The following is a 69,098-nucleotide window of genomic DNA, read 5'->3' on the forward strand; positions in this document are numbered from 1 at the left end:
CCGGGATGCTCTTGTTGCCTATACGTTTCTCTGTGCCAGATGGAATATTCCACGGATAATGGGCTATTGACCAACACAAGCTTGAAGATTGGTTAAGGTTCTTGCCAGTGTAATAAGTGGTATGGTGAGTGGATAGAGCACAAACTCGAGTCAAATTAGGATTGAATCCAATCCTCCCATTTTTTTGGCTATGAGCCATTAGACAAGTTATTTAGAAGCTCTGTTCCTCAATCTGTAAAATAGTGATAAATATGCCTGCTTTTTACTATCATAAAGATTAATGGAATAATGTATGTGGAGGCCCTGGACATTTAGGGAGTTGAGTTAGCAGAATTTTCCTCTTCCTACCCTCTTGAATATTCATGGGGAAAATGAGTACACTCCAGGGGAAGAGAAAGAGGTCTTGACCCAGAGTCAGGATTCCCAAGTTTGGTTCAGACCCTGCCTTACACCACCACCAGCACTGCCTCCTTCATAGGGCTGTTGTAAAGATCAAACAAGGCAGTGAATGTGAAGGCCTTTGAAAACGGCTTTGTAAATACAAGGCATTGTCACCTGTGTATCTTTTGTTGTTGGTCTGCCAAAGTCTGCTCTTTATAGCTGATGAAGCAGCTTGGTGTACCAAGTATAATAACTGCAAACCTCAGGTTAGTCACCTTGCCTCTCAGGTCCTGTAACTGTTCCCTGCGGCTGCTATAACAAATTACCACAAACTTGATGGCCTAACTGTAGGATTTTGTGGATATTCTTTATCAAATTGAGAAGTTCCCCACTATTTCTAGCTGGTCAAGAGTTTTTATCATGAAAAACTGTTCAGTTGGTAGATGATCTACCTGGGTTCTCTGGAACTTTAATCTTCTGTGATCTCTAAGAGTAAAGGAGAAAAAAAGAGCTTTTAGATTTATGTAGGAGGACCTTCAAGAAGGCAGAGGAGTAAGACGAGGAGATCACCTTCCTCCCCACAAATACATCAAAAATACATCTACATGTGGAACAACTCCTACAGAACACCTACTGAATGCTGGCAGAAGACCTCAGACTTCCCAAAAGGCAAGAAACGGCCCACGTACCTGGCCATGTGGCTGACAGGGTCTTGGTGCACCAGCCGGGTGTGAGGCCTGAGCCTCAGAGGTGGGAGAGCTGAGTTAAGGACATTGGTTCACCAGAGACTTCCCGGACCCATGTAATATCAATCAGTGAGAGGTCTCCCAGAGATCTCCATCACAATGCTAAGACCCAACTCCACTCAATGACCAGCAAGCTACAGTGCTGGACATCCCATGCCAAACAACTAGCAAGACAGGAACACAACCCCACCCATTAGCAGAGAGGCTGCTTAAAATCATAACAAGGTCACAGGCACCCCAAAACACACCACCGGATGCAGTTTGGCCCACCAGAAAGACAAGATCCAGCCTTATCCACCAGAACACAAGCACCAGTCTCCTCCACCAGGAAGCCTATACAATCCACTGAACCAACCTTAGCCACTGGGGGCAGACACAAAAAACAACAGGAACTATGAACCTGCAGCCTGTGAAAAGGAGACCCCAAACACAGTAAGTTAAGCAAAATGAGAAGACACAGAAAAACACAACAGGTGAAGGAGCAAAGTAAAAATCCACCAGACCAAACAAATGAAGAGGAAGTAGGAAGTCTACCTGAAAAAGAATTCAGAGTAATGATAGTAAAGATGATCCAAAATCTTGGAAATAGAATGGAGAAAATACAAGAAATGTTTAACAAGGACCTGGAAGAACTAAAGAGCAAACAAACAATGATGAACAACACAGTAAATGGAATTAAAAATTCTCTAGAACGAAAAAATAGCAGAAAAACTGAGGCAGAAGAATGGAGAAGTGACCTGGAAGATAAAACAGTGGATATAACTACCACAGAGCAGAAAAAAGAATGAAAAGAATTGAGAACAGTCTCAGAGACTTCTGGGACAACATTAAATGCACCAACATACGAATTATAGGGGTCCCAGAAGAAGAAGAGAAAAAGAAAGGGATTGAGAAAATATTTGAAGAGATTATAGTTGAAAACTTCCCAATTATGGGAAAGGAAATAGTTAATCAATTTCAGGAAGCACAGAGAGTCCCATACAGGATAAATTCAAGGAGAAACATGCCAAGACACATATTAATCAAACTATCAAAAATTAAATACAAAGAAAAAATATTAAAAGCAGCAAGGGAAAAGCAACAAATAACATACAAGGGAATCTCCATAGGGTTAACAGCTGATCTTTCAGCAGAAACTCTGCAAGCCAGAAGGGACTGGCAGGACATATTTAAACTGATGAAAGGGAAAAACCTACAACCAAGATTACTCTACCCAGCAAGGATCTCACTCAGATTTGACAGATATATTAAAATCTTTACAGAGAAGCAAAAACTAAGAGAATTCAGCACCACCAAACCAGCTTTACAACAAATGCTAAAGGAACTTCTCTAGGCAGGAAACACAAGAGAAGGAAAAGACCTACAATAACAAACCCAAAACAAGGAACTGATAATAGGAACATACATATCAATAATTACCTTAAATGTAAATGAATTAAATGCTCCAACCAAAAGACATAGAATGGCTGAATGGTACAAAAAGAAGACCCATATATATGCTGTCTACAAGAGACCCACTTCAGACCTAGGGACACATACAGACTGAAAATGAGGGGATGGAAAAAGATATTCCATGCAAATGGAAATCAAAAGAAAGCTGGAGTAGCAATTCTCATATCAGACAAAATAGACTTTAAAATAAAAACTATTACAAGAGACAAAGAAGGGCACTACATAATGATCAAGGGATCAATCTAAGAAGCAGATATAACAATTGTAAATTTTTATGCACCCAACATAGGGGCACCTCAATACATAAGGCAACTGCTAACAGCCATAAGAGGGGAAATCGACAGTAACACAATCATAGTAGGGGACTTTAACACCCCACTTTCACCAATGGACAGATCAACCAAAATGAAAATAAATAAGGAACCACAAGCTTTAAATGATACATTAAACAAGATGGACTTCATTGATATTTATAGGACATGCCATCCAAAAACAACAGAATACACTTTCTTCTCAAGTGCTCGTGAAACATTCTCCAGGATAGATCATATCTTGGGTCACAAATCAAGCCTTGGTAAATTTAAGAAAATTGAAAGTATATCAAGTATCTTTTCTGACCACAATGCTATGAGACTAGGTATCAATTACAGGAAAAGAAAACTGTAAAAAGTACAAACGCATGGAGGCTAAACAATAACTAATAAATAACCAAGACATCACTGAAGAAATCAAAGAGGAAATCAAAGAATACCTAGAAACAAATGACAATGAAAACACGATGGCCCAAAACCTATGGGATGCAGCAAAAGCAGTTCTAAGAGGGAAGTTTATAGCTATAAAAGCCTACCTCAAGAAACAAGAAAAATCTCAAATAAACAATCTAACCTTATACCTAAAGGACCTAGAGAAAGAAGAACAAACAAAACCCAAAGTTAGCAGAAGGAAAGAAACCATAAAGATCAGATCAGAAATAAATGAAAAAGAAATGAAGGAAAAAGTAGCAAATATCAATAAAACTAAAAGCTGGTTCTTTGAAAGATAAACAATATTGATAAACCATTAGCCAGACTCATCAGGAAAAAAAGGGAGAAGACTCAAATCAACAGAATTAGAAATGAAAAAGAAGTAACAACTGACACTGCAGAAATACAAAGGATCATGAGAGATTACTACAAGCAACTATATGCCAATAATATGGACAACCTCGTAGAAATGGACAAATTCTTAGAAAAACACAACTTCAGACACTGAACCAGGAAGAAATAGAAAATATAAACAGACCAATCACAATCACTGAAATTGAAACTGTGATTAAAAATCTTCCAACAAACAAAAGCCCAGGACCAGATGGCTTCACAGGCGAATTCTATCAAACATTTAGAGAAGAGGTAACACCTATCTTCTCAAACTCTTCCAAAATATAGCAGAGGGAGGAACACTCCTAAACTCAGTCTACGAGGTCAGCGTCACCCTGATACCAAAACCAGACAAAGATGTCTCAAAGAAAGAAAACTACAGGCCAATATCACTGATGAACATAGATGAAAAAGTCCTCAACAAAATACTAGCAAACAGAATCCAACAGCTCATTAAAAGGATCATACACCATGATCAAGTGGGGTTTATCCCAGCAAAGCAAGGATTCCTCAGTATACGCAAATCAATCAATGTGATACACCATATTAAAAAATTGAATGATAAATACCATATGATAATCTCAATAGATGCAGAAAAAGCTTTTGACAAAATTCAACACGCATTTATGATAAAAACTCTCCAGAAAATAGGCATAGAGGGAACCTACCTCAACATAATAAAGGCCACATATGACAAACCCACAACCAACATCATTTTCAATGGTGAAAAACTGAAATCATTCCACTAAGATCAGGAACAAGACAAGGTTTCCCACTCTCACCACTATTATTCAACATAGTTTTGGAAGTTTTAGCCACAGCAATCAGAGATAAAAAAGAAATAAAAGGAGTCCAAATCAGAAAAGAAGAAGTAAAGCTGTCACTGTTTGCAGATGACATGATACTATACATAGAGAATCATAAAGATGCTACCAGAAAACTACTAGAGCTAATCAATGAATTTGGTAAAGTAGCAGGATACAAAATTAATGCCCAGAAATCTCTTGCATTCCTATACACTAATGATGAAAAATCTGAAAGAGAAATTAAGAAAACACTCCCATTTACCATTGCAACGCAATGAATACCTAGGCATAAACCTACCTAAGGAGACAAAAACCTGTATGCAGAAAATTATGAGACACTGATGAAAGAAGTTAAAGATGATACAAACAGATGGAGAGATATACCATGTTCTTGGATTGGAAGAATCAACATTGTGAAAATGACTCTACTACCCAAAGCAAACTACAAATTCAATGCAATCCCTATCAAACTACCACTGGCATTTTTCACAGACCTAGAACAGAAAATTTCACAATTTGTATGGCAACACAAAAGACCCCAAATAGCCAAAGAAATCTTGAGAAAAGAAAAATGGAGCTAGAATCAGGCTCCCTGATTCAGACGATACTACAAAGCTACAGTAATCAAGACAGTGTGGTACTGGCACAAAAACAGAAATATAGATCAATGGAACAGGATAGAAAGCCCAGAGATAAACCCACACACATATGGTCACCTTATCTTTGATAAAGGAGGCAAGAATATAGAATGGAGCAAAGACAGGCTCTTCAATAAGTGATGCTGGGAAAACTGGACAACTACATGTAAAATAATGAAATTAGAACACTTCCTAACACCATACACAAAAATAAACTCAAAATGGATTAAAGACCTAAATGTAAGGCCAGACACTATCAAACTCTTAGGGGAAAACATAGGCAGAACACTCCATGACATAAATCATGGCAAGATCCTTTTTGACCCACCTCCTAGAGAAATGGAAATAAAAACAAAAATAAACAAATGGGACCTAATGAAACTTAAAAGCTTTTGCACTGCAAAGGAAACCATAAACAAGATGAAAAGACAACCCTCAGAATGGGGGAAAATATTTGCAAATGAAGCAACTGACAAAGAATTAATCTCCAAAATTTACAAGCAGCTCATGCAGCTCAATATCAAAAAAACCAAACAACCCAATCCAAAAATGGCCAAAAGACTTAAATAGGCATTTCTCCAAAGAAGATATACAGATTGCCAACAAATACATGAAAGGATGCTCAACATCACTAATCATTAGAGAAATGCAAATCAAATCTACAATGAGGTATCACCTCACAGCGGTCAGAATGGCCATCATCAAAAATTACAAACAATAAATGCTGGAGAGGGTGTGGAGAAAAGGGAACCCTCTTGCACTGTTGGTGGGAATGTAAATTGATACAGCCACTAGGGGAAACAGTATGGAGGTTCCTTAAAAAAGTAAAGTTAGAACTCCCATATGACCCAGCAATCCCACTACTGGGCATATACCCTGAGAAAACCATAATTCTAAAAGAGTCATGTACCACAATGTTCATTGCAGCACTATTTACAATAGCCAGGACATGGAAGCAACCTAAGTGTCCATCGACAGATGAACGGATAAAGAAGATGTGGCACATATATACAATGGAATATTACTCAGCCATAAAAAGAAATGAAATTGAGTTATTTGTAGTGAGGTGGATGGACCTAGAGACTGTCATACAGGGTGAAGTAAGTCAGAAAGAGAAAAGCAAATACTGTATGCTAACACATATATATGGAATTTGAAAAAATGGTTCTGAGGAACCTAGGGGCAGGACAGGAATAAAGATGCAAACGTAGAGAATGGACTTGAGGACACTGGGTGGGGGAAGGGTATGCTGGGACGAAGTGAGAGAGTGGAATAGACATATATACACTACCAAATATAAAATAGCTAGTGGGAAGCAGCTGCATAGCACAGGGAGATCAGCTCGGTGCTTTGTGTCCACCTAGAGAGGTGGGATAGGGAGAGTGGGAGGGAGACGGAAGATGGAGAGAATATGGGGATATATGTATTCGTATAGTTGATTCACTTTGTTATACCGCAGAAACTAACACAACAATGTAAAGCAATTATACTCCAATAAAGATGTTAAAAAAAATAAAAGATTTGTGCAGAGGGAAGAAAAAAACTGTTCAGTTTTGTCAAATTATTTTTCTGTGTCTATTAATGTGATCGTGTGATTCTTCTTCTTTAGCCTGTTGGTATGACGGATTAATTGTTTTTCAAATGTTAAACCAGTCTTGCATACCTGGGATAAATCCCACTTTGTTGCAGTTTATAATTCTTTTTGTACATTGTTGGATTGGAGTTGCTAATATTTTGTTGAGGATTTTTCTGCCTATGCACATGAGAGTTATTCGTCCGTGGGGTTTCTTTCCTTGTATAGTCGTTGTCTGGTTTTGTTATTAGAGTGAGTTAGAATATGGAAAATAATGAGTTCGGAAGAATTCCCTTTACTTCTATCTTCTGAAAGAGATTCTAGAGAACTGGTATGACTTCTTCCATTAAATGTTTGGCAGAATTCACCAGTAAGCCCATCTGGAACTGATGCTTTCTGCTTTGGAAGGTAATTAATTATTGATTCAATTTATTTAATAGATGTAGGCCTATTCAGATTGTCTATTTCATCCTGTGTGAGTTTTGGCAGGTTGTGTCTTTCAAGGAGTTGGTCCATTTCATTTAGATTTTCAAATTTGTGGGCATAGAGATGTTCATAGCATTTCTTTATTATCCTTTTAATGTTTATGAGGTTGGTAGTGATGTTCCCAGTTTCATTTCTAATATTAGTAATTTGCATCCTCTTTTTTCCCTTATTTAGCCTGGCTACAGGTTTATCGATTTTGCTGACCTTTTCAGAGAACCACATTTTGGTTTCATTGATTTTCTCTATTGATTTCCTGTTTTCAACTTCATTTCTTACTGTTCTAATTTTATTATTTCTTTTCTTCTGCTAACTTTGGATATAATATGCTCTTCTTTTTCTAGTTTGATGAAGTGGAAGCTTCAATTACTGATTTTAGTCCTTTATTCTTTTCTAATACATGCATTCAATGCTATAAATTTCTTTCTAAGCACTACTATTGCTATATCCCACACGTTTTGATAAGTAGTGTTTTCATTTTCATTTTGTTCAAAATATTCAAAAATTTCTCTTGAGATTTCTTCTTTAACCTATCTTATTTAGAAGTGTGTTGTCTAATCTCCACATATATTGAAGTTTTCCATTTTTTCTGTTGATTTCCAGTTTTATTCCATTATAGTCTAAGAGCAGACATTGTATGACTTGTATTCTTTTAAATTTGTTAAGGTGTGTTTTATGGCCCAAAAGGTGGTTTATGTTGGTGAATGTTCCATGTGAGCTTGAGAAGAATGTGTGTTCTGCTGTCATTGGATGAAGTAGTCTATAGATGTACATTTATACAGTTGATTGGTGGCGGAATTGAGTTCAATGATGTCCTTACTGATTTTCTGCCTGTTGTATTCATCTGTTTCTGATAGAGGGATGTTGAAGTCTTCAATTATGACAGAGGATTTATCTCTTCCTCCTTGTAGTTCAAACAGTTTTGCTGCACATATTTGAAGCTCTGTTGTTAGGCACATACATGTTAAGGGTTGTTATGTCTTCTTGGAGAATTGACCCCTTTGTCATTATGTAACATCCTTCTTTATCCTGATAACTTTCCTTGCTTTGATGTCGGTATATCCGAGTTTCTGACCTTTATTATTTTCCTTCTCTATAAAGAACTTCTTTTAACATTTCTTACAAGTCAGAACTACTGGCAACAAATTCCCTCCATTTTTGTTTGTCTGAAAAAGTCCTTATGTCTCCTTCACTTTTGAAGGGTAATTTCACAGGGTACAGAAAATTATAGGTTGGTGGTTTTTTCCTCAACACTTTAAATATATTACTCCACTCTCAATTCTTGCTTGCAGTTCATTTTTTTAAATTAAATAAATGTGGAGACATTTTGAAGACATATATTGTGACCTCACTTGCTCTTCAGCGACACTACTGACTTTATGCTGAATAAGATGATAGTTTTTAAGTACTAGAAAATATTTCCTCAATTTTTTATGCATTTCACAGTGATCTGATATTTTATTTCCACAACAGAGATACAATAGATGTAAATGTTCTCAAGAGCATAGAGAATAGTAAAATGTAAAATAATTAAGAAGTAATGAGTTTTTATTCCCTTAGTTTTTGATATAATTTATTTAATCATAAGTTTATATAATTCAATTTTTAATAATGTAATATTTATCAATAACCAGCTCACAAGATTTCTGAAAATTTAACAATTGGCTCTCATGAGTTGGTACATGCTGGCTCCAGCACACCACTGGGTAGTGTTGTGGGGAGGATAGTTGGGTGTCAGGTGTTTGTGTGCGTGGGGGTGATGAGAATAAAGAGCACTTTCACATATATCACCAGTTCTTATTACCCTTGTCCTCTTAGGGAGGCCCATTGGAAAGTGCCTTTGACCTGTTAACATGGCCTTTCAGTTTCCTTGTGAGCCAATAATAGCATCTTTCCCATGTTTCATATTTATAGCTTAACTTATGGAAAAGCACAAGATCTTTCTTCTGTCAACTCTAGTCCCTTCTCCTCAACAAAAAATTAGTTACAAATTCTAAAATAAGGCGGCCCCTCCAAACACAGCACAGGGCTCACTAAATTCTACCACAGTGTACCCAGCAGGGAAATTGGGTTTCTGCCAGCTGACCCACCCTTGCCCACCCCCATCTCTCTGTGACTTTGGCACCAGGACCTGACTGCATGGAGAGGTGTTCTCTGAAATTATGAAACAAATCAGAAGTAAAAGGTCCATCAGCTCATTAAAGCTCAGTCATCCAAGTTCAACTTTGAACTAACACATCCAAATTTGGGGTGGCCTGACATGACTACATCTTTTTCTTTATATAATAAGAGTTACCAGACAGAACCGCCCAGAGAATCTTGACATCCTTTTCCGGAAGACAGCTAAGAAAGGGAGGGGGGAGCACATTTCTGCCCAAGGCTGGGGTTTGACCGAGGTGACTACACAGCTCCCTTCTCAGCTCTTGCAGTCTAAGCACCTGACTTTGACTTCTTGGGAACAGCAGAGTGACTTAAAGCCTGAAAGGAGATGAGCAATCCTCGAGGCACAGGCAGAAAAAGTCCCAGTGAGACAGGAAACCTGCTGGTTCCTGATGCATAAACTAGACAGTAGAGGCAGCACTTGCCTGAAAAAGAGCTCACTCTGCCGTGGCGTCTGCGAGCAGCTGCCGGGCTCCTCACCAGGCTCCCTTCCCTCTCCTCACTGGCTGATGGATCCCAAGGGGCTCCTCTCCTTGAACGTCCTGCTGTTTTTCTCCCTAGCTTTTGAGCTGAGCTGCAGAACAGGTGAGTGCTCATCTGTCTGAGGGCTTGGGTCCCATGATTACCTGCCAGGAATCAGATGTAGCCCATGGATGGAGAGAAGATGCAGGGGTGACGGGTTGTTTTTCGGCTGCCTCTTCCTCAGAGACTGACTCTGAGTTCTTCCTGCCTCTTTTAAAGAGGAAGGAACATTGTAAGTTACTGGGCTCCTGGCTTCTGAGGCTAAGCCCCACCAGTCCTAGTTTCCAAGGAAACCAGGAGCTCTAAGCCAAAGGCACTGGTCACATTCTAGACCAGCCTCTCTGGGTGAGAGGCTCCAGTCAAAGTCCTGGCTGAGTGGTTGGTTTTGCATGAGTATCCTTCTGGCAAAGACCCAGGCTAAGGGAATGAGCTGTAGGGACGGAGCTCTGGGAGAATATTACTCCTACAACCCTGTCCTGGATGGGAATCATCACACACCCAAGCAGACAAATGAAAAGCATGGTCCACCTACATGAAAGGGCTGTAGTGGGAAGAGAGGGTAGAAGTGAAAACCCCAGGCACTGGCTGAGAACAGATAGTGGCCACAGTGTGGTCATACTGGTGGCTACTTTCCTGGAAGAGAAGGCTCCAAGGCAGCAAGAGGGGGAGAGGCCAGGATTTTTGGAGCCCAGGGCTGGTTACAGTAAGTGAGAAATGCAAATTGGAAATGCTCAGGGTCAGGGCAGCTCCAGTGTAGGGCTAGACACAAGACAAAGTGTTTGGAGCTGGGCTCTGCTCCTGTCTTTCTGGTTTGCTGGTATTCTCTGTTTAGTAATAGCTGAGCTATGAGAAAAGGTGCTTGAGAAAGAAAAAGCCAAGCAAGGGGCAGACTTTGGGCTCACTATGGAGTGGGTGAGAATCTCCTTTCTGCTTAAATGCCTTGGGACTGTGGGAAGCAGTCTGGAGTGGAAGCGGCATTAAGGAAGGGGAGACGTCCTGAGGCTCTGGATGTTCTGTTCTTGGGGTTTTCAAACCCGCAAATCCATTATGGACTTTTCCAGGAGAAGCCCAGAGATATGCTAGGATTGTCAGAGGGGCTGCACTTGGGATCTGTCTTTTGCCAGATTCCCAGATGAATAGTCCTTCCTTGGCCCCACTTTTCCTCAGAATCAGACAGACCCATGGTTCTTGCTACCCAAGGTCTCAGAGAGCAATAATTGAACTGAGGGCTCAGAAAGCCAAACGGAACCACTTTAAGCCATCACAGGGAGAGTCAAATTTTCCTGGGTGCACCCCATTTGTGACTCCACCATTTTTGGAATTCTTCTTAGCGACTATCAGGCGTGGTGGGTTTGAACAGTGAGCTGGACTTTTCTATCTCTGTGCTGGCTTGCCTCCTGGCCAGTCTGGCCCTGGCATTTCAGGTTCTGCTGACAGCTGCTGCACGGAAAGCTTTGGAGGTCACTGGTCAGTGAGAAACAGCCCAGACCCATAGGCATGTCTACCCAATCGGTAGTGTCTCCCTTCCTTGCCTTTGTCTTCTCTGAAATATGTACAAAAATTTTAGTGTTTTTATTTTAAAATATGCACCCTTTTGTGAAACCCCAATAAAACCCAGATGGAAATGCTTTGCAAATGGGACAGGTCATTCATGACAGATTCACCCAACCAAGAAACCCCATTCTTGTAAAATCAGTACCCACTCCCTTTCCCATCTCTACTCAGCTTGACTTCCAATTCCCAGTCAAAACTGTAAAAATCAAAAAGTCCACATGTCCCTCCCCCCAATAAAGTGAATTTTCCATTTCCCCCAATGATACATTTTTAAATAGACTTCATTTTTTTAGAGCTGTTTTGGGTTCACAGCAAAACTGAGCAGAAGGTACAGAGATTTCCAACTACCTCCACACATGCACAGCCTCCCTCATTACCAACGTCCCCCACCAGAGTGGTGCATCTCTTACAACTGATGGATCTACCCCAGTGGGATTTTTTATTCCTTCATTCAGGTCCTCCTTGCCTCCTTCACACACATGAGGGGAGAGGTGAGGGACAAGTGGGGGCATCTTAGACTTGGCCCAACCTTGTTGTTCACTGGCCCATTGTACCCCAAGATGCAGATCTAGGCACTTTCATCTCTCAAAAGCTTTAATACTGTGATATAATGCCACTACCTTCACTGTCTCCAGTGTTGGACTGGAAATGAGAGCCTCAAGGCTATTTGGTTTTATCCATATATTGCCTTTGAACAATCCCATTCAGCAATGGTTTACTAAGGACACACGATGTGGCTAGCACTATGTGAGGTGTGGGGGAAGTAAAATGAACAACCACAGCCTCTGCCTAGTACTTGATACAGTATCTGGTACATGAGAGCCCTTCCATGAATGTTTGTTGAATGAATAATAATAGTATGTACAGCATCCTGGCTGTATACCAAACACTGTTGTAAGTGCTTTATGTGTATTATTCATTTAATTATCATACCAACCCTGTGAGATATGTGTAATTATTGTAACTACATGTAACTAATATATGTAGTTATTATGATTTTATAAAAGAGGAAAAAGAGGCACAGAGTAGTTAGCAATTTCTCTTTAATCACCCAGCCTGACTTCAGAGGCCTGAATGAATGAAACTCGATAAGCTTATGTTTAGGGAGGAGGAGAATCCTAAAATTTGTATCCAGGTCCCATGGTAAAAATTAGAATATGCTATCTATAATTGAAACATTGATTTTAATTGAATTGAAATGAAATATAGGAATTTTCAAAAGGTGAGAGAAGTTGACAAAATCAAAGAAGGAAGTACAAGGTGTATGGAAGTATTTGATCTGGAATTTGAAAAGTGGATAGAAACATCTTTCATCATGTAGCTTTCATTTAATTTTTTGTTAACTAGTTTGTTTATTGGAAGAGTATCACATGTATGTCTATAAAACTTCAACAGTATAAAAGGGTATAGAATGGAGACAAATCTCCCTTCTATACCCCTCCCTACTGTTACCAGTTTCTTACATGTCCTTTTAAATATATACATCAGGTAGGTTGGATTTTTATATAACTTGAAAAGAGTACTCTAGATGAAGGCACAGATGCAGAGGTAAAGTGCTGTGAGTTTTCAGGGGGAACTGTAAGTGGCCTGTTGCACCTGAAACAGAGGTTTCATAGCTTAGGCACTTCTAGCTCCTCACGTGGCAAATAGGGATAAGGGTCCCCTTCACCTCCCTACATAAACAACTCTTATGGATGTTATAAAGATAAAGGAGAGTACATTCAGATTTTGGAGAGAGAGAAATTAGACTCTGTTTTGTCATTTGTTCATTCATTCATTCATCTCATTCAGTTTTTTCATTCTCTTGGGCAAAAAAGATTTATTGAGTTCCTACCATGTCCCAGGTGGGTATTAAGATTACAGCAGTGAACAAAACAGACACAGTCCCTACTCCTGGAAACTTATAACTGAATAAGGATGACAAACATTGAACCAGAGTTAAAAGTGTGTTGAGTGATATGAAAGGAGAGATGCAAAGTGCACTGGAAGCACATGGCAGAGAAACCGAATCTAAGCCAAGGGTCAAAGGCAGAGGCCTGAAGGACAGAAGGAGTTAACCTGGCAAATAAAATGCAGTAATAGGCTTTCAGGCTGGGGAACAGTGAGTGCAAATATTCTAAGATAGAAAGACCCAGCAGCGTCAAGGAATGGGACCCAGAGGACAGCTGGTAAGACTTCAGTTTAAAAAGGAGACTTATTAAAGACACATTATCTTTTCTTTGTAAGCCTAGATTTCCCGTAAGAACTGTGAGGGCTCTGAGTCCTACCTGAAAGACATGCTGTAGCAAGATGCCCAGTATCAGGGCTGGGCAAAAAAAAAAGTTATCATTAGGTAGAATCCCATTCTGTGAAAGGTTTGGCTAAATGCTACTGATTTCAGGAAAATATCCACGGGCCCAGGTGAATCACTCTACTTTCTAAGTAGAATTGCCCTGGAAGGAAAGTGAGTTGGTGTTAACAGCTACAAATGTTTCCTCCAGACTCTCTTAGTAACCAGGGGCTGACTGAATCACAGACCCACTGGAAAACACTCATCAGGCAGTAGGATGTTTCAGGAGCTGGGACTCTACTTGAAGGGTTTTATGAACCACTTTAAAGTCCCCACTTATTTTTCCACTCTTGCTTAGGTGGCAATGAGTTCACATACCCCCTGCAGACCTGGCCACTCACACACTCAGTTGTTACATCATCATTCTTTATGTGGGTTGTAGCGTGTGAGGGTCTCTTCCTGATGAAGTTTTGATTCCACTCCCCATGACTGAGTCTGCCTAAACCACTCAGCCTTTTCTTCTCATCTGCCCTCTCTTTCTTTCCCTCTTTACCCTCTTCTTTTCTTTTTTCAAAAATTTTTTTCTTTTCTTTTTTTTTTGGCTACTCCCTGCCCCATCCTCTATTTCCTTTTCCCCCTGACTCCCTTCCAATTCCAAGTTCTGAAAACAACCATGGTGTAAAGAGTCTGTTGGGTTACATGGGTGGAAGGGGCACACGGGAGACACAGCAGGGTGGAGACTTATGGTCTATGAATGGGTATAATTTCCATTTCTTTTTTCTCCATATTAAAATTGATCCAAAATAATCAACAGTATGATGGCAATTCTCAACCCTGATTTGAAGCCCAGACTCCTTTGAGAGATGACATTTATGGCTATGCTCCCAGAAAAATGTACATATGCTTATTTATACCACTTTTGTACACAATTTCAGGGGGCCCATGTACCACATGACGTTTCTCCTTGCATGGATGGTTCTAGTTTTCTGTCATCCCTTTATTGGTAGAAGTTTAAGTTCAGGATTCAAGAGGTTACTCTCTTGGGTACTTTACCTACCACATTATCTGGACAGTCAGGCATCCATAAGTGTGGCTGGAAGGAATTCCAACATGCCCTCCAGTTTATCTTTATAAAAACAGCAACACTAGCACCATGAACTGCAGTCCTTATCGAATCAATTAAGCAACAAGGGAGAGCATTCTGTTTCAAGAGTTGATGTATTAGCAATATGTAAAAGAGCAAATGCCTAATTGTCTTTCTCACTATTCCTTAATAATGATAAGTGTCAGGAATTCCCTGGCAGTCCAGTGGTTAGAACTCAGGGCTTCCATTACCGGGGCCCAGGGTTCAATCTCTGGTTGGGGAACTAAGATCCTGCAAGCCATGTGGCATGGCAAAAGAAAAAAAAAATACTATGTGTCAACCACTCAAATCCTGATTTTTCTTTTTCCCAACCTCTGAATCTCTAGTCTGATATCAGCTGGGCCCTTTACAGGATCTCAGAGCATGTTGGTATCAAGAACATCTGAATCAGTTTGCCCAAAGTTCCAACATCCATCTTAACCACGAGTTATTGTGTCTTTTCTAAGTGGCTGCATTACTTAGGCAGACAGTTTTATTGTACTCTTCTGACTTTCTTATCAACTAGAACAATTTGTGCTCTCTCTGACTCATGGGGTCCTTCTTTTATGAACATTAGCTTATGGTTAAGTTCAATTATTAAGTTCAGTCACATACTGGGCAGACCTAAATAAGAGAGGTTTTAGTCAGGTAACATGGCTTTCAGCATTCATAAATTGAACAGATATTTATTTAAAGCCTACTATGTGCCAACCACAGTTGTGAGTCCTAGGGACAAAGCGGTGAACAAAATCAAATTCTTCCTCTTGAGAAGTTGGCATTCTAGTGTTAAAAAATAAAATGAATAATATATACAGTATAACATCAGACAGTGATAAGCACAACAGGAAGGGATAGGATAGATAGGACAGTCAGAGCAGGTATCTCAGAGAAGATGATTTTTTGAGCAGAAATCTAAAATAAAATGAGGGAATGAGCTCTTTAGATATGTAAGGGAAGAGATTGCAAGAGAGAGAGAGAGAACAGCAAATGCAAAAGCTCTGAGATGAGAATATTCTGGATGAGTTACAGACCAGCCGGAGCCAGTGTGGCCATAGTGCAGTGAGGACAGGAGATGGAGTTGGAGAGGTACCAGGGATTGGGTTATTCAGTCTTTGAAGCAATAACAGGGACTATGGATTTTATTCTATGGGTGCTTAGAAAGCCCTGGAAGATTAAAAGCAGGAGAGAGACAAAATCTGATATAGTTTTAAAAGTTTACGCTGTCCATTGCATGGACGCAGGGAGATTAGTTGGAAGACAATGGCAGGGCCAGGTTGGTGATGATGGTGGCTGAAAGTCCTCAGATGACAGATATATTTTTAAGGCAGAGCCAACGGGATTGCTGATAGATTGAATGTGGAGTATTAGAGGAAGAAAGGAGTCAAAGATGATTCCAGTGTTTTGGCCTAGGAATTGTAATGTTGTTTGCAGAAGGGGCTATAGAATCAAGAGTTCATTTGCTAAGTTTGAGATGCCCTTTAGACCTCCAAATACCAATACCAATTGGTGTAAGCAATTTGGAGTACTGTGAAGTGTTTGGGTAAGAGATATATCTCTGTAAGCATTCCAGAAACATGTCAAACTATGCAACTAGATAAGTGTGGCTGAGAAAGAGAAGAGGTCTGAGTACTGAGTCCTGGAATGCTCCAGTCTTAGAGGTCTTTAAGAGCAGAAGGTTCCAGGCAAGGAGACTGAGAAAGGGCAGCCAATGAAATAGGAAGAAAACCAGGAGAGTGTGTTGTTCCCCAGGCCAAATGAAGGCAGTGTTTCAAAGAGGGAATGTGAAATATGCCAAGTGAAAGCAAGATGAGAAAGCAAGGATGAAGATGGAGAAGTGACTTAGTATCATGGAATATATGGTGACCTTGACAAGAGTGGTTCCAATGAGTAGTAAGGAGAAGGCCTGTCTGGAGTGGGTACTAGGAAAAATAAGTCAGGAAATGGGAACAGAAGGTATAAACACACATTAAGGGACTTTGTGATAAAAGAAAACAGAGAAATGGGGAAGTGGCTGGGGATCGACCTGGGACCAGGGGAGGGGTTTTTAAGATGAGGGAAATTACATGTTGGTATGTTGTATGTTAATAGAAATAACCCACAACATACCATAACAATAACAAAGTTGATGATGCAAGGGGTGGGGGAAGTTGCAGGAGCAAAGCCTTGAAGGGGGTGAGTGCTCCATGAAGGAAGAGGCTAACCTTATCTGGGAGCAGAGACCATCCATCCAAGTAGGTAGGTTGACTTGGTGGTGGAAACAAATGGAAGTTCTCTTTTGTTTCTTCTCCTTTTTCAGTGCAATGAGAAGCAGGGTCATCAACTGAGGTTGTGGGTTTGTGGAGAGGGGAGGTGTTAAATCATCAGCAGTAGGATCCCTTACAGTGGTGGTTTGAAAGGTTTGGGTTTTTTTTGTTTTTTGTTTTTGGTTGTTGTTGGCTCAGCTTATTTGAAAAAGAGAAATAAAAAAATTTCTCGCCCTTGACATTGTTAAATATCTTAGCTTTTTGGGGAGTTAGGATTCCACAGTTTGAATATGAGGCTCATCTCCTCCTGGACTCCACATCCCTCAGACTTTTCTCTTTCCTCCTCATCTGAAATGATGCTTCTGTAACCTTGGTCTCTTGGGCTCACAAGCTCAGAATTAGTTTCAGTTACTCTCCATTCTTCATGCTATATATCCAATGGTGGTGGGAAGTCTGGCTGAGGAATTAATCCAGTTACTAGTTATATGACTTTAGGCAAGTCATTTAACTTCTCTATGCCCTAGGTGCCTTAACTATAAATCTGAGTTGATAGAATTCCCTCCTAGATCAAAGAAACCCAGTGTCCTATTTAGTCTATACAGCTCTATCATAAGTGATTTTAAGATTTCCACTGGAATTTTTGAACACTGAGAATATAGTGGGAAATACTGAGAATATAGTGGGATCCTCATGACAGTCCTTATAAACTACTAAGGACCTGGCAACCCCAGGGATTGGCCAAGAGGAAGAGGGAGATCGTCCAGTCTATTATTCCTGATCCACAGACAGGATGTGAGTCTCAAAGGCTTCCATAATAAGGGACTTCGTTCTCCTTCCTCCCACAGGTGAGGGCTCAACGAATTGCCCAGTGATGATCCTTGGGCGGCTGGGAAGCAGTGTGCTGCTGCCCCTGACATCTGAGGGGATAAGCAAGAGCATGAATAAGAGTATCCACATCCTTGTCACAATGGCAGAATCACCCATAGACACCATCAAGAAGAAAATAGTGTCCCTGGATCTGCGGAAAGGTGACTCTCCACGCCATCTGGAGAATGGCTATGAGTTTCATCCAGAAAACCTGAGCCTGAGGATCCTGAAAAGCAGGAAGGAGGATGAGGGCTGGTACTTTATGAGCCTGGAGGAAAACGTTTCAGTCCAGCAATTTTGCTTGCAGCTGAAGCTCTATGGTAATGACGGTGGCTTCCCCAGTCCCCAGTGGAGGGACGAGATAGTTCCTTGCCTAAGAATTTAGGCCTCTCTCAGAAGCAAAGGGTATTCAGAGTTGGAAGCAACTTGAAAGACATCTCAGTCCAGGGGTAAACCGTCCTTCAGGAAGAAGTTTTAGAAGTTCACAAATCTTTTTTTCGTCCAAATTGCACGTTAGTGATAGCTGATTAGCACAAGTTACCTTTAACCCCATTTTCTTGGGGCTCCAGGACCTCTTGCCTACAGCCCCGCTGCCTGTAGGCAAGAGGACCTGGAGCCCCAAGCGTCTCAATTTACAAATAAGATTTTATTTGAAAAAAGGTGTTTTTTTTTAATTAAAAAAAATTTTGAATACCACTGATCAAGCTCAACATCGCTTTCATAGATGAGGACACTGAAATCTAGAGATAAGTGGTTTGCACGTTCCTACTCACATCTGCGTAGGTGGGTTCACTGCACTAGGAGTCCTCGGAGAAGGAGGGTTGAAATTCAGCCCACACACCACTCACCAAGCCCCGCCTCCTGACAGAGGATTGCGTCTACCTGGTGGAAGAGGCATATTTTTCTCACTTAAACAAATGCTCTGATTATAAAATTGCTTAGTTGCAGAACTTAAACTAGAATGTAGGTCCATCTAAATCTAAGGCCAGTGCATTTTTGAGCCTCTTTACCTGCCAGCCCCTCTTGAACACACCCAGAGTTTGTCTCTTAAGTCCCAAGGCTCCCTTGAATTCCCAGGGATCCTGGCAGCCATGTGGGCTACCCTGCTTCTTCACAGTGAGTTTCTTATCTCTGAGGATGGGACAGGGAGCCCCAAACACCCAACATTTCTTTAAAATCCGCAGGTACCTACAGGAGAGACAGAAACACCCTCCCTGCCCTTCCCCTGGCCTTAGCATTCCCTTCCCTCCAAACAGTGTATGCAGAATTCCCACAGCCTTCCACCAGGTATCAGGGTGTCCTGATCATTCCAATAGTGTTCCCGGGGCAAGGCTGCCATGAGCATGAAGATTACACATGCATTTTCTAGAACAGTTCACTGCCTTTGTCACATCTTGTCTTTTATGATAAAATTCTTACCTTAGAAAATATGGTTTCTGCAACCATGGTGTTCTTCTCAAGTCAAAGAAAGAGTCTGAATCTTGGAGTCAGAAAGACGTAGTTTCAGATCTCAGTTTGGCTGTTAGAAGCTGAATGACATTATGTAAGACACTCCACCTCTCTGGGTCTCAGTTTCCTCATCTATAAAATGGGAATAATTATAACTAGGTTCATAATTGTTGAGAAAGTTGTTGAAAAGATTAAAGAATATTATGAATGTGAAATTCTAGCATTATGCCTGTCCTATAGTATGTACTAAATAAATAAGACTTTCCCTTTTACCTTGTCTATTTCACAGCATTAGAGTGAGATAAGTTGGTGAGGCCTGTGGCTATCCCAATTTCAGACACCCTAAAGCACTTGCTATAACACACACACACACATACACACACACACATACACACAGAGTATAGATGAAATCTCACCAGTAAAAAGTCATTCTTTTAGATCTGTGAGGTAATACTTTAGCCAAGGACAGTTAAAGCCCATGGGGGAGTTAGCTGACAGCAAACACCACAGGTAGAATACAGGAGAGCAACCTAGATGAGGAACAACAGAAAGGCAAGGGGAGGCCTAACAGTACTGGTAGGGGGGAACTAAAAGGCAATTTTTTCTTCTCTATTTTATCCCAAGGTGATCCTGGAAAGGAGTATGGGAGAGGGGTATATGAGAGAGGAATGGTATGAAGCAGTAGGTCCCCACAGAAATAAATCACACTGCAGATCCACAGGGAGGGAAAGATGTCATTAGGTTGCATTTTCTTCTAACAAGAAGGTTAAGTCAGCATTCCAGAGGATTCATTTCAGTGATGGCTCCCTTCCTCCTCCTCCTGACAGAACAGGTCTCCACTCCGGAAATTAAGGTGTTGAACTCCAGCCAGGAGAACGGGACCTGTAGCCTGATGCTGGCCTGCATGGTGGAGAAAGGGGACCATGTAGCTTACAACTGGAGTGAGGAGGCGGGTGCCCCCCTGCTGAGCCCCACCAAGAACTCCCACCTCCTGTATCTCACCCTTGGCCCTCAGGATGCCAACAACATCTACATCTGCACCGTGAGCAATCCCATCAGCAATGGCTCTCAGACCTTCATCCCGTGGTCCAGATGCAGCCTCGGTTCCTCAGGTGAGTGCCCTTGTGGCGGCTAGTACGCCACATTAATGATATGGGCTCAGTCCCCACCTGGACCAATTGCTCTTCTTCCATAGCCATGGTCTTCACCTTGGGAACAACACTTGATATTTTCTCTATAGTTTGTAAAAGCCTCCCATGTGCATTCAGTGAGTGGTTACAGTTCATAATGACCGGGGTGGCATTATGCTCAGTTCACAGTGGAGGAAACCAATGAGAAACGATGGAGCCAGACCTGGAGCCCAGGTCTCAAGTTGTGATCCTTCCTCTCCCCTCCTGCCGTGGCACCAACCTGAAAGGCTGGCCGGGTGAGGGAGTGCAGGTGGCAGGTCCTGACTCCCAAGTCCATGCTCTACTAATGGTGGGATGGTTCTATACCATCAATAAGAATTTATCAATCACCTATGCTGTAGGAAATTGGGAATAGATATGATAAATGACCTCTCCTCTCCATCAACATGTTATAAAGATAAGACATGACACATGTGCTCAACAATGAAAAGCAGGAAGTAATAAAGGGCCACATTTCATGAAATGTACTGTGAATCCCATAGCAGGTCAGAGGGCCAGGGTAGTCAGTTCTCTGACTAAGACCTAGACTGTGAAGTTTGGGAAAATGATAAATCATAGAGCACTTTATTATTGGCAAAGCACTTTCAACTGTATGATCTCTTTTGATCCTCACAATGGTCTTATCAGATAAGTGTTGTCATCATCTTCATTTCACAAATTAGGAAGTTTAAGCTCATAGCATGTAAGTACCCTCCTCAAGTTTCTTCAGCTAATAAATGGTAGAGTCAGCACCTAAACCTAGATCCTCTGACTGATCTTTCTCTGGAAAGATACAGCATCATTATTCTGTTATCAAAAGGAACGAAGGGCTGATTAAGTAAGCTCATCTAACCACTTGAGATTGGAAACAGGATAGACCACTGAGCCTTTTCATTAATCGATCTTGTGTCCATGCCTCAGGTAGGTTCAGGGACAGAAGAACAAAGGTGCTGGCCTTGCAAGGTATTACCTGTGCCCTGACATTTTTCCCTCTGCATCCACTGGGGGGAAACAAGAGTCATTCCAAGGAGACTCCTGCCCACAGTAGACTTGGTGTATATTTGGAGGGTTTTTCCAGATGACCAAGGATCCAGGGACAGAGGAATGCAACCAGGGCATGCCCTTCAGCATAGCATGTCCAGTCAGTGACTCCCCTGAGGTATTCCAGAGGGACTGCTGGGAAAATCCACCTGGTCTCTGCATCTGAGAGTTCGTTGGTGAGCCTAACCAACTGCCTGTTTCCTCCCCCAGCCATTCATGGCAGAGTCGGCCAGATGTCCACCCACTCAGTGTGTCTGGCTGCTTGCCCACAAGCCACATTCACAGTTTCCTCCCTCAGTTCAGACCTCTCTCTCTGCCCACAGCTATTCAGAACGCGCTGGTGGGATCAAGAAAGCAGTCTTGCATGAGTGCGGAGTTTACAGAATGTGACTCCAGTTGTCCTAGATCCAATATTACCCTTTTTACTCACAAGGATAAGCCACTTAACCTGTCTAAGACTTAGATTCTTTATCTAAAATAATAACAGCTGAAAGGTCTTAATTGTTTACTATGTGTCAATATGTGGCATCTCATTTAATCCTCCCAGCAACCAAATAGTATTAGTATCCCCACCTTACAGATGAGGAAACAAAGATATGGAAAGGTCACACACAGAGCAAGGGGCAGAGCTGAGTTGTCTGATTCTGAAATCCTCATAGATACTAGTGGAACAGATAACACACTTTTTAAATGCCTTATAAATCATAATAAAAATGTGTGTTTTTCCCTAGGGCTGAGGAAGGAGTAGCCCTTACCCCTGCACAGCCTTCTCTGGTCGTAGCAACCCTCTTAGAGTAAAGACAGGGAGCCAAATGTTTTACCCTGACCCACCTCAGAAAAGAGGAATAATTCTCTTCATGCTCCTCAATATAGTTTAATGAGAATTTAATCAATATTTTCCAAAGTCTTGGCCATAAAGCTTCGGCTAGGGGCACTTAGCTCAGGACATTCTTAAGAAACATATAGGGACTCCCTGGTGGTGCAGTGGTTAAGAATCTGCCTGCTAACGCAGGTGACACGGGTTCGAGCACTGGTCCGGGAAGATCCCACATGCAGCGGAGCAACTAAGCCCGTGCGCCACAACTACTGAGCCTGTGCTCTAGAGCCCGCGAGACACAACTACTGAGCCTGCAAGCCACAACTACTGAAGCCCGTGCGCCTAGAGCCCGTGCTCCGCAACAAGAGAAGCCACCGCAATGAGAAGCCCGCGCACTGCAACGAAGAGTAGCCCCGGCTCCCACAACTAGAGAAAGCCTGCGCACAGCAGCGAAGACCCGACGCAGCCAAAAATAAATAAATAAATTTTTTAAGAAAGAAATAAACATGTAAAGGTACTTCCCTGGTGGTCCAGCAGTTAAGACTCTGTGCTTCCACTGCAGGAGGCGCAAGTTCGATCCCTGATCAGGGAACTAAGATCCAACATGCCGTGCAGTGCAGCCAAAAACTAAAAAAAAAAAATTAAAAAAAAAAAATTAAAAAGTACTCTAAAAAAAAGCATGTAAAGATGCTCTTACCCATCTAAGCCACTTTGAGGACCAAGTATGCCCTAGTGTGACCAGATTTACTGGGTATGGAGCAGGCTTTTCTGAGATGGGGAAGGACAAGAAGAAGAGGAAACATGGCACCATGGGAAAGCCCTGTCAGGACCTCAGCTCAGGCATTAAGACAAATACCCAGCAGCCACTGCACTTTCTTGGGCCTCTGTTTCATTATACGTGAAATGAAAATGGTGAACTAGTGACATTCTTTCCAGAGTAAATATTCTATGATTCAGTTTGTATGTACCTGAATAAGAAATGATAATAAAGCGTTACCAAGGTATATTAGTTTGCTAGGGGTGTTGTAAAAAGATGCCATAAACTGAGTGGCTTATATAACCAAAATTTATTGTCTCACGGTTCTGGAGGCTAGAAGTCCAAAATTAAGGTGTCGGCAGGGTTGGTTCCTTCTGAGGGCTGTGAGGGAAGGATCTGTTCCAGGCCTCTCTCCTTGGCTTGTAGATAGCTGTCTTCTCCTTTTGTCTCTTCACGTTGTCTTCCCTCTATGTGTATATCTGTCCAAATTTCCCCTTATTATAATGACACCAGTCACGTTGGATTAGGACCCACCTGTACTTAGTTTGCTAGGGTTGCCATAACAAAACACCACAGATGAAGTCGCTTAAATAACAGAAATTTATTTTCGCAAGTTCTGGAGGCTAGAAGTCCAAGATCAAAGTGCTGGCAGGGTTGATTTTTTCCTGAGGGCTCTCTCCTTGGCTTGTAGATGGCTACCTTCTTGCTGTGTCTTCACACAGTCTTTCCCCTGGGCATGCTCATCCCTAGTGTCTCTTTGCGTGTCCAGATTTCTTCTTATAAGGACACCAGTAAGACTAGATTTGGGTTCACCCTAATGACCTCATTTTAACTTGATTACCTCTGTAAAGACCCAGTCTCCAAATAAGGTCACATTCTAAGGACTTCAACATATGAATTTTGGGGGAAACACATTCAATCCGTAACACAAGTAAAGATCCCCTCCCCTGCCTCCAGGGACAGGGAACTACAGCATGTCAGAAACAAATCACACAGCGAGTTTGTGGCATGCCGTTCGCAGTATACCAGGTTGCCTAAATATGGAAAACAGAGTTTTGTTAGTTCATTGATTTGTGTTTGCAAATGAATGTCACTAATTTTTAAATTACTGTGCTTAGTTCGACAAAACATTTACTGAGGTTCTACTATGTTCCAACATTGTGTTAGGTGCTGAGAACACAAAGACAAAAAAAGACACAGTCCTTGCCCTTAAAGAAGGAATAGTTCTATAAATAACTAATTATCCCAGGTCTGGTAGTGCAACAGGTGCAAAACAGAAGTATGTGCAAATTAACCAAGAGGAGGGAATGATTGACACTGTCTTAGGGAATCAGAAGGAGCATCACAGAGGATGTGACATAAACAAGGTTTTGAAGAACAAGTAGAAATTACCCCAGCAGATAAAAGAAAGACATTCCAGGCAAAGGAAAAGGCAGATATAACTGGGTCTTGTTCTGTATTATCTTATAGTATCCTGATGGGAACTAATAGATAGTTTTAGGTAGAGGAGTAACACGATCAGCTTTGCATTTCAGAGAGAAAATTCAGTGGTGTGGAGAATAGATTGGGGTGGGGAAGAGGCTGAAGAAAGAGAAACTAGTTATGAGGAGGGCCCATTATTTCAGTCACCCATCAAGAGATGATGAGGTCTGAACCAGAGCAGTGGCTGTTTGTTTAACAAAGACTCCATTCAAGGGAAACCCCAGCCTTGGGCTGAAGTGGTGGGGTGTGAGGGTTTATTAGAGGTCACTTCACCATCTATAATGAGGACAGTGATTTTAAGATATTTTTCACTTTCATTAATGAAAAACTCAAAGTGGTTAATGATGTGATGAGAGCAAATGAGACATGATGTCAGCACTGCTTCTCATCAGGACTCAAACTAAACCGCAAAAGAACATCTTTTTAAAGGTAAATCGATTTTTATTTTATTTATTTATTCATTTATTTTTTGGCTGCACTGCGTGGCTTGTGGGATCCTAGTTCTCCAACCAGGGATGGAACTAGGGCCCCCTGCAGTGGAAGCGTGGAATCTTAACAACTGGACTGCCAGGGAATTCCCTGTTCCTCAAAATCTTTTCTTTCTAACAACTGTCCAGGCTCTCCATCATACATAAATCTTTATTCCAACTGCTATCTCAGTGTTTTACAGCAAGAAACACCTTCATGTCTATTGTTATGATGCCTCTTTACTGCAAAGTCCATTTCCAAGGGTGCTACCAAGCATTCTCTTAGGTCATGCAGTGCATGTCGATGTGGGTCAGCACTGGACCGTGTGTGACATGCTGCCGTCCTTCATGACCATGTTCTGAAATAGTTCTCTCTGTGCAAGAATGAGTAATACTAAACCTTAAATAGCTCAACTCAAAGGGAATACCCCTGGAAGCTCATCTTGAAAAGAGGACCCCTTTCTGCAGATTAGCAAAAAGTTGGCTCAGCAAGTCTAGGTTAGCTCAGTGGAAGGAAAAGCTGACACCTGCCAGTGTGTTCTGGGGGCTCCCCCTTTCTAACAAGGCCATTTCATCAAAAGGGAGCTCTCACTGTTACAGAGTCACCTAGCTGTTCCATGCACAGAGCAGGTACCTCTCCCTGGTACTCCCAATCCAGGAAGCATGGCAACAATCTTGGAAGGATGGAACCTGGACACTTCTCACGGACCAGAGCCTTGTCATGTGACCACACCTGCTACATAGGATGCTGAGAAATGTAATCCTTAGCTGGGAAGCCATGTGACTGGACAAGACTTGCATTGTCATGGGAGAATGAAAATGCCCCTGGAGGCACACCTAGTAGCCCCTGCAACACAATGCTGGGTAGGATAGGCAGTTGTAAGGGATTTTTCTGGAAGCTTTGAACTCTGTAATAATTTTTACCTGGATGGTCCCAGATCTTAAATTAGTGTATGGTATGGTTTAGGACCACCCTTCCCCCACTAACAATTCTGAGAGGAAATTGCCACCAACAAAAAGATGTCTGTTGAAGATGGTTGACTTCTTCAAGTTGATGTGCTCCAGGCAGGCGGCCTTTCTGACAGAACCACATGAAAGGCAGGAAAGAGATCTGGCACTCTCAGACGGTTACATTAGCATCTCAGTATCTCCTGGGATTAGCTACATTTGTTTCTCAGATTCTTTTTATTTTCTTCTTTACCTGCCTTAAAGGATAAAGGTTTGGGGACTTGAGAGAGAGGAGCTTTTGTGTTTCTGTGGCAGCAGACTTTCAGAGATAAAAAAGGCCCTTCAGCATTTTCCTTGGAGGCATGTCTACATGCCAAGTTATCAGGTTTAAACCACAGCCAATCTAATAGAAGACCAGGGGTGGAGACTTGTGCAAAGAACTCTTCATAAAATGTACTGGAGTTCTCAACCAGCCTGCTCAGCTACCTCTAAGAGGCTCCAGGGAGGAAAAAGTCCCAAACCTCCTGTTTAAGAATGTTAAGATAACATTTTTTTGTGGATGAAGAATGGGACCTGTGGGGCCCAGAACAATATTTTCGAGCTGATTTTCGAGCATTGCCATCCTGAGGGGCCTCACTACATGACTGAGCAAAAAGAAGGAGAGCTGGAGATTCTGTCACAGGAAATGGTGGTTTGAAAATAGGAACACAGATGGTGCTGAGAGCACAGATGCACACCTTCTTCCTGGTTCCATTTTGTTATAATAAAGCACATGCCAAGTAGGTCATTGTTTGTTCCCTTCTACTCCTGCCTTGGGCCATTCAGAAGATGACTCTGCATTCCTTCTCAGACTTTCTCATACTTAGTGCTCTGATAATTCTTAACAAAAGGTACATGACAGAATTCTCCGAGCTTCATTCTATTGCCTCTAAATTAACTTAGCCCATCAAGTGTATATTGAGCGCCCTCCTGCCCTACACAGAGTCATGTGGAAAGGGGAATGCATATGAAGCATAAGGTACAACATCTACCTTCAAGGAGTTTACAATCTAGATAGGACTCAGAAGTTACTAGGTAGAAAAATATGACCATATTAAGGAAACTACTACTAGAATTCCTCTTTGGAAGGGAACAGAGTTTGTTTAGGATAGTAGCTTCATAAATGCTAGACTGCAGAAGGTGAGACCCCTCCCCCAAAGAATCCAGCTGTAGGTTAGATAGTTCTGTATTATAATGGGGGAAGATGTTGCTTGTGCACATATAGGAAGAGAAAGAGAGGGTCTGAGCCTGTCAGATGGTGGGAAGCTGCCTAGTTCATGATGGAATCTGCTCCTTGTGACCCTTCAAATCTACACTAGAGGATTTGAACCCACGCAATTCTTAGTGTAGGTTTTTTTGTTTTGTTTTGTTTTGCTTTTTGTAGAAACTGATGAAGGCACTGAACCTTGCACCCAGGACAGCCGAGACTAGAACAAGTAGAGCTGCAGGAGAGAAAACTTAGAGGACCATGAGGAAGTTATTCCCAGAAATTACAGAAATCATGGGCAGGTTGACCCCAACAAGCTGTAAAAGTAGCATTTTGTCCATATTTACCCAAATTCCTGACAGCCTAGAGTCTCTGACATTTAGTTTCCATATACATATCATAATTGATTAAGAGCACCAAAAAGATGAGCACCAAGTGTAGAAATATTTGGACCTGGTAGACAGATAGAGAAATTAAGTCATAAGCAAATGACATGATGGTGCTGAAGCATCCCTGAACATCAGTGAAGGGACCCCTCTGGACTTGAGATCAAACTTATCTCCTTGTCCTTATAATCAACCAGCAAGAATTTACCAAGGACCTCTATGTGTCAAGTAGTAAGAGAGCTGCAAAAGAAGTAAAGAGGTGGTCTCTGGCCTCCAAGACCCTAGCAGCTAGTTAGAGAATTGAGGCAAGTGGAGCTGACATTTATTCACCACGTGCTGGATTGCAGGCATTGCTCTGGGCACTTTCCATACATTATTTCATTGGTTCATCAGAACAGCTCTGTGAACTGAATATTTTTATGTTCATTTTGCAGATGAGGAAACAGGGGCCCCAGAGAGTAGGAGCAGCCTATCTGAGGTCACAGAGCTGTCAAGTGGTAGACCCAGAATTTGAATCCATCTGTCTGGCTCCAAATGCCCTCACTGAAAATAGTCTCCACAGCAGAGATAATTCTAAGATGTAGGACATAAACCAAGGTGCTTCAGAGTCCAAGGGGGAGGGAAGAATGGGAGCTGGAATGGTCAGGAAAAGTCACACAGAGGAAGTAAGATTGACCTGGGGGGGGGGTCAGGACTCAGCGGTGGGGGGGGGGGGGGCGGTGGACCGCTGAAGGTGCAGCGGGAGGGAGAATAGAGGACCGAGCACATGCAGAGGTGTTGGATGGAAGATGGTGAAGGGACTAGTTGGCACCTCAGAGGGCTTTTGACTCATGAGGTCTCCCAGGCATCCCAGCCTTCTGCTGTTTTCCATGTGGAGGCCTCACCACCACAGGCTAAAAGACAAACTATAAATTCTGCAGGTCTTATGTCACCTGGCTCGACCATCACCTTCTTCTGTGACTCTAGGTACATTTGTCTGAGTCTCGGTTTCCTCAACATAAAATTAGTGAGCTGGGTGAGATAAGCACTACAGTTCCTTTAAGGTTACAAAAGTCTATGGTCCGCTAAGAGGGAAGTTTATAGCAATACAAGCCTACCTCAAGAAACAGGAAACATCTCGAATAAACAACCTAACCTTGCACATGAAGCAATGAGAGAAAGAAGAACAAAAAAACCCCAAAGCTAGCATAAGGAAAGAAATCATAAAGATCAGATCAGAAATAAATGAAAAAGAAATGAAGGAAACAGTAGCAAAAATCAATGAAACTAAAAGCTGGTTCTTTGAGAAGATAAACAAAATTGATAAACCATTAGCCAGACTCATCAAGAGAAAAAGGGAGAAGACTCAAATCAATAGAATTAGAAATGAAAAAGGAGAAGTAACCACTGACACTGCAGAAATACAAACGATCATGAGAGATTACTACAAGCAACTTTAAGCCAATAAAATGGACAACCTGGAAGAAATGGACAGATTCTTAGAAATGCACAACCTGCCGAGACTGAACCAGGAAGAAATAGAAAATATGAACAGACCAATCACAAGCACTGAAATTGAAACTGTGATTAAAAATCTTCCAACAAACAAAAGCTCAGGACCAGATGGCTTCACAGGCGAATTCTATCAAACATTTAGAGAAGAGCTAACACCTATCCTTCTCAAACTCTTCCAAAATATAGCAGAGGGAGGAACACTCCCCAACTCATTCTACGAGGCCACCATCACCCTGATACCAAAACCAGACAAATATGTCACAAAGAAAGAAAACTACAGGCCAATATCACTGATGAACATAGATGCAAAAATCCTCAACAAAATACTAGCAAACGGAATCCAACAGCACATTAAAAGGATCATACACCATGATCAAGTGGGGTTTATTCCAGGAATGCAAGGATTCTTCAATATACGCAAATCAATCAATGTGATACACCATATTAACAAATTGAAGGAGAAAAACCATATGATCATCTCAATAGATGCAGAGAAAGCTTTCGACAAAATTCAACACCCATTTATGATAAAAGCCCTGCAGAAAGTAGGCATAGAGGGAACTTTCCTCAACATAATAAAGGCCATATATGACAAACCCACAGCCAACATTGTCCTCAATGGTGAAAAACTGAAACCATTTCCACTAAGATCAGGAACAAGACAAAGTTGCCCACTCTCACCACTATTATTCAACATAGTTTTGGAAGTGTTAGCCACAGCAATCAGAGAAGAAAAAGAAATAAAAGATGTATATGTATAACTGATTCACTTTGTTATAAAGCAGAAGCTAACACAACATTGTAAAGCAATTATACTTCAATAAAGATGTTTAAAAAAAAATAAAAAAAAAAAGAAATAAAAGGAATCCAAATTGGAAAAGAAGAAGTAAAGCTGTCACTGTTTGCAGATGACATGATACTATACATAGAGAATCCTAAAGATGCTACCAGAAAACTACTAGAGCTAATCAATGAATTTGGTAAAGTAGCAGGATACAAAATTAATGCACAGAAATCTCTTGCATTTCTATACACTAATGACGAAAAATCTGAAAGTGAAATTAAGAAAACACTCCCGTTTACCATTGCAACAAAAAGAATAAAATATCTAGGAATAAACCTACCTAAGGAGACAGAAGACCTGTATGCAGAAAATTATAAGACACTGATGAAAGAAATTAAAGATGATACAAATAGATGGAGAGATATACCATGTTCTTGGGTTGGAAGAATCAACATTGTGAAAATGACTCTACTACCCAAAGCAATCTACAGATTCAATGCAATCCCTATCAAACTACCACTGGAATTTTTCACAGAACTAGAACAAAAAATTTCACAATTTCTATGGAAACACAAAAGACCCCGAATAGCCAAAGCAATCTTGAGAACGAAAAATGGAGCTGGAGGAATCAGGCTCCCTGACTTCAGACTTTATTACAAAGCTACAGTAATCAAGACAGTTTGGTACTGGCACAGAAACAGAAATATAGATCAATGGAACAGGATAGAAAGCCCAGAGATAAACCCACGCACATATAGTCACCTTATCTTTGATAAAGGAGGCAAGCATATACAGTGGAGAAAAGACAGCCTCTTCAATAAGTGGTGCTGGGAAAATTGGACAGATACATGTAAAAGTATGAAATTAGAACACTCCCTGACACCATACACAAAAATAAACTCAAAATGGATTAAAGACCTAAGTGTAAGGCCAGACACTATCAAACTCTTAGAGGAAAACATAGGCAGAACACTCTATGACATAAGTCACAGCAAGATCCTTTTTGACCCAGCTCCTATAGAAATGGAAATAAAAACACAAATAAACAAATGAGACCTAATGAAACTTAAAAGCTTTTGCACAGCAAAGGAAACCATAAACAAGACCAAAAGACAACCCTCAGAATGGGAGAAAATATTTGCAAATGAAGCAACTGACAAAGGATTAATCTCCAAGATTTACAAGCAGCTCTTGCAGCTCAATAACAAAAAAGCGAACAACCCAATCCAAAAATGGGCAGAAGACCTAAATAGACATTTCTCCAAAGAAGAGATACAGATTGCCAACAGACACATGAAAGAATGCTCAACATCATTAATCATTAGAGAAATGCAAATCAAAACTACAATGAGGTATCACCTCACACCGGTTAGAATGGGTACAATCAGAAAATCTACAAACAACAAATGCTGGAGAGGGTGTGGAGAAAAGGGAACCCTCTTGCACTGTTGGTGGGAATGTAGATTGATACAGCCACTATGGAGAACAGTATGGAGTTTCCTTAAAAAACTAAAAATAGAATTACCATATGACCCAGCAATCCCAGTACTGGGCATATACCCTGAGAAAACCTTAGTTCAAAAAGAGTCATGTACCAAAATGTTCATTGCAGCTCTATTTACAATAGCCAGGACATGGAAGCAACCTAAGTGTCCATCATCGGATGAATGGATAAAGAAGATGTGGCACATATATACAATGGAATATTACTCAGCCATAAAAAGAAATGAAATGGAGGTGTTTGTAATGAGGTGGATGGAGTTAGAGTCTGTCATACAGAGTGAAGTAAGTCAGAAAGAGAAAAACAAATACAGTATGCTAACACATATATATGGAATCTAAGGGGAAAAAAAAAAAAAGGCCATGATGAACCTAGTGGCAAGACGGGAATAAAGACACAGACCTACTAGAGAATGGACTTGAGGATATGGGGAGGGGGAGGGGTGAGATGTGACAGGGTGAGAGAGTGTCATGGACATATATACACTACCAAATGTAAAATAGATAGCTAGTGGGAAGCAGCCGCATAGCACAGGGAGATCAGCTCGGTGCTTTGTGACCACCTAGAGGGGTGGGATGGGGAGGGTGGGAGGGAGGGAGATGCAAGAGGGAAGAGATATGGGAACATATGTATATGTATAACTGATTCACTTTGTTATAAAGCAGAAACTGACACACCATTATAAAGCAATTATACTTCAATAAAGATGTTTAAAAAAAAAAAAAATGTCTATGGTCCTGTAACTTAAATCCTCCAGTAGATTCATATTACTTTGTATCCAAAGATTAGAAGAAAACTTGGACTTCTGAAATATCTTTCAGGACTGTGGCCAGGTTGCCTCTCAGATCTGGCTGGACTGGCCAAAGCTGGTCATGTATGTCATAGGACAAGTGGAACAGATAGCTTTCATCCTCCTGAGACCCTGAAAAGAAAGAGAGGGCTGGTGTCATTGTGTCCTCTGGGCCAGTAATATGTCCCCATCGTTTTTAGTTTATGTGAGTAGGTGGGCAGCTGAGCTGTCAGCAACAGGAAAAAGTCTCACTTGGCAGAAGTGTTACAGATGCACTTATGTCATCTGCTATTTCCTAATTTTATTTTATGTATGTATCTATGTATTTATTTATTTTGCTATTTTCTAGTTTTAGATGCACCACCTTGTTGGTTTTATTTTATTTTGATCTGTATGAAATTTGAGAGAACTAGTATTTTTTAAAATGACCTAAATAGTTGCAGTGTTTGTTCTTAAATTAACCGTTGTTTTAGAAGGTCTCAAAATACATGAAGGAAGAAAAAAGAGGAAATAGTCTTGAAATATAAAATGCTACTATAACTATTTGCTGGGTCAGTTCCATGGGCTGATGAAACCTGGTGGTACTTAGGCTTCTGGCTCTGATTCTTTATCTTAGGATCTGAAAGCTTTCTCCATGGGTTTCTGGTGTTGACAACATCAATCTGAATAATCAGTCTCTCACTGTTTCTTGGACAACACACACACACACACACACACACACACACACACACCCCTGTGAAGTGGGTTCTCAGCAACCATAAGCCATTCAGAGTGGTTACTCAGGGTACAGCTGCTCACAGGGCAATTCCAGCCTCAGCAGTGATTTTGTGCTCATATTTCATGCTTTATATAAATTCAGGAGTCTTACTACAACTCTCTGCTTGCCCCCTAGCTTCTTTGATCAGGGGTCAAATGACTGCTGAAGTTGGTATCTGGCAGGGTTAAAACATGTTTAATTCTGGGAAGAGACTCTATCATCAAGATCTTTACAAACCCAGTTCAGTGAGATTCCCTGGGATGACGATGTGTGAAACGCCTAGAAAGAAAAAGAGAATATTTTCAAACCCAGGAGGCAACTTCTGGTTATCTATCAGGCTGAAGGCCCACTTGGATCTTGGTGGGGTGCGTTTCATCAATTTGTTGAGACTTTAGTCTGTATCTTTGGTTAACTCTGTAAACATCTGAATTGTGTCTGCAAGCACCCTACCCCTTTGCACCCTACCCATTTCTTCCTTTCAGTTTCTTCCCAACAAATCCATCATAAGTTCAACAACAAGCAGGCTGATTCCACAACCATCCTTATAAGTTACCCTTACACATTAATGTTACCTCCTGGTATTATTCTATTTAGAACGTGCATGCTATTACTTAGAACCCTAGTGGTGCTTCAGGTTGTCCCCCACCGTTAATTACCCTGGTGTAACTTACCCCAAGCCCATAAGTCTCCCTGACTCTCCAAGAAGTCTGTCTTCAGTATTCAGCCATGTTTCTACTCCTAGACCAGCCTCTAGTTCTTGAGGATCTCTGCGCCAGCTTCCTTATCCATAAAATGGGAGTAATAAGGGTATCTACCTCATAGGATTTTTGTGAAGATTAACTATATTACTAAACAAGATACACTAAAAAAAAAAATGCCTGGCCCATTGTAAATGCTCAATAGTTGTCTCTTATTATCTTATTGAGCTAAACATCTTATTTACTGGGGTAAGAGGTCTCGTCCACTGTTTTCCAAAGTGCTGCTCCTGGTTCAGAAGGATTTGGTAAAGGGAGCAAAGAAGAAAAAACAATGAAAACTGACTCTCTGATTTTTAGCCTGGGTGATGTACTCTAGTGCTAATATTAAACACAGGACAGATTCAGAGGAAAACTACATGACTTTCTTTCAGTTCAGGTCTAGTGGGTTCAATACAGTTATTTGCATGGAAGGACAATAATAGCACTATTATGTTTATTTTTAAAAAAACATAAGTAGATCCTCCTTCCTCCCAGTGTCTCATGAGAATGGTGTGCGAGTATGGGGACAGCACATGGAGCCATCATGCTCTTTCTACCAAAATGGATACAGGACACATTAGAAATTTAAAAACAGAGAAACTGAGCAGAGAAGTTGACTTAGAAAAAACAAAGATAAGTTTAATTTTAGTCATGTGGTAAACTGTCTAAAGTGAAGTGAAAAATAAAACATTTGAATAGAAGAATCTTTAAAGAAATTAGGAGTATGAAAGTCAAAAGTAGTGAGAGAAATCGGGATAAGAAAACAGATCTGGAGCTCTTCAGTGGTCTAAAGCTGATCTCTAAAACCATAAGAACGAATGTCTCCCTTGAGAAAGAACGTAGACAGAAAACATGAGGCTAGGTCTCCCCACTTCTGCATGGGATGTTTTTAAACTCACAGCACTTTTGAGACTGCCCTTTGACTTTTTTTCAGAATCAAGACAATGGGGACTGTATGCTGGGCTCTTCTTAGGGGTCATCGTTGGTGTCATCATGATTCTGCAAGCGGTAATACTACTGTTGAGAAGAAGAGGTAGGTGACAATAGATTCTTATCAGACTCCCTGTGGTAAGCAGGGGACCTCTCCCCACAAACACTTGCTCTCACCACTGTGGCTTTCTGCAGGGAACGGCTTTGCAAAAACACTACATAAACCTATCCTGGGATCTTGTTCAATTCAGTTTCATTCAACATGTCTTGCTTGATCCCGCCTCACTAGTCTGTGGGGATAAAAAGATAGATGAACCACAGGTATTTAACATGGGAGACATGACACAGATAATTTAAATTCAGTATGACTAACACTGCAGCAGAGGTGTGTACAGGATGCTGAAGGGATCCAGATAAGAAGCTTAAAATATTCACTAGGAGCAGAATACAGAGGACCCTTGAATCTTGTTCAAGAAAAGTTATAACTACTGACTAATAAAAAGGATGCTTTTACCCAAGGGTTGAAACCTTTCTATAATTTCTTTTTTTTTAATTAATTATTTTATTTATTTTTGGCTCCGTTGGGTCTTCGTTGCTGTGCACGGGCTTTCTCTAGTTGCGGCGAGCGAGGGTTACTCTTCGTTGCGATGCGCGGGCTTCTCATTGCAGTGGCTTTTCTTGTTGCGGAGCACAGGCTCTAAGTGTGCGGGCTTCAGTATTTGTGGCTCGCGGGCTCTAGAGTGCAGGCTCAGTAGTTGTGGCGCGCAGGCTTAGTTGCTCCACGGCATGTGGGATCTTCCCAGTCCAGGGCTCGAACCCATGTCCCCTGCCTTGGCGGGCGGATTCTTAACCACTGTACCACCAGGGAAGTCCCTATATTTTCTTTTTATGCTTACAATATCCCTCTGAGAAAAGGAGGGTATAGTTGTTTCTATGTGACTTAGCAATGGGGTAACCAAGGCACAGAGAGGCTGACTCCTGCAAAGTCACCCAGCTGGTTGGTGAGGGAATCAGAACTGCAACTATGTGTCCCAACTGCCAGGGTGTGTTCCTCTAGGAAGGCCCACAGGTTATCAGAAGACAGAGAGAACACACTTTACTACCATTTTAGCACAAATTCTGACTCACCTTGGACAAGTGTGCAATTCATGTGGTCACTTAAAGCCAAACTAAATAGTTATGGAAAGTTACCCAGGGTAGACTGACACCATTAGGGCCCAAATACTCCCTTGCAGTTTCAATGCTTAGAGCTAGTATCTCCTGGCCTCTCCTCCAAGTTGTCCTATGATTCAATATCCAGGGCAGTGTGCTCCCCTCAGCCACACTACCCACCACCCACCCACATTAGCATCAGAAGGTCCTGCCCCACGATCAGGACAGATCCCTGGGCTGGTCTTCCCATGGGGAGAATAGAACTTGATCCTCACACCACAGATCTGATGGCCGATCTCATTCTCAAGTAGATCAGTGTTCTCCACATATAACCTTCTTGGAAAAGCCCTGTCTCAGCACTCTGATGTTGGTTTTGCTTATGTAAAAAAATCTAGGTCATAGCAAGCCGCCTACTTTGTCTCATTTCCTCCATCTAAGAGGTAGCTGGAGAGGAGTGGGGGGAGTGGGTCAATGCAGACAGAAATCATGATGAGAGTCTATGGGGATGGGCCAGGGCAACCACGTTTGTCTTAGACAATAAGGAAGCAGTGAAGTACGAGCGATGAGAAAACTGAGATTAACATACCCGCATTAACCCAGCTAGTGAAGGTCCTGGGATCCTAACCCCCACTCTTTCCTCAACTACATTCTGCTCATCACATGGTTGTCTCTGAAGGGAATAGTGCTCCCCACCCCACTACAATTCTCTACTACTTTTCCCAACACATGTACCCATCCTTGTTTCTAATCACCGTGTATGCCTTGTAAGCCAGGAACATACAAAACCCTGTGGAAAAAGTCTGTGGGAAAAACTTATACTTAATTGCTGTACCCCCATAAGACTTTGCTCAAGAGATTCTGTTGCCAGCTTCTAATAGTGTCACCTCCAGAATGCAGCCTGACTCTGAAGGTTTTCAAATGGACTCTCTGGAAATTTTGTGTCCAGGAGATACACTAGATAAGAACATAGATTTTTAGCATTCAAATGCAGACTTTGCCACTGACAAGCTCTGTGATCAAACGAAATGCAAACAAATCTGCAAAATGGGGATAATATTATGTACTTCATGGTATTGTTTTGGGGATCCATAAGTCAATACACTGAAAGCACTGAACACGGTGGCTTCCATGGATAGATGATGGATGAGAGATGGATAAATAGATGGATAGATACATACACACACACACACACACACACACACACACACACACACACACACACACAGAAAGACTGATCTCTTAATGTAGGCATCAATATTTAATCCCTATTGCCAGCAGAGGGCAGCACTGGAAGGATCTGGGAAGAGCACTTAGAGCAGATTTAAAGTACTTGAGGTTAGCGTAACATAAGACAACTTTATGCCTCAGATGAGAGCTGAAAAGGATACTAGACCAACTATGTTTTCATTTTACAGTTATGGTAAGAGAAGAGACCCATTGAGATGACATGTTGTCCAATGCCACACAGCTAATGAGGGCTAGAAGGTGGATGCCCCAATTCTAAGGTCAAGACCTTTTTCATTAGATCCTAAGGCCTCAGTGACTAGAGTTGAGCTGGCTCTTGAAAACCTGTTCCTGCATTGGGGAAAAAAAGCATGAGACTGAATTATCTTGATCCAGTGGTCTTTTTGAGAAGCAACATTCAGCCTTGCTTTGTCCATCTCTCTGACCATTTAGGACTGCCCCCTCAATTGTAATTTTCAGCTTGAGCTGACCTGAAAGACGGAAAGCCCTTAAGGACCAAGGTCTGTTCTCTACACTATTTGTTCCCCTACAACACCTAGGACAGTGCTGAGTGGGGGCTTCTGACCGTGCAAACATTCATGGTTTTGAACCGAAGGATGTATTTCACAGAACTAACTTGTGCCCCCTCTGTTATCTCCTCTGATCACCCCAAACCCTATCCTCCCTCCCTATCCCCCCCACCACACACACACACGCATCCTCAGCCAGTTATCAACCCTGACCAAAAAAGTTAAGTTGGAACCACCAGGCAGATACTCCACGCCCACACATGCACAGGAAAACCATACGTTGGCTTTTTTGAATTCTTTGAGCTTCCCAGCTGCTGCCCATCATTTCCTTCCTAAGTGTCACACCCTCATGCAGCACCTTCCACCACCTTCATCATGTACATACATACAAGGCCTTTCCTTTCCAAATAAAAATATACCTCTCCTAAGTGATATTCCCTCAGAGACATGCTCCTAGTTTTTTAACAGAATAAATTAATTGGTGTTAAAATGTCTACCCTAAAGACTTCATGTGATTTCCTCTGAGTCAAGTCTCCATTGCTTTCCCTGGACTTTGCAATAGTCCCAAAACAGGCCTCCCTGCTCCCATCTGTTTTTTACCCTCCATCCTTCTCACTGCTACATGATATATCCAAAGAATACCACAAAACATTAGAAAGAATGAGATAGGTCTACTGCACTAGCATGGAAAATGTCCTCTACACATTTTAAGTGAAAAGGTCAAGTTACAGAGAAGTGTATGGAATGACTGTATTTGCAGAAGAAATATCTGTATAAGTATAGCAAGTGTCCAGAACTGCACCATCTAATATGGTAGTCATCAGCCACATGTGGCTGTTTAAATTTAAATTAATTAGAATTAAACACAATTTTAAAAAATTTTATTGAGGTAGAGTTGATTTACCATGTTGTGTTAATTTCTGCTGTACAGCAGAGTGATTCAGTTATACATATATATACATTCTTCTTCATAGAATTAAAAACAATTCAAAACTCAGTTTCTCGGTTGCATTAGCCACAGTTCAAGTGCTCAGTAGTCACTTGTGGCTTGCAGCTACCATATTAGACTGCAAATATTGAACCTTTCCATCATCAAAGATGATGTTCTATTGTACAGAGCTGATCTGGAAGGATATACATCAAACTGTTAAAAGCAATTACTTCTGAGAATGAAATCGTACTGGTTAATGGGGGAAGGAGGACATACTTTTTACTCTCTATTATTAAAATTTTTGTAACAAGAATGAATTATTCCTATAATTTAAAAAGAAAAAATTTAGAAACTGGTTAAAAATTTAAATGTTCTGCAACATATTAATTTCCAGAGAGCCTAGGCTCTGAGCAAAAAAAGATGGTAGGCATTAGAATGACATTGCAGCTTTATTCCAAATAGTCCCAGGCAGATCATCTCTCTTACACCCGTTCCACCTACACATACACCAAGTCTCCCAGAAACAGGGAGGTGAGAAAGCTGTGAATGAAACAACATGCTGTGAGCTGAAGAATTCAAAAGAGGTATAAATAACTTGCCCTGCCCCTAAAGAACTTAGAATTCTATTAGGAGATCAGATATGCACATCAAACAATAGAGATCAAAATAATTGAATGGCATATCAATTATACCTAACAATTACACCTAACACTATGTGCCAGGCACTGTTCTAAACACTTTACAAGTAATATCTCATGTAATCATCACAACAGCCCTGTGAGGCAGGTATTTCAATCCCATTTTACAGATAGGGAAATAGGCCAAGAGAGATCAAGTAACTAACCTAATGTCATATGACAAATGTGCATGGGGTTTGGGACTCAGTGCTCTGTTCCTGTGGTACTTCTGGGGAAGGTGGGTGTGCAATTGGGGGTAAAGACCAGACAGGTCTGAGCAGAGAGTTCGTGCTGGGGACCAGAGGGAGATAACCACTATGGTTTCTTTTCCCCAGGTAAAACAGACAATTACCAGCCAACAATGGAAGCAAAAAGCCTTACTATCTATGCCCAAGTCCAGAAATCAGGTGTAAGTCCTATACTGTCTTTGTCTGGGGTGGACCTGTCATGTTTCCCATGGAATCCCTGACCATTCAGTTCACTTTGCATGTCTGACATTCATGGTTCTACATGGGTTCTGAAGCAGAGGAAATTAGGAAAGCAGAAGTCAAGAACAAGAGCTCTCTAAAAGCACATTAACTTCGGTGTTAGATGGGAGTATTTATTATTTGAAACAATGGGAAACACTGGGTAATTTTCTGGTCATCTGTTTCTTCTTAGGAACAATTGAGGAAGCTAGAAACATGTGATGCATGACTCCTTCCAGCTCTGGCATCCTAGGAGTCTACGGTTCTCTGTTATCAAACTCTTTCCTTCTCTATGGAAAAGGGTGCTGGCTTGAGGAGAGAGGGGAAGATTGAGAAAGGCTATTGTGTGACATGTTGGTCTGATCCACGCTTAAGAGTTTGCAAACATCAAAGAGACAAGGAAGGAAGATCTTGAGGATTCTGCCTAGAGAGTGGTTGGTGAGATGGAAGATGGTATGTAGGCAGCAGATGAAAGCAAAACTGTGACAGAGTGATGGTTGGGCTGAAACAGAAGAGATGGATTTAAAAAAACTAGAGTCATGATGAAGTTGAGGAGCAGATAAGTTAGAAGTAAGAGGGATGCTAAAGAATGATGGCTAGATATGAAGATATTATAGTTTTTCAGACATGAAGGCAATTCTAGGTGATATATAGGCCAGAATATGGCCATTCAGGGTGTAGGGGAAGGCAAATTCTTGAGTAAAAGATGTGAAGGTAAAGACAGCTTTGATTAGCACTTTGGAAAATTGCATCAGATGACAGTAAATGCATTTCTGATAACCAGAGATAAACTCTTGGACAAAGCCTTTCTTTCTGCTGTCCCCTAGTGGCCTGGAGGGTTTATTACACAGGCCATGACCACCGTTGAGAACCAAACTCCATTTAAATATATGAGTCCAAAGAGCAACCTCTTTTGCATATACACATTTAGGTAATCAGGTTCAACTTAACCATGGTGCCTTCCCTACCTATTCTATCCCATGTTGCTAGCATCCCTCTTTTTACTGTAAAGTATGACATCCATACCAAAAAGTGCACAATGTATAAATGTCAGCTCAATGAATTACCCCATCTTGATACCTAGTAAAGCAAGTCTCCCCACCTTGTTTTTCTTCAAGAGTTTTTGGCTATTTTTGTCCCTTTGTACTTTCATATGTATTTTCGAATCAGCTTCTCAAGTATCACAGAAAGGGGAAAAATCCTATTAGGATTACATTGAATCTGCAGATCTATTTGAGGAGAAATTATATCTTTCAGTATTGAGTCTTCTAGGACCATAAAACTACCACCCAGATCAAGGAACAGAACATTGACCCCACCCCCAGAAGACGTCCTTGTGTGCCTCCTAATCACTATCTTCTCTCTCCTCCCCAAAGATTCCCTATCCTGATTTCCTGAAAATATAGTTTACTCTTTTCTTTTTCCTTTGGACTTTATAAAAATGGAATCTTATAGCATTTTTCCTCCTGTGTACGGTTTCTTTTGCTCAATATTACCTTTTATGAGATTCATGCATGTCTTTGAGCTTAGATATAATGCATTCATATTCATTGCTTTATGGAATATCAATGTATACATATACAAGAGTTTATTTTTCCAGTTGACTACTGATGGACATTTGTGTTATTCCCAGTCTGAAGCTATTATGAAAATTGCAGCTATTTACATTCATATTCATATGTGTGCTTCTTGGTAGATATGTGCACATATTTTTGTTGGGGATATATCTGAAGGTAGAATTGCTAAGTCATAGAGTATGCATATCCTCAAATTGATTAGATAAGGCCAAACTGTTTTTCAAAGTGGGTGTACCAATTTACTTTCTTGCAACTGCATACAAGAGTTTCAGCTGCTACACATTCTAATCAAAACTTGGTGTTATTGGTCTTTTAAATTTTAGTCATTCTTTTGGATGTGTCTTTTTATAGTTCCATTTTGCATTCCTCTAATGATTAAGAAAGTTGAACAATTTTTCATATGTTTATTGGCTGTATAAATATCCACTTTCTTAAAGTGACTGTTAAATCTCTTGCCAATTTTCCCTTGTGTTTCAGTCTGTTTTGGGTGGGATTATTATAAGGCCTTTAAATATTTTTAGCAGTTATATTTTAGCAAATAGCTTCACCCATCTTGTGGCTTGCCTCTGCAATTTCTCAAAGATACATTTTGATAAAGGAAAGTTCTCAATTTTAGTGTAGAACAATTTCATCATCTCTTCCTTTGTGTTATAAAAAGATAACACTTTTTGTATTCCTGTTAAGAAATCTTTCTCTACTCCCAGGTATGAAGATATCCTTCTATCATCTTCTAAAAACTGTATGGTTTATCTTTTCAACTTATATCTGCTATGCACCTGAAAATGACTTTTTGAGTGTGGTGTGAGATGGGTCAAGTTTTATTTTTTTTCCATATGGATATCCTATTGACTATTTATATTTAAAAACTGTCCTTGTCCCACTGCAGTGCCACCTCATTATAAATCAAGGGTCCATCTGTGTGTGGATCTATTTTGAAGTTCTCTATTCTGCTCCATTGGTTTATTTCTTTACAATTGCACCAGAACCATACTGTCTTAACAAATCTGTGATTGCAGATTTATTACAAGTTTGATATCTGGTAAAACAAATCTTTTTACTTGTTCTTGTTCCTCAAGTTCTTGGCCGTTTTTGGTCCTTTGCATTTTCATCTATATATTTTAGATTCAGTTTGTAAAAATCCTCCTTAAAATCCTGCTGGAATTTTAATTAGAACTTCATTGATCAATTTCAGAAGACCATATATGTTTTCCTATTGAGTCTTTCATTCACAAAATGATATATCCTTTCCTTTATTTAGATCTTCTTTAATTTTACCCAATCACTCCTTGAATTATCTTCTGCAACATTACTTCCAAAGTGCTGGCTAGCTCCTTTTTACTAAAAGGACCTTTTTACTAAAAGGGCCTTTTTACTAAAAGGACCTTTTACTAAAAGCATTACCTGGGACCTAATTAGAAATGCAAAAAGTCAGGCCCCACCCCAGATCTTCTGAAATAGAACCAGACTTCTAACAAGATTTCAGGTAATTCATATGCACATTAAAGTGTGAGAAGCCCTGCTCTACCCCAAGCACTTCCAGTAATGGGAAATTCACTGCCTCTCAAGGTAATTCATCCCACATTTGAGCACTTCTTACTATTAGAAAGATCTTCATTATATTGAACCAAAATATTACCCTAAAAATTCCAACCTTGGTCTAAAGCTGACAGACCATACAGAACAAATGTAATTCCTCTTCTACATGGCAACCCATCAGCTATATGAAGAGAAAGATTATGTCCCACCTTGAATCTTCTTTCCTCCAGTAAAGTTTTCCAATTCCTTATCTCTTCCATCAGATGACAAGATTCCAAGTTCTCTCCCATTATAACCCATGTGCTTCAGTTTTAAGACTTGTTCTATGTCCAGGAAAGGCAGAGAATAGCATTATCCTACACCAGTACCCCCAAGTATGTTGAAAAGATGACTTTCCAGGCATAAGATATGTCATCTCCATCTTAGAGGGATGGGGTCTCAATTTATGCCTACACTGACTTCGTCCTGGTATTGTGTATTTTAATTCATTCTAAGTAACATTAACAAACATCAACTGAAGGTTCTTATGTGCCTAGCACTGTTTCGTGGGGAATGCAAAAAAAAAATAGGCTATTTCTCAAGGAATTGGTGGTCTGTTTGGAGAAGCGATGTGTAAATATATCAGAGTGTCTTAAATACAGTGTACAGTTAAGTGCCGTAATGTGTGAATTAGACTTTAGGTACCTGAGGAATTTAGGTAAAGGAGAGGTCATTATAAGTTGGGGTAACCAAAGAAGAACAGTATAATGGAAAATACATGCGCTTTAAGTTAAAAGATATTTTAAGTTAAAATCCTGGCTTTGATACTTCTTGCATGTGCACATTAAGAAAGTGTTAAATCTTTCTGGGCTTTAGCCTCTTCATCTGTAAAATGTGAGTAACAGTATTTAACATATAGAGTGGTTGTGAGACAAATGGGAAGATATATGTGAAAAACTTGGTAAACTTTAACACACTTGCACATGTGTGGTTATTATTAAGTTCAATATTTGGACAGGAAAGAGAATTGATGAGAAACCATATTAGAGTGAGGAATAGCAGGACTTCTGCATGTTGTGGGTGATATGAGTGAGACTAAAATACTATAAAAATCCCATTCCCTTCAGCTGTCCATGTAAGAACCACACCAATTTCAGTTCACTGTGAGGAAGATGTTTAAAACATCTGGGAAGTGGTAATGATGAATCAGGCTGCCTCACAAGACTGTGAGCTCCAAGATGTCACTCGGGGAGTCTGAGCAAAGCCCAGAGAATTGAGTTCCAGGGAATTTGGGGGAGAATTTTCACCTGGGAAGGAGGCTGGACCAAATGACTCCAAGGAGCTTTCTAACTCATAACTTCTTGATGCTACGCTTCTCCATGGGAAAGTTGAATGGGAAATAACTTGCTGCTCAGCTAATCGCCTGCTTTCTTTGCTTCCCTTGTAGTCTGTTCAGAAGAAACCTGACTCTCTGCCAGCTCAGGACCCCTGCACCACCATTTACGTTGCTGCCACAGAGCCTGTTCCAGAGCCCATCCAGGTGAGGCATCGCTCTGTGCTTCCTCTCTGTAGAGAGGAAATAGGTGGAGGAGGGGAAAGGGTGGAACCTGTGTAGAGCTGAAATGGAGGACATAGGCCCTTGCAAGCAGGTAGCAAGGAGCATCTGCAGCCTCAATTGCAGGGCTTCCGGGAAAACCCTCATGGCTGCTTACATGGGGTCTCTGTTCACTCTCTGCTCACCAGGGTTTCTCTGAGAGCTGTCACATCAGAATCAACTGGCATATTTGTTAAAAATAAAGATTCCCAGGACCTTCTACCTAGGATTCTGTTCAATCAGAATGTCTATGGTGGGTAACCAGGTATCTACACATTAAAAAACAACATCCTCCTGGTGATCCTGATGCACATTTAAGTTCAGGAATCACATCTTGAGTCCAGGAGTTCTCAAGTCCAGCTGCATAACAGAATTGCCAGGGGAGCTTTGTAAAAATGCTCATGCCTAGTCTCCAGTCAGCCCTGTTTAATCAGAACTTTTAGGAGTAGAACTCTGCACAGGTGTAAAGCCTAGAAGAGAGTATGACACATGGCCCACCTGTTCTACCCCATTGCAAGATCAGCATGGATTAAGTTTACTTGACAGGAATCTTTCCTTTTACTAAATGAACAGAAGTAAATTCTGGGCTAAAATCTTGGCTCTAGTTGGGCCCTATCAAATAAAGCATTTTAGGAGACAATGGAGGATCAAAAGGCCACAGAAATGCCTACCTTTACCCATTTTCCTCAGAGCTCCTACTGTACACATACCCAGCAATGCTTGGGAGGATGCCTTGTCTTCATCTTGAGGTGTATTCACAGACCACTCTCCTATCCAAAGGGAAGTAAAAACATAAATCTGACTTTAAAAGCTTTAATAAATAATGTAGATTTTTAATGATGTTTTCTTGGGGAAGAAACACAGCGCTCGGTATATTTCACATTTTACAGCAAAACCACCTAAATTCCCTCATTCCTGTCTCTTTCTGTCTCAGACTCTTGAATCTCCTCTCCCTGGGAGAGGTCTTTGCCCACAATCTTCATCTCTTCCCCATCCCTCTCTTGCCGGAACCACTTCTTCTTTCTCCCTTTGTGTCTCACTAATCCCCCTCTTTTTAAGCTCAGTAATTTAGAACTCTTTTGGCTTCTCTAAACTGAGTGCAGGTCCTCAGATGACGGGGACAGGTCTCCTAGTCTCCCTGATGACATGCGTATGCTTGAAGGGAGCTGTAACCCATCTTGTGGGTGAGCAGGCAGTCTGGGAATCTGAGTGCTACCTCTAGCAATACCCCGCTGTGGCAGACCCTGAGCAAGTTGCAATGCTACATGATTCTTGAGACCCTTTCCTTTTTCTAAGCATCACTGTTTCCATTTGTAGCCTGTGAACCTAGTGCTGGTCCCTCCACCCATAGACTTGTTCTGTTTTGCCCCCAGGAATCAAGCTCCATCACAGTCTATGCCAGCGTGACACTTCCAGAGAGCTGACACCACAGATCCAGTGAAAGGACTTTCTGAAGGAATACGGAGGAGCCAAAATAAACACTGAACTTGGTCCCAAGTCCCAAGTTTCTTGTGACATCTACACATCTGTACTCTTCTCGGATCGACTCCCTGGTGATGTTTCTCCCACATCTACCCGCGAGATAGATAAGGAAGTGAGGCTTCCCAAGCACTTAGCCTGCTCTGTGGGAGGCACAGGCTCAGAGCAAAGAGCTACTTGGAATAGCTTTCCATCTCTGTGGTGTAGCAGACGAAATGGATAATGGCGGTCCAGTGAGGTGTCTCACTCTTTGCTGCAATTGAGTAATAAAAGCCAAGGCAGAAAGCCAGGACAGGACATCTAGTACCTATCTCAGACAGCTGACCAGTAAGTCTGGAACAGCTTACACTTGGGTTGCCTGTACTCGGTCTGGGAGCTGCTCTCGATCACCATGCAGACTTGATCAAGGCTCTGGGCCTCAGTTTCTCTCTCTGGATAGACAATGAGATTATTGTCTCAATGAGATTAATAAACACTCTGAGATTATTCCATAAAAGAAGCTAATAAAGTATTTTATTTGTAAAACATGGAAGCTAACAGTCAATAAACTGAAAATATGACTTTGAGGTCTCTGAGCTTTGAATAATGGAATGAAAAAAAAATCTAAGATTCTTAAAAGTACAGTTCTCTGCAAATGATGTTCAGATTTAAAGAAAAGTGGTAAGAGTATGGTGATGCTCTTACAAAGGAACTTGGGATAATCAGAACTTGTCCCAGAGTGATTTTTCACTTCCCAAAATGATTTTTAAATCCTAGTTCTCTGCTTACTCCATTGAACAACAAACCTGGAGCCTCAACTAAGACTCTTCAAACTGATTCTGAGTCCATTTTACATCCATGGCCTCACATCCTGAGGGTCTCTACCAGACACTTCTTAATCCTTGCATACCTCTTCCCATCACTAAATTTATCCTGAAGTAGACAATAACATATATTGGCCCAACATTTTCAAGTAATTGAATGCTTAATAACTTAAATTATTGGCTGCAGACAGAAAGAGCCTCTTCCATTAAAGTCCTATTTCCCTTCTATTCTCACTCTCAGATAGACCTTCTTCAATTTAAGCACTTCTTTCTGATAGGGTCTTGTGTGACCCTAGTGAGCACTTTAAGAAATCACCAACTCTCTTACACCCATATAATAAGAGTCACCAACTTTCCAGCTCAAAACTCTGAGCTCCTTATAGCCTTGTACTTTATCCCCTCTATTCAATCAATTCACATTTTAGTTCTGTTGTTTGGAGCATCCCACTTGCTGGAACCAATGCAGTAGTATTCTTTTTTGTGAAGAACAGAAACTGACTCTGCATTTTTCTATGTAGAAAAGGAATCTACGGAAAAGATACTGCTTGGTTCAGATAACTGCTAGGAGGTTCTGTAAAATGATGGTTTGAAAATGAGCAAGCAAGGGAAGACTTGGACTGTGGCTAGGGCCACAGCCCAAATCACAAAGCCAGCCCAGGGATGACAATGCTGGGCACCAGTTGTTTTGCTATTGTCCTCCCAGCACTAGACCCAGACTCCATCATTCCCTCCCTGCCTCAGCTGGACTTGAAAACTCCAAATTGCTGTTGTACTGTCTGTACCAAAGTGACTTATCCAGGGTCCATTCTTCATCTTTTCATCTCTAGTTTCTAAATCAGAGTCTGGGACCAAGCAGCCAATCCTAGATCACACATCCATGTTCTACCCCCAAGGGAGGTTGGGAATTGAATACCTGGCATTTTCCATGTTCATAGTGGTGGTGGTGGTGGGGTCTGTCTCTTATGAATTAGGGAATTCCCCAAACACAAGCAGTGAGATTCCATCCTGGACAGGCACACACACACACATACACACACACACATACACAATGTCCACTATACCACCCTTGTATAATCTTAGGCTCCTTAGCTGTCTATACTAAAAAACCGAGGAGCTACTAACCAGGATTTGTAAACCCTGGGGTTATGAGCAATCACTCTTTTACTATAACTCAGATTGTTTTAACAGCTCAGTTCCCAACATTTGGGTTTTTCCTGTGGCTGAATTCTACCTGATGGAAGGGCAGAAACAAAGGGGGAAAGAAGAGGCTATCCCCTCAAAATTCTCTGACAAGACTCAATAGCTCACTGGGAGGATGGCTGTGATTAGGAGTCTTTGGAGCCATTCTTCAAACAACATTTGATGTATGTCCTGCACCGCCAGGTCCCAGATTCAGGTGGGAAAGCAGAGAACCCCTCAGATTATTCTCTTACCATTCTCCAATTTTCCCCTAAGGCACTGTGCATGAGCTGAAGTTTTCTTCTTCCTCAGGCTTAAAATAAAACTGATACTTCAGTTTCTGTTTTCCCCGTGTTTCTTCTCTAATGTTTTCTTTTGACTGAGCATATCTGAACTCTGGAGAACTCAAGAGGAACAGGCCCATTCTCAGTTTTAAGGGGCTGGGGTTCTGAAATACAGCTGGGCATAACCTTGAGTTTTCTTAAGACACTAATTCTAGTCACACAACCAGGATGTGATTGGTAAAGAGTCCATATGCTGACCAAGAAACCACTGATTACAGTAAGTTACTTCTCTTCCTCAAGATTTTGTTTCTACCTCTTGGAAATGAGTAAAATATGGACAGTCCATCCAAGAAATTGCACTTTTGTCTTTGTGTTGTCCAGAGAATGCATAACATAGCAGTGTGGCAAAACATGTTTCATGACCTTGTGTCTCTATAGCTATGGTGTGAAGCACTGAAGGTGGCTGATTTGATATGATGAAGTATGAGGTTGTCCTTATCCTAGGGGGGAGGTCAGAAGTCACACTCCACATGGAGAAGATAACTTGTTTTTAAAGGATTGTTTAATTTTTGTCACTGCCAGGGTAATTGCCTTCCCTGAATTTCTCCAAATTCCCCTTGTGGAGCAAATCTAGACTGGGTTTCTCAACTGCAGCACTATTGACATTTTGGTCCAGATAATTGCTTGACATGGGGGCTGTTCTGTACATCATATGATGTTTATCAGCATCCCTGGCCTCTGCCCACTAGATGCCAGTAGCACATCCCCTGTCCCTGGTCAGTACAATCAAAAATGCTTCCTGACATTGACGGATATTCCTTACTGGGCAAAATCTTCCCACTGATTGAGAACCCCTAAATTGAGAGCTGCTGATCTAGAAACATACTGGCTCCCTAGTCATCTTTGCATAGACTAAGTACACATCAATATACCAAGTAGTAGATCTATCAAAAATCATATTTTGAAAGTGGCCACCTAGTCACTTAAGCATGACCCACATCTGCCAATATTACCAAGGTTATCTAAATATTAGAGCTCCCTGCCCAAACCCTACCTCAAACACAAATGAAATCTGGGTGAAGATCTATAGCAGCGGTCCCCAACATTTTTGGCACCAGTGACCAGTTTTGTGGTCCCGGGCTGGGAGGGGTGGGAAGTAGAGGGGGGGGGATGGTTCAGGCTGTAATGCAAGTGATGGGGAATGGCAGATGAAGCTTCTCTCACTCGCCTGTTGCTCACCACCTGCTGTGCCACCCAGTTCCTAACAGACTGCGGACCAGAACCGGTCCGTGGACTGGGGGTTGAGGACCCCGATCTATAGAACCACCAACTTAGAGGCTATGGTTATAACCAGAGGATTTTGTGAAGAGTTCCACACAACAACCACAAGAGGGAGATGTAGCAATATAGTCCACCCCACACCAGCATCTCCAACACCACTTCGCTTGCATCTAAAGGATGTGGACTTAGTCATAGACTTGCTGAAATGGTGGCTGGATTCTCATCAGTTCACAGCACTTACAGGCTGGAAGGAGAGTTGACCCCTCCCCCTAGAGATAAGGAGGCCCAATGTGAGTTGATAACAGACTGTAATCAAAATTAACTGCAATAAGTTTCTTTCACAGAAGACTCCTAATTCTACTCAGTGCTTCACTCATTTAGCAAATAGTTATTAAGTTCCCACTAAACATTAGGGGTTGTCATCCAGTAGGAGATACAAAGAATACAGGCAATTAAAATACTACAATATCCGATATCTGGAGAAAACTATAATCCAAAAAGATACATGAATCCCAATGTTCATTGCAGCACTATTTACAATAGCCAGGACATGGAAGCAACTAAATGTCCATCAACAGAGGAATGGATAAAGAAGATGCGGTACATATATACAATGGAATACTATTGAACCATAAAAAAGAACAAAATAATGTCATTTACAGAAACATGGATGGACCTAGAGATTATCATACTAAGTGAAGTAAGTCAGACAGAGAAAGACAAATGTCATATGATATCACTCATATGTAGAATCTAATTTTTAAAAAAGATACAAATGAACTTACTTACAAAATAGAAACAGACTTAAAGATATCAAAAACAAACTTATGGTTACTAAAGGGGAAATGTGGGGGGAGGGATAAATCGGACGCTTGGGATGAACACACACACACTACTATATATAAGATAGATAACCAACAAGGACTTACTGTATAGCACAGTGAGCTCTACTCAATATTCTGTGATAACCTATATAAGAAAAGAATCTAAAAAAAGAATGAATATATGTATAACTGAATCACTTTGCTGTACACCTGAAACTAACACAACATTGTAAATCAACTATACTCCAGTAAAATTAAAATAAATAAATAAATAAATAAATAAATACTACAGTAGGTAGACAACCATATGCTCTACTGGGACTGCTTGAAAGTAAAAGGAGGTGCTGTTAATAATTATACTGTGGCAATGGCTGGGCAAATCAGAATGTGTAGTCCCCCTAAGGACAGAGATGGTAAGGGATATTCAGTAAGCACAGAGGAGGTGCACAAAACTCAGACTTCAGGAGTGAAGAGAGTAAGCTTATTTTAGTTAAAAAGTTTTAAGTAACAATGGAAATGAAGACCTCCTTCTCCTAAGATTCTATTGTGTCTAAGTCTCCTTTTTTTTCAATTATCTGTTACATGACACACGCCCCTTACATGTCCCTCCCACTGTCCTGACTGCTCTCCTCTGAACACAGTCCAGTTCGTAAATGCCTCTTAAAATTTACTGCTCAAGATTGAACTCTGCTTCAGATGTACCAATGCAGACAAGAGTGGAACTGTTATCTTCCATGATATGAGCAATATACAGTCATTTTGGTTTTTAAGTTGGACTCAGGTCTACAGAAATGGATGAATACATTTAAGCATATTCCTCAATTCATGGTATATGATCATCACTGGTCCATGTACCACACCTCTTTTATCTCATTTTAATTTTATTCTTATTTTTTCCTCCTTCATACCACATCCCTGTTCTCTGTCCCACCTCCATGTCCCTGAATAGAATCTATCTAATGTGTGCCCTTTTAGTTCATTATCTATATATTTATTTATGTGTGTGTTTATAAGTATACATGAATATCTAGAATTGTTTTCAAGTTATGTATATAGGCATCTCATTCTGCTTCTCAACTTCATTTTGGTTTTGTTGCTCAATGTTGTGATTTTTAGATCTTTCTAGGCTGAAACATGTAGCTTTAGGTCAACCTTTTTCAATACTGTATAGTATTACATCCTCCAGACATGCTACATTTTCATCTGTCCATTTCCCTATTGATAGACATTGAAGTTTTTCTAACTTTCTATTATTTCAAACAATGCTATGATGAACGACCATATATCCATCATTTTATATCTCTTTTGCCACCCATATAAGTGATTTTCTGGGTAGTAACAGGGGTGGAATTGCTGGGTAATAAATTATGTAAATACTCAGCTCTCTAGATATGTGCAATTGTTCTGCAAAATTTATACTCTTGCTGAGAGTACATTAGAGTTTCTCCTTTCCCCCTTCTTCAACAGCACTTGATATTATCTGTTTTGTTTGTTTGCTTGTTTTGGCCACTCAAGTATGTGATATAGCATAGTTGTTTTAACTTTCACTCCTCTGATCCCTATTGAGGGATATTGCATCTCTCCATATGCTTGTTTGCTGATCTAGTTTCCATTTTTATGAATTGCCTATGCATATTATTGACTCAGTATCATGAGATATTCTGTTCTGTTCTTGATAATATGCAGGTTATTCTTATATGTTTGGGATATTAAGTCTCAGTTGGTTACATACACCTCTCTCTCTTTTTTTTTTTAAAGAAACATGTTGGCTCTTTAAATATATTTTATTTATTTATTTATTTATTTATTTATTTGGCTGTGTTGGGTCTTAGTTTCTGTGCGAGGGCTTTCTCTAGTTGCGGCGAGCGGAGGCCACTCTTCATCGCGGTGCGCAGGCCTCTCACTGTCGCGGCCTCTCTTGTTGTGGAGCACAGGCTCCAGACGCGCAGGCTCAGTAGTTGTGGCTCACGGGTCCAGTTGTTCCGCAGCATGTGGGATCTTCCCAGACCAGGGCTCGAACCCATGTCCCCTGCATTGGCAGGCAGATTCTCAATCACTGCGCCACCAGGGAAGCCCCACACCTCTCTTTTAACACTGTGCATAGTGTCTTTCTCTAAGTATAAAACTTAAATTGATGTAGTTATAAATTTTCACTTTTTTGTTGGCATATACTTGATTTGCAATGTTGTGTCAGTTGCGGGTGTACAGCTAAGTGAATCAGTTATACAGATACATATATCCACTCTTTTTAAGATTCTTTTCCCATATAGGCCATTATAGAGTACTGAGTAGAGTTCCCGGTGCTATACAGTAGGTCCTTATTATTTATCTATTTTATATAAAGTAACGGGTATATGTCAATCCCAATATTCCAATTTATCCCTACCCACTCCTTACCTCCTGGTAACCATACGTTTTCTTTCTACAACTATAACTCTATTTCTGTTTTGTAGATAAGTTCATTTGTAACTTTTTTTTAGATTCCACATATAAGTGATATCATATGATATTTGTCTTTCTCTGTCTGACTTAGTTCACTCAGTATGACAATCTCTATGTCAATCCACATTGCTGCAAATGGCATTATTTTGTTCTTCTTATGGCTGAGTAATATCCCACTGTATATATGTACCACATCTTCTTTACCTATTCCTCTATTGATAGAGATCCATGGAACAGGATAGAAAGTCCAGAGATAAAATCAAGCACCTATAGTCACCTAATCTATGACAAAAGAGGCAAGAATGTACAATGGAGAAAAGACAGTCTCTTCAATAAGTGGCATTGGGAAAACTGGACAGCTACATGTAAAAGAATGAAATTAGAACATTTCCTAACACCATACACAAAAATAAACTCAAAATGGTTTAAAGACCTAAATGTAAGGCAAGATGCTATAAAACTCTTAGAGGAAAACATAGGCAGAACACTCTTTGACGTAAATCGCAGCAAGATCTTTTTTGATCCATCTCCTAGAGTAATGAAAATAAAAACAAAAATAAACAAATGGGACCTAATGAAACTTGAAAGCTTTTGCACAGCAAAGGAAACCATCAACAAAACGAAAAGACAGCCCTCAGAATGGGAGAAAATATTTGCAAATGAAGCAACTGACAAGGTATTAATCTCCAAAATATACAAACAGCTCAGGCAGCTCAATATCAAAAACACAAACAACCCAATCAAAAAATAGGTGGAAGATCTAAATAGACATTTCTTCAAAAAAGACCGACAGATGGCTAAAAAGCACATGAAAAGATGCTCAATGTCATTAATTATTAGAGAAATGTAAATCAAAACTACAATGAGGTATCACCTCACATCAGTCAGAATGACCATCATCAAAAAAATCTTCAAACAATAAATGCTGGAGAGGGTGTGGAGAAAAGACAACCCTCCTACTCTATTGGTGGGAATGTAAACTGGTACAACCACTATGGAGGACAGTATGGAAGTTCCTTAAAAAAATAAAAATAAAGCTACCATATGACCCAGGAGTCCCACTCCTGGGCATATATCTGGAGAAAATCATTCAAAAAGATACATGCACCCCAATGTTCATTGCAGCACTATTTACAATAGCCAGGACATGGAAGCAATCTAAATGTCCATCAACAGATGAATGGATAAAGAAGATGTGGTACATATATATAATGGAATATTACTCAGCCATAAAAAACGAACAAAATTTTCACTTTATTATTTGTGTTTTTTATATCTTGGTTAAAAAATTTCCTCACTCTCAAGATTATAAAGATATTCTTCTATTTCATCATCTAATAGGTTTAGTATGTCAAATTAATTTTTTTAATAGATTCAAATTCTCTGTTGAAATTCTCCATCTTTTCATCTATTGTGTACATCTTTTCCTCTATTTTCTTCAAAATATTAATCATAGTTATTTTAAAATCTTTATTTAATCTCTATCTGTAAGTCTGCCTCTAATGTCTATTTTCTTTCTTTATTATCAACCATAGTTTTGTCTGCATAGAATTTTTTCAACATAATGCTGTATATTATGTATAAAAGAACCAAAGAAGCTTCAAATTATGTTATCTTTCAGCAGAAAAGGTTCCCTTTTTTTTCCTGTTAGGCAGATAGGGTAAGAGGCTGATCACCTCAGTGCAATCAGAGAGTTTGCTTGATTGGGCTGGGTTTCAATTTAAACAAGACTTAATTTATCTCTGCTTTACCCTGTCCTTTGGGTGTGGCTCTCATGGGCCTTTGATTAAGGCATCCACCTCCTCAGATGTGAAGGACAGTGGAAGATCTAACTCTTCAGCCTCCATCCCACACAGCTTCAAAATCTAGCAATGAATTAAGGGAAGGACCATCATGGTAGGTCTCTTCACAGGGCTGCAGGACTGTGAAAGATTTCACTCTTCTCTTAGAAGATGTCAGTCTAGCTCATCACCCTCCTATGTACTCCTGGAACCAAGCAAATGTCTGTTCAGAAAATCAGCCATGTGTTAGAGACTGCCTCAGGTTTCCAATTTTCCCTCTAGATTTGCACAGTCAAAAATCCTTGCTGTCCCTCCCTTCCTCAATCTGGACCAAGTTCAATATTCAGCTAATGAATAGAGTAAACCAATCTCCCCTACCTCCAAGTGTAAAAATGGCTGGTGATTGTCAGCTAACCTCAGAAAAGTTCTGCCTCTCTGGAATTTTAGGTCATGGGGTCCCATTCTTTCCACAGTCCTCTGATACCTTTAAAAATAAGACTTTTGTAATTCATCTGGCCTTTTAAAATTTGTTTAAAATGTTTGCAGCATTGACCTGGTGCAAACTGTTACATCCCACTTGGAAGTGGAAGACTTATGCTTTGCAATATCTTGACTTCTGCAAAGAATTTCTGAGTCAAATTCTTATTTTTAATTGGTTACATTTTTATTCTGCATCGGATTTGAATGAAATTAATAAGGCTTATAATTTTGTAGCACTTAAATTTAGCAAAATAACCAAAGAATTATAATTAGATATAATTTATTTGACAAACATTGTATCATAAATAATATTTGTAAAAGAAAATATTTTGAATGGAGGTACTAATATGGAATTTGAAAATATTTGGGCTAAAATGTTCACAGGCTTTCATATAAAAATTTAGAATTCAGGGTATCCACTTAGCAGAATTTTCTCTGAGTTTACCATGAACCTCAGCACCTATGGAGAGATCAGCTTCTTAACTAAAAATATTGTATTTCTAGAAAAGTCATTTGAAGGTGCCAACAATTCAAAATAATAATAAAATGTAAATTTGAGGAAGCTTACAGGTCATTTTATAAGAGAATTAGCCTAATATGAAAAGATAAATGTTAGCTTAAAACACATTTTTCTTAAAAATTCCAGTGACCTGTCCTTAAAAATCTAAAGATAGAACTACCGTATGACCCAACAATCCCACTCCTAGGTATATACACAGAGAAAACCATACTTTGAAAAGATACATGCACCCCAATGTTCATTACAGCACTATTTACAATAGCCAAGACATGGAAGCAACCTAAATGTCCATCAACAGAGGAATAGATAAAGAAGATGTGGTACATATATACAATGGAATATTTTTCAGCCACAAAAAAGAACACAATAGGGCCATTTGCAGCAACATGGATGGACCTAGAGATTGTCATACTGAGTGAAGTAAGTCAGACACAGAAAGACAAATATCATATGATATGGCTTATACGTGGAATCTAAAAAAATGGTACAAATGAACTTATTTACAAAACAGAAAAAGAGTCACAGATGTAGAAGACAAACTTATGGTTACCAGGGGATAAGGGGTGGGGGGAAGGATAAATTGGGAGATTGTGATTGACATACACAGTACTCTATATAAAATAGATAACTAATAAGAACCTACTGTATAGCACAGGGAACTCTACTTAAGACTCTGTAATGGCCTATATGGGAAAAGAATCTAAAATAAGAGTGGATATATGTATCTGTATAACTGATTCACTTTGCTGTACACCTGAAACTAACACAACATTGTAAATCAACTATACTCCAATAAAAATTTTTTTTTTAATGATAAAAAATTCCAGTGACCTGATATTAGAGACAGATACAACTGAAAAACTAATGAAACTCTGTGACTATGTTCCAGGGATAATTATTCTATTTATGTTATTTTAAAATTTTATTTTATGCTATTTTTGATGTTCAGATGACCAATAATATAAATATAATTTAATGTACAAATAGTAATAAAGAAAGTTTTTATTTTACTTCAATAAACATAAACATGTCTTTTTAGAAAAAAATTTCATTTTGGAAATATTCTTACAAAACTATTTTACCAGTTCACCATTATAATAAAAATCAATTTGTCATCCAAAATACTAATATTTCAAAAAATCAAATAGTATTAAAGTGCCCCTTTAAATCTCAAACATCTGGTTTCGATGATAAATTATACAATTATTTTAAAAAGAAGAGAACAAAGAATCAACCAATACAATTCACAATGTGGAGGTTACAGATTAACTTGACAGGAAGAGTTTTAGCAGAGTCGAGATTTATTGGAGAGGGCTGAAATAAGAAAGTAAAGTAAGGACATGAAGACAATGACAATATTTTCATAGTTCAATAAGTCTTGCTTTTAATAGGAGGAAAGAAAATGAGATGGTATATGGTAGAGCAGTGGTCCCCAACCTTTTTGGCACCAGGGACCAGTTTCGTGTAGGACAATTTTTCCACAGACTAGGGTGGGAGGTATTGTTTGGGGACGATTCAAGCACATTACATTTATTGTGCACTTTATTTCTATTATTATTACATTGTAATATATAATGAAATAATTATACAACTCACCATAATGCAGAATCAGTGGGAGCCCTCAGCTTGTTTTCACTTGCCACTTACTGATAGGGTTTTGATATGAGTCTGCAAGCAATTGATTCATTATGGTCTCTGTGCAGTCAAACCTCTCTGCTAATGATAATCTGTATTTGCAGACACTCCCTATTGCTAGCAACACTGCCTCAGCTCCACCTCAGATCATCAGGCATTAGATTCTCATAAGGAGCATGCAACCTAGATCCCTCCCATGTGCAGTCACAGCAGGGTTCAGGCTCCTATGAGAATCAAATGTTGCTGCTGATCTGACAGGAGGTGGAGCTCAGGCAGTAATGCGAGTGATGGGGAGCAGCTGTAGATACAGATGAAACTTCACTCACTCACCCGCCACTCACTTCCTGCTGTGCAGCCTGGTTCCTAACAGGCCATGGACCGATATTGGTCCATGGCCTGGGGGTTGGGGACCACTGTGGTGGAAGATGTAAGGTTAACATATGATACTGTGGGGATTAGTTTATAAAGCATGTTTGTGTTTTTACGTTGCTGTCCAGTGATGAGGTAGAAATTGGTGATGCAGGATGGAGAGAGGTAAAAGGGTAGAGTCCAAATAACAAGGAGGAAGATTGACCTTTCACTCAGAGCCACCATACTGTCCCTTCTGAAAAGCATATTTGTTTTCTTTTCTTTATTCCACTTAATTTCCATGATTCTTTGTCTTTTTTTTAAAGTCACATAAATAGAATAACATAAATAGAATAATTATCCCCGGTACATAGTCACAGAATTTTTTTAGTTTTTCATTTGTATCTGTCTCTAATTCCAGGTTACTGGAATTTTTTAGAAGAATATACTTTTTAAACTAACATTGATCTTTCTGTTTTTAAGTTAGTTCTCTTAACTTCTCTTCAAATAATTTTTTTTAAAAAAGTAGGAGAGAAATAAGAGAGATGAGGAGAGAGGAAGAAAAAAATGAGTTGTATTTAAAAACTGAACCTCTCCCTATGCACAGAAGATATGGATTAGATGCTAATAATGGACTCTGAGCAAATAACTTAAGGAAGGTGTGCACTTGAGCATGTGTGTGTGTGTGTGTTTGTGTGTGTAGGGGGCTTACTGTTCTCCACGTGTTTTTTTCTCCAAACAACTGGAGAGAGCACTAGTAAGCTCCAGGTGTTTCACACTGTCTATGATTAACAATTAAACATAAGCATCTTTGTTTTTCATGACCCCAAAATAGATTTCCATATGTTGATATAAAAAGTGATTGGTTTTAGTTTGCATGCTGAAAATATCAAAATTGTTGCAGAATTTATCCCCTCCTCCATTGATATTTATCATTTTAGGTTACCCACAAGCTGCTGATGGTTTTTTAAGCCAGCTAGAAAAACAAAATCTATTAGATAAACAACCTCTAAGTTCGTGGCCCCACACACTAAGTAGCTAGGGAGGATTTCATAAGAATGAAACACAGAATTAAAAAAATTTTGTTTGGGTACATTCAAGATTCAACTACAAAATGAGACATTCCCACAGCAGCATCTGCTTACTAGAGGTCCAGGTGTAGTCCTTGGGGAATGACTACACTTGTTGGTGGAGGCAGGAGGACCGGCAGGAAACCTTATGTTGAACTGAAGTCCGCTTCCTGGAACAAGATCCATGGTGACTAGTTCTGCCTTATGGAGACACCTTGATGCCATCAACCAAACAACAGTGTTTCAAATATCTGGCCATGGTTATTACACTGTTCCACTCCCTGCCTTAATCCCAGCCCCCTCACCAGATTTTCTCTTTTCCAAGCTAATCAACCCCAATTCCTTCAAATATTTCTCATCTGGAATTGTTTAACATAGTCCTGGAAACAAACTCAGCAATCAATAAATGATAATTATGTCTTTCTTATTGTTGTCAGTGCCTCATGTTTCACCATCAGTTGCCCTCTGATGGACAGTTTCCTGATCATTAATGTTGTTCAAATGATATGCTATTTATTATTCATTTCTTAGTAATGATAATATTAAGAACTAACACTTATTGAAAGCTCACAATGTGCCAAACACTTTGCTAAGTGTTTACAGACATTCTCATTGAATCTGCAACACAAACTTAGGGTACTATTATGGTTTGTCCTTATTTTACAAATCAGGAAACCAAGGCCTAGAATGGTTAAAAAAAACCTGATGGGGTAATATGGCAAAGGGGTGGGGACTGTGGTCTTCTGCATTTTCTCTCATGTTTTCAACTATTGGTACAACATTGTCATCTTATAACTTTCCCCTTGTTTCTCACTTAAATTGTGGTATCCTCCTTTCTCTTCCCTCTTGACAGTTTTTTTTGGGTTTTTTTTGTTAAGCTCAAAGCTATGGCCATACAGGTAAATGGATTTGGAGCCTTTTTATGCCACTTGGTTATTTGGTTTATTTCTTTCTCAGAACCTAAATTTTGCTTACATTATTTTAAAAATTGCATATACTCTTTCATTTCTCATTCAATTATCTGCAGAATTAAAAATGCTTCAACATTCCTTTCTTATGTAAACCCTTCTTTGTTTGAATTTCATGACATTACCTCTCCTGTTTTCCTCTGAGCACTTTAACAATTCTTTCACAGTTTCCTTCTCTTCCAGTCATAGTTGTTTCTTACAGGGTTTTGTTGTTATGTTTTGGTTTTTTAGTATACACTTTTTCTAGTGTAGAGAATTCCCAAACATGGAATTAAAGATAATCATAAATCAAGAGTCAGGTGCAAATGGAGGCTAAGAAAAGACTCTTAGAAATCAATTTATATTACCAAAATTTAAAGCTCAAGCAAAAAGCTGAAGAGCAGTATGAACATGGTTGAAACCTGTGTTTGGAAGATGTTTCATAAGATGTCTATAAGGAATTATATCAGAATGTAAAACAGAAAGACAAAGAGAAAACTGGGAGATGTTAATTCATCCATATGGAGGATAGCTTCAGATATTTTAATAGGAATTTCAGGAAGAAAAAGTAGAGAGGCCAGAAAAGAAGTAATAATCAAGGAAACAGAAGAAAATTGCCCTTTACTGAAGAAAAAAAAATCAGTGCCATACAGGAATATATTGAAGAAAAAAAACCCACACTTGAACACATCCTGGTGAAATCTAGAAATCCAAGTGTAACCAAGCAGGACCCTATGGGCCCTTCCCAGAACACACCCCCCCCATATCCTCTGCTTGCCTTTTCTCTGTAGAAAAATTTTAATCAAAGAACAAAATGAATCAAAGAAGTGAGAGAACACAGAAAGAAAGGAAACCAGTCAAGCAAGACAAAATAATACTTCAGCCATTAATCAAAATCAAGGGCTTTTAGTTCCTCCTCAAGAACTATAGATAATATTCTGAGCCCTGTCCTTTGAGCTGTTTTGCAGATGCTGAAACCCCCACCGGTGGGAGAAGTTAACTGTATGCTGCCCACAAGCATGTAGACCCCGGACCAGTTGGAACCAGAAGGTTGATGGTGTTGCCTCCTGATTACCTCACCACCAACCAATCAAAAGAATGTCCATGAGCTGATCACATGCCCCACAACCCTCTCCTTCACCCTATCTTTAAAAACCTTTCCCTGAAAACCTTCCGGGAGTTCAGGCCTTTTAAGCACTAGCTACCTGGACTCCTTGCTTGGTGCCCTGTAACAAACGTTACACTTTCCTTCACCACAACCTGATGTCAGTAGATTGGCTTTACTGTGCACAGGCAAGTGGACCCAAGTTTTGTTTGGTAACAATGTTGGCACCCCAGATGGGGTGGAAGTCCCAAGTGGGTGTCTTGCCCATGGCACATCGGCGCCTGGATGATGGTGGCTCTTGAATCCTGTTCAGCAGCTGCCTGAGCACCTTTGTCTTGGGGACAGCCCCAAGTGCTTGCCATTGACCAGACATTGTTGGCTCACAGTGCTTTCAATTCTGTGATGAAGGAAAAAAAGCTCTGGTTTTGATTTGTCTCTACTAATGAACAGACATTTGGGAGTTGACAGACTCAGTGTAGGAGGGTAAGATGCTTTTATGTGTAAAACCAAAAATTCCTTTCCTCTCTACCCTGGGCTTTTCCTCCCCAGAATAAGCCTGTTTGTTTCATGTTGATGTGGGGTACCTTGTTGGAAAGAGGAATAGTTGTTGGACTTCTACCCTATTTGTGAACTGGTTCTTTGTTTATTTGGATGCTAACGTTTGGTTTTGGGGGCACCATTTGTGTTTTGTTTCTCTTGTCTGGGGAACATGCCCTCTGGAGCATATTTTGGAAAAATGATCTTATTATAGCTATGAACCTATGACTAAGGAAAAAGTGATTTAAAACTGTGTGGCCACAATATTGCTTAGACTCTGGAGAAAACTGGTTAAGATGAAACTCTTTTGAAATTCCAAAACTGGTTCTTTTTGCGCAGGTAGTTAGAAAAAGCTGGCTTGATAAAATACTTCAGAATTCTGACACTGAGAAAACAAAAATATTCCTAGGAAAAAGCTTGAAGTTTTAACTCTTATCATGTCCTTGAAATACAAACACAGCCCACTTTGCCTGAGACTTTGGCCTTGGGTTAATTAATAGAACTTCAAACCAAGGAAAAAAGTATAAAGAGATCTTTTAAGCTCAAGTAAGTACACTTAACTTATTCCTAATGTTAGTTTTTTTGATTTTGCATTTGCCAAGTAAATTGCCATGACACGTGTGGTCATGATTCCCTATCTTTCCATTTACATGTTGTTTGTTGTTTAAAAGAGGGATCCTTGTTTGAAGAACTTTGAGAAACTTGTTGGACTTCACCCTTTTGTTTTTGTCCTGCAGGAATTAGATTTTCTTCTTTGTGTGTATGTTTGCATTTTATCTTGTGTGTAAGTGTGCCAGCTGTGGGAAACTCAAATTTGTTTCCCAGATGCAGCCCCTTGAGGTGCATTCTCCAGAATTGGAGAATTTCATTTATAAGCCAGTGAAATATAAAAAGATGATTTTCCCTTGTAACATGGCCTGGCGATAATACTCCTAAGATTCAGGGGGAAAAGTGACCCACAAGTAGATCCCTGAACTATGCAACTTATGCAATTACAGCTGTTTTACAATAGAGAGGGAAGTAGGTTAAATTTATAAACTAATAAATTTTATATTAAAATATCTTATTCATGATTAAATTTTAAGATGAGGCTATGAGATCTCTGTCTGTCTGGATATATGTATGTCTCAATATGATTATGTGTCTTTGTCTTTGGATAATATTGCTGAGGTTAATTTGTAAATGAGTTCTATTTAATTAGCTTAAAGAAAAGTAAATGTTTACAAATCAATCATTTTAAAATACAACAGAAGAGACCTTCAAGATGGCAGAGGAGTAAGACTTGGAGATCACCTTCCTCCCCACAAATACATCAGAAATACACCTACAAGTGGAACAACTCCTAGAGAACGCCTACCGAACGCTGGCAGAAAACCTCAGATTTTCCAAAAGGCAAGAAACTCCCCACATACCTGGGTAGGGCAAAAGAAAAAAGAAAAAACAGAGACAAAAGAATAAGGATGGGACCTGCACTTCTGGGAGGGAGCTGTGAAGGAGGAAAAGTTTCCACACTAGGAAACCCCTTCACTGGCAGAGTCGGGGGGTGGCGGGGGGAAAACTTCGGAGCCACGGAGTAGAACGCAGCAATAGGGGTGCAAAGGGCAAAGCAGAGAGATTCCCACACAGAGGATCAGCGCTGACCAGCACTCACCAGCCTGAGAGGCTTGTCTGCTCACCCACTGGGGCGGGTGGAGGCTGGGAGCTGAGGCTTGGGCTTTGGAGATCAGAGCCCAGGGAAAGGACTGGGGTTGGCTGCATGAACACAGCCTGAAGGGGGCTAGTGCACCACAGCTAGCCAGGAGGGAGTCTGGGAAAAAATCTGGAACTGCCTAAGAGACAAGAGACCGTTATTTCAGGGTCTGTGAGGAGAGGGGATTCAGAGCACCCCGTAAACGAGCTCGAGAGATGGGCACGAGCGCAGCTATCAGCGCAGACACCAGAGATGGGCATGAGACAGTAAGGCTGCTGCTGCAGCCACTAAGAAGCCTGTGTGCAAGCACAGGTCACTATCCACACCTTCCCTCCCAGGAGTGTGTGCAGCCTGCCGTGGCCAGGGTCCCGTGATCCAGGGACAACGTCCCCAGGAGAACACACGGCACGCCTCAGGCTGTTGCAATGTCACCCTGGCCTCTGCTGCCGCAGGCTCGCCCCGCATTCCGTACCCCTCCCTCCCCCCAACCTGAGTGAGCTAGACCCCCCGAATCAGCTGCTACTTTAACCCCATCCTGTCTGAGTGAAGAACAGATGCCCTCAGGAAACCGACACGCAGAGGCAGGGCCAAATCCAAAGCTGAACCCCAGGAGCTGGGCGAACAAAGAAGAGAATGGGAAATTTTTCCCAGCATCCTCAGGAGCAGCGGATTAAATCTCCACAATCAACTTGATGTACCCGGAATCTCTGGAATACTTGAATAGAAAATGAATCATCCCAAAATTGAGGCAGTGGACTTATGGAGCAACTGTAGACGTGGAGTTTGCTTTCTGCATCTAATTTGTTTCTGGTTTTATTTTTATCTTAGTTTAGTATTTAGAGTTTATTTTCATTGGTAGATTTGTTTATTGATTTGGTTGCTCTCGTCCTTTTTTAAAAATATATATAGATATATATATTTTTTTCCTTTCTCTATTTTTGTGAATGGGTATGTGTATGCTTCTTTGTGTGATTTTGTCTGTATAGCTTTGCTTTAACCATTTGTCCTGGGGTTCTGTCTGTCTGTTTTTGGTTTTTTAAAAATTATTTAAAAATTTTTTTAATTTTTAATAATTTTTTCTATTTTAATAACTTTATTTCATTTTCCCTTTCTTTCTTTCTTTTTTTCTCCCTTTCTTCTGAGCCATGTGGCAGACAAGGTCTCAGTGCTCCAGTCATATGTCGGGTCTGTGCCTCTGAAGTGAGAGAGCTGAGTTCAGGACATTGGTCCACCAGAGACCTCCCAGCTCCATGTAATATCCAATGCTGAAAGATCTCCCTGAGATCTCCATCTCAACGCTAAGACCCAGCTCCACTCAACGACCAGCAAGCTACCATGATGGACACCCTATGGCAAACAACTACCAAGAAAGTAACACAACCCCACCCATTAGCAGAGAGGCTGCCTAAAATCATAATAAGGTCACAGGCACCCCAAAACACACCACCAGACGTGGTCCTGCTCACCAGAAAGACAAGATCCAGCCTCATCCACCAGAACATAGGCACTAGTCCCTTCCACCAGGAAACCTACACAAACCACTGAACCAACCTTAGCCACTAGGGGCAGAAACTAAAAACAATGGGAACTACGAACCTGTACCCTGCAAAAAGGAGACCCCAAACACAGTAAGTGAAGCAAAATGAGAAGACAGAGAAACACACAGCAGATGAAGGAGCAAGGTAAAAACTCATCAGATCAAACAAATGAAGAGGAAATAGGCAGTCTACCTGAAAAAGAATTCAGAGTAATGATAGTAAAGATGATCCAAAATCTTGGAAATAGAATGGAGAAAATAAGAAAAACAGTTAACAAGGACCTAGAAGAACTAAAGAGCAAACAAACAATGTGAACAACACAATAAATGAAATCAAAAATTCTCTAGAAGAAATCAATAGCAGAATAACTGAGGCAGAAGAATGGATAAGTGACCTGGAAAATACAACAGTGGAAATAACTACCACAGAGCAGAATAAAGAGAAGAGAATGAAAAGAATTGAGGACAGTCTCAGAGACCACTGGACAACATTAAACACACCAACATTCGAATTATAGGGGTCCCAGAAGAAGAAGAGAAAAAGAAAGGGACTGAGAAAATATTTGAAAAGATTATAGATGAAAACTTCCCTAATATGGGAAGGAAATAGTTAATCAAGCCCAGGGAGCACAGAGAGTCCCATACAGGATAAACCCAAGGACAAACATGCCAAGACACATATTAATCAAACTATCAAAAATTAAATACAAAGAAAAAATATTAAAACCAGCAAGGGAAAAACAACAAATAACATACAAGGGAATCCCCATAAGGTTAACAGCTGATTTCTCAGCAGAAACTCTCCAAGTCAGAAGGGACTGGCAGGACATATACAAAAGCAAAGTGAAGAAAGGGAAAAACCTACAAGCAAGATTACTCTACCCAGCAACCATCTCATTCAGTTTTGACAGAGAAATTAAAACCTTTAAAGACAAGCAAAAGCTAAGAGAATTCAGCATCACCAAACCATCTTTAAAACAAATGCTAAAGGAACTTCTCTAGGCAGGAAACACAAGAGAAAGAAAAGACTTACAAAAACAAACCCAAAACAATTAAGAAATTGGTAACAGGAACATACATATGGATGCTCCAACCAAAAGACATAGACTGGCTGAATGGATACAAAAACAAGGCCCGTATATATGCTGTCTACAAGAGACCCACTTCAGACCTAGGGACACATACAGACTGAAAGTGAGGGAATGGAAAAAGATATTCCATGCAAATGGAAATCAAAAGAAAACCAGAGTAGCAATTCTCATAACAGACAAAATAGACTTTCAAATAAAGACTATTACAAGAGACAAAGAAGTACTACATAATGATCAAGGGATCAATCCAAGAAGAAGATATAACAATTGTAAATATTTATGCACCCAACATAGGTGCACCTCAATATATAAGGCAACTGCTAACAGCTATAAAAGGGGAAATCGACAGTAACTCAATCATAGTAGGGAATTTTACACACCTCTTTCACCAATGGACAGATCATCCAAAATGAAAATAAATAATGAACCACAAGCTTTAAATGACACATTAAAGAAGATGGACTTAATTGATATTTATAGAACATGGCATCCCAAAATGGCAGATTACACTTTCTTCTCAAGTGCTCACGGAACATTCTCCAGGATAGATCATATCTTGGGTCACAAATCAAGCCTTGGTAAATATAAGAAAATTGAAATCATATCAAGTATCTTTTCCGACCACAATGCTATGAGACTAGATATCAATTACAGGAAAATATCTGTAAAAAATTCAAACACATGTAGGCTAAACCATACGTTACTAAATAACCAAGAGATCACTGAAGAAATCAAAAAATACCTAGAAACAAATGACAATGAAAACACGACGACCCAAGACCTATGGGATGCAGCAAAAGTAGTTCTAAGAGGGAAGTTTATAGCAATACAATCCTACCTCAAGAAACAAGAAACATCTCAAATAAAGAACCTAACCTTACACCTAAAGCAACTAGAGAAAGAGGAACAACAACAAAAGAAAACCCCAAGTTAGCAGAAGGAAAGTAATCACATGGATCAGATCAGAAATAAATGAAAAAGAAATGAAGGAAAGAATAGTAAAGATCAGTAAAACTAAAAGTTCTGTTTTTGAGAAGAGAAACAAAATTGATAAACCATTAGCCAGACTCATCAAGAAAAAAAGGGAGAAGATGCAAATCAACAGATTAGAAATGAAAAGGAAGTAACAACTGACACTGTAGAAATACAAAGGATCATGAGAGATTACTACAAGCAACTATATGCCAATAAAATGGACAACCTGGAAGAAATGGAAAAATTCTTAGAAAAACACAACCTTCTCAGACAGAACCAGGAAGAAATAGAAAATATAAACAGACCAATCATAAGCACTGAAATTGAGACTGTGATTAAAAATCTTGCAACAAACAAAAGCCCAGGACCAGATGGCTTCACAGGCGAATTCTATCAAACATTCAAAGAAGAGCTAACATCTATCCTTCTCAAACTCTTCTAAAATATAGCAGAGGAGGAACACTCCTAAACTCAGTCTATGAGGTCACCACCACCCTGATACCAAAACCAGACAAAGATGTCACAAAGAAATAAAACTACAGGCCAATACCACTGATGAATATAGATGCAAAAATCCTCAACAAAATACTAGGAAACAGAATCCAACAGCACATTAAAAGGATCATACACCATGATCAAGTGGAATTTATCCCAGGAATGCAAGAATTCTTCAGTATATGCAAATCAATCAATGTGATAAACCATATTAACAAATAGAAGGAGAAAAACCATATGATCATTTCAATAGATGCAGAAAAGCTTTTGACAAAATTCAACACCCATTTGTGATAAAAACCCTCCAGAAAATAGGCATAGAGGGAACTTACCTCAACATAATAAAGGCTATATATGACAAACCCACAGCCAATATCGTTCTCAGTGGTGAAAAAATGAAACCATTTCCTCTAAGATCAGGAACAAGGCAACGTGGTTCAGTATCACCACTATTATTCAAAATAATTTTGGGAGTTTTAGCCACAGCAATCAAAGAAGAAAAAGAAATAAAAGGAATCTAAATTGGAAAAGAAGAGGTAAAGCTATCACTGTTTGCAGATGACATGATACTATACATAGAGAATCCTAATGATGCTACTAGAAAACTACTAGAGCTAATGAACGAATTTGGTAAAGGAGCAGGATACAAAATTAATGCACAGAAATCTCTTGCATTCCTATAAACTAACGATGAAAATCTGAAAGAGAAATTAAGGAAAAACTCCCATTTACCATTGCAACAAAAAGAATAAAATACCTAGGAATAAACCTACCTAAGGAGACAAAAGACTTTTATGCAGAAAACTATAAGACACCGATGAAAGAAATTAAAGATGATACAAACAGATGGAGAGATATACCATGTTCTTGGATTGGAAGAAGCAACTTTGTGAAAATGACTATACTACCCAATGCAATCTGCAGATTCAATGCAATCCCTATCAAACTACGAATGGCATTTTCACAGAACTGGAACAAAAAATTTCACAATTTTAATGGAAACACAAAAAAACCCCGAATAGCCAAAGCAATCTTGAGAAAGAAAAAGGGAGCTGGAGGAAGCAGGCCCCTGGATTTCAGACTATACTACAAAGCTACAGTAATCAAGACAGCATGGTACTGGCACAAAAACAGAAATATAGATCAATGGAACAGGATAGAAGGCCCAGAGATAAACACACACACATATGGTTACCTTATTTTTGATAAAGGAGGCAAGAATATAGAATGGAGCAAGACAGCCTCTTCAATAAGTGGTGCTGGGAAAACTGGACAGCTATATGTAAAAGAATGAAGTTAGAACAGTCCCTAACACCATACAGAAAAATAAACTCAAAATGGGTTAAAGACCTAAATGTAAGGCCAGACAGCATAAAGCTCTTAGAGGTAAATATAGGCAGAACACTCTATGACATAAATCTCAGTAAGATCCTTTTGACCCACCTCCTAGAAAAATGGAAATAAAAACAAAAATAAACAATTGTGACCTAATCAATCTTAAAAGCTTTTGCACAGCAAAGGAAACCATAAAGAAGACGAAAAGACAACCCTCAGAATGGGAGAAAATATTTGCAAATGAAGCAAATGACAAAGGATTAACCTCCAATATTTCCAAGCAGCTCATGCAACTCAATATCAAAAAAACAAACAACCCAATCCAGAAATGGGCAGAAGACCTAAATAGACATTGATCCACAGAAGATATACAGATGGCCCACAACAACACATGAAAGAAGGCTCAACATCACTAATCGTTAGAGAAATGCAAATCAAAACTACAATGAGGTATCACCTCACACCAGTCAGAACGGCCATCATCGAAAAATCTTCAAACAGTAAATGCTGGAGAGGGTGTGGAGCAAAGGGAACCCTCTTGCACTGTTGGTGCGAATGTAAATTGATTCAGCCACTATGGAAAACAGTATGGAGGTTCCTTAAAAAACTAAAAAAAGAACTACCATACGACCCAGCAATCCCACTACTGGACATATACCCTGAGAAAACCATAATTCAAAAAGAGTCATGTACCACAATGTTCATTGCATCTCTATTTACAATAACCAGGACATGGAAGCAACCTAAGTGTCCATCAACAGATTAATGGATAAAGAAGATGTGCACATATATACAATAGAATATTACTCAGCCATAAAAGGAAACGAAATTGAGTTATTTGTAGTGAGGTGGATGGATCTAGAGTCTGTCATACAGAGTGAAGTG

The 69,098-nt window shown here is 40.1% G+C and overlaps 1 protein-coding gene across 1 annotated transcript; it reads left to right on the forward strand.

Annotated features, from left to right (window-relative positions):
• The first annotated feature begins 9,884 nt into the window (after positions 1–9,884).
• On the forward strand, positions 9,885–45,799 carry SLAMF1 (signaling lymphocytic activation molecule family member 1). Its single transcript, XM_061185834.1, has 7 exons — positions 9,885–9,960; positions 17,932–18,273; positions 20,230–20,514; positions 34,713–34,811; positions 39,558–39,631; positions 44,229–44,321; positions 45,749–45,799. The coding sequence occupies exons 1-7, from the start codon at positions 9,885–9,887 to the stop codon at positions 45,797–45,799; spliced, it is 1,020 nt and encodes a 339-aa protein (XP_061041817.1).
• Positions 45,800–69,098: the final 23,299 nt, after the last annotated feature.

Source organism: Eubalaena glacialis, chromosome 3, assembly GCF_028564815.1.
Source record: "Eubalaena glacialis isolate mEubGla1 chromosome 3, mEubGla1.1.hap2.+ XY, whole genome shotgun sequence".
Taxonomy (NCBI): domain Eukaryota; kingdom Metazoa; phylum Chordata; class Mammalia; order Artiodactyla; family Balaenidae; genus Eubalaena; species Eubalaena glacialis.

What these genes read in the sequence shown, in the direction of transcription:
- SLAMF1 (XM_061185834.1), top strand. Translation starts at nt 9,885, where the DNA reads ATGGATCCCAAGGGGCTCCTCTCCTTGAACGTCCTGCTGTTTTTCTCC. An exon ending in TGAGCTGAGCTGCAGAACAG is followed by an intron (nt 9,961 to 17,931) that starts GTGAGTGCTCAT and finishes TTCCTCCCACAG; the next exon opens with GTGAGGGCTCAACGAATTGC. An exon ending in CTTGCAGCTGAAGCTCTATG is followed by an intron (nt 18,274 to 20,229) that starts GTAATGACGGTG and finishes TCCTCCTGACAG; the next exon opens with AACAGGTCTCCACTCCGGAA.